The sequence below is a fragment of the Mesoplodon densirostris genome, chromosome 10 (assembly GCF_025265405.1).
Source record: "Mesoplodon densirostris isolate mMesDen1 chromosome 10, mMesDen1 primary haplotype, whole genome shotgun sequence".
Taxonomy (NCBI): Eukaryota; Metazoa; Chordata; class Mammalia; order Artiodactyla; family Ziphiidae; genus Mesoplodon; species Mesoplodon densirostris.
Genome location: NC_082670.1, coordinates 24605617 through 24677705, shown reverse-complemented (window position 1 = coordinate 24677705; position 72089 = coordinate 24605617). Strand labels below are relative to the sequence as shown.

The 72089-nt window shown below is 40.8% G+C and overlaps 4 protein-coding genes across 4 annotated transcripts in view; 2 read left to right on the top strand and 2 right to left on the bottom strand.

Annotated features, from left to right (window-relative positions):
• Window positions 1-1408, bottom strand: part of LOC132497790 (HLA class II histocompatibility antigen, DR alpha chain) — a 3808-nt gene extending 2400 nt beyond the window's left edge. The window contains exon 1 of the mRNA XM_060111279.1: window positions 1300-1408. Coding sequence (XP_059967262.1) covers window positions 1300-1378 — 79 coding nt within the window. The 5' untranslated portion in view covers window positions 1379-1408. The remainder of the gene's footprint in view (window positions 1-1299) is intronic.
• Window positions 1409-21827: 20419 nt separating this feature from the next.
• On the top strand, window positions 21828-36413 carry BTNL2 (butyrophilin like 2). Its single transcript, XM_060111121.1, has 11 exons — window positions 21828-21906; window positions 24249-24596; window positions 26281-26562; window positions 27745-27765; window positions 30901-31248; window positions 32282-32563; window positions 33262-33364; window positions 33456-33469; window positions 33605-33617; window positions 34460-34488; window positions 36352-36413. Exons 1-11 carry the CDS (start codon window positions 21828-21830, stop codon window positions 36411-36413), a joined length of 1581 nt encoding a protein of 526 aa, XP_059967104.1.
• Window positions 36414-38814: 2401 nt separating this feature from the next.
• LOC132497870 (butyrophilin subfamily 1 member A1-like) lies at window positions 38815-47061 on the bottom strand. Its single transcript, XM_060111410.1, is given in 9 exon segments — window positions 38815-39521; window positions 40995-41021; window positions 41227-41253; window positions 42080-42106; window positions 42200-42220; window positions 42595-42762; window positions 42881-43162; window positions 46058-46405; window positions 46983-47061. Coding segments are annotated over 9 exon segments (1686 nt in total).
• A 12729-nt stretch (window positions 47062-59790) lies between these two features.
• LOC132497869 (butyrophilin-like protein 1) lies at window positions 59791-66161 on the top strand. The gene is made up of 9 exons (XM_060111409.1): window positions 59791-59872; window positions 60554-60904; window positions 61494-61775; window positions 61917-62117; window positions 62692-62712; window positions 62803-62829; window positions 63014-63040; window positions 64883-64909; window positions 65623-66161. The coding sequence occupies exons 1-9, from the start codon at window positions 59791-59793 to the stop codon at window positions 66159-66161; spliced, it is 1557 nt and encodes a 518-aa protein (XP_059967392.1).
• The last annotated feature ends 5928 nt before the right edge of the window (window positions 66162-72089 follow it).

Below are 72089 nucleotides of genomic sequence, written 5' to 3'. Positions count from 1 at the left end.
GCCTCTGTGGTGCATGTAAATGAGCGGTGGGTTTTAAAATCTGACTGTACATTGATAAACCTAGGGATTTATTTAGCATTTGCAGCTACACACACACACACACACACACACACACATACACACACACATTCTAACTTCCTCTTTTAGCTCCAAGGGAAGCTATCTTTGCTGGAAGACATCCTTGTATGTGGCTCTTTCTGGGCAATAGAAACCTACACTGTCATCATGGGTCTTGGAGCTATGTTATTACTTTACTTATTTCCAGTCTACCTGCCACCTTCTTTGGGGGTCACTCTGGGCGAAGAATGTTTTTTCACAATACACCTTCACAACGGCACAATATTTGCTCTGGAGATGGTAGAGAGTAATATCAGACACTTCACTTCCTTACTCATTTTTCTACTCTCTTAAGAATATTACTAAGTTACAGCGACCAAAGATCCTTTTAAGATCCACTGTAATTGGGGTTTTCACCGTCCCAAGAGACAGTAAATTAAATGCAATTCATATCAGCATGCCTGCCCTTCCCCCTCCCTTGGGTGAATGGTTGCTTTTTGGTGATTTTCCTTTCTAGTGATCTTTAGTATAATGTCTGTGCTCCAAATAGGCTGACAGAATTGACAGGCCAAAAGATAGCTACCATGGCAAAAATAGTTAAGAACAGGTGCCAAGAAATCTCATATTTTTTTCTGATTTAATCCTCATGAAATTACATGAGGGGGGCTTCCCTGGTGGTGCAGTGGTTGAGAGTCCGCCTGCCGATGCAGGGGACACAGGTTCATGCCCCGGTCCGGGAAGATACCACATGCTGTGGAGCAGCTGCTCCCGTGAGCCATGGCTGCTGAGCCTGCGTGTCCGGAGCCTGTGCCCCGCAATGGGAGAGGCCACAACAGTGAGAGGCCCACGTACCGCAAAAAAAAAAAAAAAAAAAAAAAAAAAAGAAATTACATGAAGTTTTTAATTTTTACTAATTTTCCAGGAATGAAAAGTTAAAGAGCAGAAAGGTATCTTGTTAATGCCTGTCAGAAAATATTTCCCTGAAAGTTTGGCTTATATCAAAGTCAATAGTATTAATCAGTACACAATTCAGTTTTGCTTCTCTAATCTAAATTTTACTTCAATTGCTGGTGAGCAGAGAACTCTTCTAACTACAATTTATTATAATGTTAGAGTTAGACCCAGAAAATACCTGTCACTCTTCTTTTTCACTCCAAAGATTGTCTTTCAAATGTCCACAATTCACTTCTCTGATGCTCTCAGAACTTATATATCCCTACTTTTGATTCTTTCAGCACTTACCTGTGATAGCCCATGATTCCTGAAGGCTTATCAGGAGAGTGATGAAAAATCCTGGTATTGGGACTCCAATTATGGCCATTTTCTTTTTAGGTGTCTCGATGAGGGACAGTAGAGCTCAAGGTGGGTCACAACAGACTGGAATACAAGTAAAGAGAATGTAGGGTGTCAGAGTATGATTAAAATTTAAAATCAGTTGAGCTGCAGCCAATCAGAAAAATCGTTTGAGATGACACTGCTGTTGCTAAGGGATGGACTTTTGCAAAGGGTCCAGGAAAGGTGATGCTTTATTAGATGAAAAGGAACTTCTTAATCAATCAAACAAACTCACAACCAAACAAAAAAATCGAGTTTTCAAGAATGATGGGCAATCACTCAGAGATTCTTTCATCCCAATCCAAGTGCCAGCAATGGATCTGCCTGAAGCACATTAGTGAGAATAGAATCAATGGAAATATCCTAAGATGAGAGTTAGTGGCAGATCATGTCTCTGTGCTGTGACAGCCGGGGAATTTATTTAAGGGACAGTAGTTCATCTAAAAAGAAGGTAAATGGTCAGGCTATGAGGAATGCCGGAATCTTGGCAGTGTTGGGTGACAGAGCTGCCCTTAAGGCACCTCTTACTGCTTCAGGCTCCCTCCAGTGTCCTAGACTCCAAGGGGGCCAACACTGCCCAAGAGTTTGGGATCCTTGACAGTTCAGGAGAACATCAGAAGAGAAACTCTGAGTTCCAACACTCCCAAGGCTGGAGATGTATGGAAAGCTACACCTTGGAACGTAGGTAGTGGTTACTGGAGATAGTAGACTGGAAAGGGGGAATCCTATTCCTAATTCCCATTACCTTAAATATGTCCTGAGATTGGAAAAGACTTTTGGGCACATACCTTTCCTGAGAGAGAGTAAATGGGGCAGAGCTTATGTTACCTGGAAGACTAGAGATAATAACCTGTAGGAGGGCTTTACCATTACTTCCTCATGATGAAAGTTCTGATTCAAAGAATTTATCTTGATGTTCACTGTTGAGAATACTGAAAGTTAGCACATGTTGACGGACCCTCATTTTTTGAAAATATAGCAAAACAGAAAGGAAAGTGTTAAACCAACTAGAAAGGGCTGGAATCCAAATACTTCCAAGGAGGAGAGACCTGGCAGTGCGGCAGCTCATGAGATGGTGAGTTTACTCTTGAAGATCAGTCATGACACATATACTTAGGGTGGGTTTTCCACAGTGTTTTCTACACTGCTGAGGTCTCATCCTGCCCTACTATTCCCCTCCCAGTTCAGAAGAGCCAAGACTCTACACATGGCTGATTTTCGGATTGTATCTAAGGGCTTTTTTTAAAAAATTCTTTTCCGGTATGCGGGCCTCTCACTGTTGTGGCCTCTCCCGTTGCAGAGCACAGGCTCCGGACGCACAGGCTCAGCGGCCATGGCTCATGGGCCCAGCCGTTCCACGGCACATGGGATCTTCCTGGACCAGGGCACGAACCCGTGTCCCCTGCATCGGCAGGCAGACTCTCAACCACTGCGCCACCAGGGAAACTGGTATCTAAGGGCTTTGAACATCCTCTGATACTGGCTTCTGGATGCCTGGGAGGACGCACACACAGTTCTGCCCTAAAATTGTTGAGGATTGTGTTTCCTGGAGGCACTGGAATGGGCCAGAGGAGACTTCTACATCAGTCTCTGCCGAGAGTCTGATCCTATAATTTAGGTTTGTCATCTCCTCTATCCTAACCTCCTCTAATCACACTTAACCAATATAATTTTTCTGTGCTTGCCCTTTGCTAGCTGCCATAATGCCTTGTTCTTACGAGATGCTCAATATATGTACAGTAAACTCAGAGACTATATATGTCTCTGTGTTCTACATGTTGTAAGAGCACCTTCAACCCAAGATGTTGCTCAGCAACTTATGATGTCGTTTAGTTCTAAAACACTGATTGGTTCTCCTCATGCGATTACTAAACTGGGGAGTCTTTAGAATAGACTTTGAGTTCCCTTTCTCTGTGATGAGAAAGAAGTTTCTATTTGGACATTAATCATGGTTCCCTGTTTTCTCCTGACCTCTAACTTCCTGTGTGTTTGAGGGAATTTCTGAGGGCACCTGAATGAGGTTGTCTCGGTAACATTAACAGGCGTGGACCCTCTGTACTAGTCAGAGTTCATTCAGGAAATAGAAATCCCTGAGGACACCCTAAATGGGATTATTTATTACAATTCTACTCTATTATAGGGAATTATACCTCAAAACTGTTGGAAGCCTGGAGGAGCACAAGTCAGTACAGGCCCCTAACTTTAAGAGGGAGGGACCTGTAGGAGCCCCTGCTGACATCATGGCTCCTCTAGAACTCAGGGGGTAGGAATGTCTTGGGAACACAAGGATGCTGCCAACACAAGACCCCTGTCTGTGAACCCTTGTATCCACGACCTGAGAAACCTTCAGCCTGTCTCTGCTTCCCGAATCTCACAAGCCTAAGTTTCACTGGCAGAATGTAGACCACATTCAGAAACCGGGGGTAGGGAGAGCTTGGGAAATGTAATATTCTTGGTTGTATTCCCTACTATACAGACAAGACCATAGAAGCAAATAGGAATTTTAAAAAAACCTACTAAATGCAAATATATCTCTCTACCTCTATCTCTGTATCTCTATTTCCCCCATAGTTCACTCGGGTTCTCCCCACAGTCCAACCTCAGAACCAGAGAAAATGTTATTTTGGAGTAAAAGGCGAGGGCTTGGAAATGGGATCGCTTTCTCCTTGGACCCAGGTCAAGTCTGGGACCTCGCTGCTTCATGTTTGTGTGGTTTGAGCTCTGAGAGCCTGCAGCCCCTTGCTTATCTGCCTTTCCCTCCTTTTCCCTCTAGCACTCAGAGTCTTCACGGTATTTCTCCTGCTGAGGACTTCCTACCAGAGGATCTTTGGGGATATTGATCTAGGCATTTCCTCCCCAAGTCCCCATGTAAAAAAACTCTCCTTGTTCTCTATCGTGTCTCCTCTCCATCTTGAGAGGGGGCAAAGGCTAATCTGCTGAAATAGATCTGTGTCAGTCTGAAAACTGCCAACTGATGACATCAACAAATGTGCCAGGATGATGGGTTAATGGACCTTCCTAAGACTTCCTGTGTGAATAAAGGGGTCCATGGTGTTTGGGCTCATCTCTACCCTGGGAGGATGAGAGTTTGAGAGTTTGATTCATTTTTTTCTTTACCTCCACTTGAAATCTGATGTTTCAAAGGCCTGAGTTTGTACAGGCTCTCAGGGGTGCAAAATCACTTTTCTTTCTGTAGCCTTTGTAAATAAGGAATTGCAGACACACACACACACACGTGGGGAGAGGGGTTGGAAGCTTCAAATCCACATCTCAGAATATTTCCACAGGCCCCATTGTTATGATTTGAGCATCTAGAGTCAGATTGTTCTATAATTCCCAATTTTCTTGTCTCTTCTAATAGGCTGAACTTGGTAGTTGAGAGACTGTGAAGGAAAAGTTTCATTCGAAAAATCACCAGTGAAGCCTGAGAGTGGCTGCCTTCACCAGCTGCCTCCTTGTGCCTGGACAATGGCTGATTCACTCCTTCAACTTTCTGTTCCTTCCACGTTTTGGCAAATTATTTTCAGAGCCATTTCCAGCTCCATCTATCATCTTTGCCACCCTGTGGCAAAGTTGAACGTGAGGAATGAATCCCTAGGACTGCTTACTGGCTGGATTAGGATAAGGAAGGTGGTAGAAAATGATCGAAAAGTACCTTGTAGTTAGGTTTCAAGTCTGAATGTTATGATAAATGAAAGAAATTTTCAAAAAATAGAGGTCATGATGAGAAGGTGGCTCTCGTTCGCATTGACATAGCACGGGTCAAGCGTACAGTGTAAGAGGGAAGTTTGTTAGGTGATCACAGTAGAACACGGGAGAACATGAGTGGATGAATGTCATCTAACACAGGGCATTTCAAGACTTAGATAGGATAATACATGAGAAATGACCAATGCCGTAAAATGCTTTAGCAAAATCAATGTTTTTATCTAACTATGATGAGAGAGAATTTCCTATTTTTGATATAAGGTTACTTTTGAACTTTGAAGTTTTATGGTAGAAAGAAAGGTGAGAAATCGGCCAGAGAACTGTCATTGGTTTTACTGAAAGTCTTTTTTTTTTGTGTGTGTGTGTGGTCTTTCTCCCTTACCAATTAAAATATTACTAATAAAATAGTAAATATCATATTAAATATTACCATTATATTTCCAATTTATTCTGAGGAAACCAAGATTTACAAAAGTCTAGCCCTTTGGTCAATGTCTCACTTAGAAAGTGGGAAGGTAGTTTTGTAAATCACGTCTCTAACTCCATAGCCAGTAATATGTGGAGTCCAAGAACGAGTCCATTCAAAACATTAAAACCACTCCCAACACAAATGCAGCCTCAGGTGGGGATGACAGTTGTTTTGTCTTGTACACTGTGTTTATTGGTGAATATTTTAAAGGCTCTTAGTAAACGTGGCTTTCCTTTGAGGTTTTGTTTGTTTGTTTGTTTTCTAAAGCGTAGTAAAAGCGGGACTAGGCTTCCCTCTTGTGGTCAATAGTATTTAATTCTTCATATCAGTTTTTTTGACATTGAGCGTTCAGAAAGCTAGTGAATGATCTAAGATTTTAAAACTCAGGATGCTTTAACTAATTTTTTCCTCGTGTACATACTCAGAAATTTCCAGATGTGTTTGATCTAATTAGGTTGCTTAAATGGTTTGCAATTTAAAAACCTTTAAAGTCTTTTTACACTAAGCATCACAATGCTTTTTTTTTTTGGATAAGCACACAAACAAAACATGGAATGTGTTTCTTTTTTATTTTATTTTATTTTATTTTTTTCGGTACGCGGGCCTCTCACTGTTGTGGCCTCTCCCGTTGCGGAGCACAGGCTCCGGACGCGCAGGCTCAGCGGCCATGGCTCGCGGGCCTAGCCGCTCCGCGGCATGTGGGCTCTTCCCAGACCTGAGCACGAACCCGTGTCCCCTGCATCGGCAGGCGGTCTCTCAACCACTGCGCCACCAGGGAAGCCCAATGTGTTTCTTTTAAGTTATTTGAAAAACAAAATGATGCTTGATAAAGAAAACAAGTAACTGTAAATCACTTTCATTCTTGCAGGTAAAAGTTTAATACCCTTTCTATTTCTCCAGGACAAATTTAATCTTAGACTAAATCTCTAGCTCTTTTTAGGAAACCTAAGAAAGGAAGAACATCAGCTAACTTTCTAGACAAAATTATCTATTGTAAAAATGGCTTTTGCTTGGTAAGTTGTATTTGGCTAGGAGGAATATCTGATGAATTATAACAAGTGTGGGAACCCATACATAGCTTGGGCATCTCTGAATGCAGTGACCCTTGTAATTGGGCATGCACTTACCAGGGGTCTGGAAGCTATGCTCATGAACTTGATGCAAAAGGCATTGACTCCAAAAGGATGAGGATTCTTACCACAGGGTAGATGCCACTTTCACAGGTGTAAATTCATCTTGCACCTAAGCTGTCACTTAGGGACGAGGTGGGCAGAGACCAGCACCTGGTCTGCATTATGGACTGTTTCAAGAACTTCTCCCACTGAAGAGAATGATCAGATGCTGCTCCCTTGAAATGCTTTGATTCTGTCTGCTATCCTTCTGAGTGAATCTGAGAGCTCAGTAAGCCTGAATATTTGATTAAACCTAAGAAGATTCCCTGGGCCTTCATACAAGGACCGTTTTCATTTTATTTAGTTTTTGCACATATATGTGTATATGAGACATCCTCAGTGTTATTAGAGATCCCCCTCTAATAAGTGTCTGCTTCTACGTTTACACAGATAAAGGGGTTACTAATGTCCCATCTTGCTTTGACCACTCTTCCCCCATTTTCCTGTAGTAGGACCATAGCCCCAAACAAGTCTCCTTATCACCACCACTTTGTGATTTATCAAAGTGGCAGAAAGTTTGAGGCAGGTAGTTTCCCTATATGTTCATGATTAAGTCTAATAACCAATGGGTTTAACTTCCATATGACATTTAATATTTGTATTTCTTCTGATTTGTCCCAATGTACATCACATGAAAACACTAAAAAATTTTTTTAATAATACTTTTGGAATCGGTACTTGAATATCCTTAAGATGCTATTTCTATCTTTAGACTCATTATTGTTTTTTGCATGACGTCACTCTTGCTGTCTATCAACGCTGCTTTGGGAATCAAGAAATTCTACCATTTCTCTTTGTGAATTGCTTTGCTCCTACCTGCATGGATAATTTAGGTTTTCAGTATATGTGGATTGCAGGAAACATGTTTCTGTCTACTCTGAAAGCACTCACAGCACAGGAGAGCGCCTCTTCCTCTGGCATTACCCTGTCTGGGATCGTCTTGATGCTCAATGCCAGGGAGATGTACCACCGCTGCAGCCTCCTCCCTAGTACAAAGCTGGGACTTTCCTTAAAAAGCTCTCTAGAGTCCCCAAAGGAAGGTGTGGGCAAAGGGTCCTCCATCCCTCACATGGATTGACGTTCACCTGGACTCTGCAGATATCCCTGGGATTCTGGGGAAAGGGGTGGGGAATACAGTGAACAGGAAGTCTCCTGTGAAAAAGTGAGGTAAGGGTTACCATCATTAAACCTTTAGGCATGTAAAGTCCATGATCTGGAAAACCTAGTCTTGGGTAGCCGCTTTTATAACACTTAGGATGTGTCCCTGATGGTGACCCCACATGAATGGTGGAGGTATGTTCCATTCATATTGCTTGCACCATGTCACACCTGGATCATGCACCAGTGTACTCACTGGGCATCATTAAACAACCAGGCACTGGATGACACTGTTCCCACATGTCCCGTCATCAGGCTGGTTTCAATGGCACTCCTGTTGCAATTGGGTAGACTTCCTGTCAGGCTTCTGTGAAACTGATGTCACACGTGGGGAAATAACTCAACATATTCAGCTGCGGCATGGCTGTTTGGCCCTGGACGAGACAGCAGAGCAACTGCTGATAATGGTCAGCAGCTAGAGACCCATACTTGCTTATGCAGAGCCTTGTAGGCATGTCTGGAGGCCAAGAGAAAGCCAAGAGTGATGACCAGGCACTTAACCTGCACAAAGAATCAATTTCTGCTTTATGCTGGCTCCCACCTGGAGAAGGTATAAGGATACAATTTCAAGTAGGAATGGCTGTGTGGTGCTGGGCAGTGAGATAAGGGTTGAGGGGAGGTGATAGGGCTGCCAATGACCCCCACACCCACTCAGCCTGTTCAGACCCCAAATCTGAAATCACAAGGAAGGGTCTCACCAGAGGTCCAGTACACAACACAGAAGACCCTGGAGAAAAGGTAGGAGCCCTAGAGATATACATATTTTTTTCTTTTGTGAAGGATCTGATACATTATTGTGAGTTGCCCTGAGAGAGAAGCCGGTTCTTTGGATTATATTCCTGTTCTGGTGGCATCTCTCACCCTTGACAATCTGCCTATATGTTCAGCATGCTTCAAGGTGATGGCTCTGGAAAGTTGGAGCAAGTTTGGTGCAAAAGGTCAGGGTCCATAAACCTATAAAGTTTGTCTCAGATTGGCTCTGATGTTCTAGGGTGCAGGCCAGGGTTGGAGGGGGCTTTGGTGCTTTCCTGACAAAATTTTTTTGCCATTCCTCTTCTCTGTATAGATTTATTTTTCCTTGGTCCTGCCAGTCTTACTGCTCCCCAAGAAAAATTGCCCAAGGGACATATGAGTCTAGTTACTGCAAAATTATGTGCAGTAGGAGAAGACTGGAAACAGCTCAGATGTCCATTTCAAGTGACAGGTTGAACAAATAAAGTACAGACACACAACAGTGCAATGAAGCTGTTAAAAGTAGTCATGAGGGAGGGGAGGACAAGCAGAGAAGCCCTAGAATAAGGGACTTTTGGCCTGGGCTTTGCAGGTATCGGTAATTGGAGCAGCAGAAGCTACAACTGAAGGCAGAAGCTGGAACTGGTTCCCAGAATAAATAATGTCACTGGACCATGGAGCCAAACATAGAGCTTATCATGGAGAGCTGCCTAATTTCAACAACGGTTCCTGGATTTTCCCTCACGCTTCTCCTCCGCTGATGTAAATGTTTCTTTATGATAACAATCTCTGAATGGTTTCCAGACCAGAGAAAAAAATCTGACCATGTGAGCAGCTGCAGACAGCGTTCTCCCCACGTGGACATGCTTCTCCTTGGTGATGTTTCCTGCTTTTATGTCTTCTGATTATGTCAACTACACACCAGTCATCATGTACCAGGTATTAATTTCAACTAAGCTGATCTTATTTAGGCAAAAAGTGAGGATTGTGGGACTGCTGAGTTCTTCCAGGGGGTGGTCACGTCCACAAGGGAATTATGATTATTGTGCTGCTTAAGAGCACTGTCAGCATGGAACACTATCAGAAAGTGATTGGTTACCGTGTGAGAGTGACTCTAATGCCCTACACAGTGGCCAGCAGGAGGGAGCCAATGCCGAATATGCACCACTCCGAAAATCCAGGTGAAGGTCACTTTCAATAGCCCTAAAAATGTTATTTATGTTTGCGAATTTAGCTATAATTTATATGAAGAGTACTTCCCTGGTGGCGCAGTGGTTGAGAGTCCGCCTGCCGATGCAGAGGACACGGGTTCGTGCCCCGGTCCGGGAAGACCCCACATGCCGCGGAGCGGCTGGGCCCATGAGCCATGGCCGCTGAGCCTGTGCGTCCGGAGCCTGTGCTCCGCAACGGGAGAAGCCACAACAGTGAGAGGCCCGCGTACCGAAAAAAAAAAAAATTATATGAAGATATATAAAGTTATTTAAGCATTCCATGGTTAACAGATACTTAAGTGGTTTTCAATGTTTTGCTCTTATGAATAAAGTTGTTATGAGTTCTCAACAGTTTTTCTAGGTGTATATTTAAGAGCATAATGCAGTATGTACATATTTTCAATGTTACTATGTAATTTTGACTTCCAAAATGACTGCATCAATTTGTACTCCCATCAGCTGTATACTGGCAGAAACATTGTTCCACATCCTTGCTTACAACTGAAATGTTTTGACATTTTTATTATTTTTCCAGTGTGTTTTTGGTTTGCATTCCTCTGATTAGTACTGAGGAGGTTGAACAACTTTTCATATTTGTATATAATTTAGGTATCTTTGCTGTAGAATGCTTCTTCTTGCCTTAACCACTTTTTTTTTTAACGCTGCATACTATAAGTTTTAGAATTGTTTATTTCTACAAAGCAAACCTGCTGGGAACATTGATCAGGATTATGTTGAGGAGAATTGGTGTTTCAACAATATCAATCCTTCCACAACCAGCCATATACTATCTCTCCATATATTTGAGATTTCATTAATCTCTCTTATCAGAGCTTTATAGTTTTCACTGTAGAGATAGCAAACATATTTTGGTTAAACTCAGCTCTAAGTATTTTATGTTTTTATTGCTATTGGAATTACTTTTTAATTTTATACGCAGTATTCTGCTGCTAGCATATAAGGTTACAATTGTTTTGTTGTATATTGCCCTCGTTAAATTCACACATTCTAGACATTTTAATAACTTTCTTAGGGTTTTCTATGTAATCATATAAAATGCTTTCCAGGCTGCAATATTCATTCTTTGTCAAAAAGAGTCTGAAACAACGGGAAATCTGCTCGGCTCATATTAAACTCTAAAGTAATATTATTTTGAGAAATAAAGCCTGATTAATCAAAAAAATTAAAGAATATTTTAAAGATTGTTTCTAACACCCAATTTTATGTTAAATTACAACCAGATACATTTAATTAAACGTCTTAGACCTGATCATGGAATTAGTCACCAATTGTTTCCATGTTCCAGTTTAAATAATTTTCATAGCCTTCAGGGTGTAGATTTCCTTTCTCTCTGCCAATATCTGGAATACTCTTTATTCTCACATATGTCCACAAGTAGATATTTCTCCGATATTGAAAGCTCCGTGTCCCTGATGGATGCTCCACACCCGCCAGCTCCTACACCTGTGGCTCACAGCTGTCAGTGAAGTATGAACTATGCCGTATGTTCCATCCCGTGAAGCATCTCCTCCATAAAGATTTTCTTGACTCCCTCATTCGTCACTGAGCTATTCTAATTTAGTGCCTATGTTCTCTCCTCTTAAAACTGTAAATGCCCTTGAGAACTGGACTTATAATTTTTTCATCGTTGCTTCTTTAAGAGTACCTGGTGATGAAACACGGTAACAATGAAGGTAAGATAAGGAAGCAGCCTCTCTCTCAAGAAACCTTTCCTTTTTCCTTTCGCCTCCCCTTCAGTCTCTCTTTCCGTGTCTTTCTCTCCTTCTCTTCTTTTCCCATCCCCACCTGTACCTACAGGGTGGTTCAGTCACCGAATTCTGGAGCCCCAGGAGACTGGAGCAGATTCAGCAGCATCAGTTTTCCTATTTCTGCTCCCATTTCGCAAAATTTATGAAAGGAAGAGACTGGAAGTTAGGATCTGGGACATTTTAGGACCCAGCTGTCAGGCCTCCCCACCTCATTCAGAATGTCGCTAGCCTCCTTGAAACCTGGTACACGTTCTTGGACAAACATGCCATCTACTGGTCACATGAGGAACTGCAATAACCTGCTTGGGACTGTGCCAGAGGGCCAAGCGCAGTATTTGAACCAAGGAAGTATGGCAGGGTACAAGGGTGCAAAGGCAGGAGGCTTGCTAGGTTGGTGTGCTTTTCTTTAACCCTCTTTTCCCAACATTCAGAAGGTTCTCCTATTTCCGGTGTGAGATGCTTGGCTATCTCTGTGATTGTGCATTCTCTGGGGTCTTGGGAGGAGTTTGCAGTTATTAAGACAGATCCTGTGGTCCTCCTAATTCCCAAACTGAGGCATCTGTGCTAGTTTGCTAGTGCGTTAGTGTTTGTTTCACCAGCTCTTCCCATGAGCTTCACTCCTACAGGCTAAAACCTGCAGCAGAATCAATTTTACATAATTTTATCACTTTCGAAAAGTCATGGATGATAATTAGTGACTGTGTTTACACTTCTGTAACTTTCTCACAAAAGTAAATTTCAAAGTAAAAACTGAAATTTAAAAGTACATTTTAAAAAATTTAAACACTTCAGAGGAGGAACTGGTTTGTCAGACACTTTTTGGATTCTAAGACTGGGATGGCTCTAACAGTACAATGAGCTCTTCAGCTAGGATTTAGCTCAGTCCCCCAACCCTAAATGTTTCAGTATTTTAAGCACCACTGTGCAGAAATTCCACTGCTTTTTATTTTTATACTGACTTCTGGTGGAAAATCTGTAAGATGGGGAGATTTTGTTAAGAAAGCTGGATCTGAATGAGAGCCCCTGGGGCCAATCACAGTATTACAGTTACCCTATTTTTGTGGCAGAAACTTTAGAAATCACTATATTCTTCCTTCTCCTTTAAATGATTCCTCAGTCCATAGGATCTCACTTTGTCACTGATTCCTTTTCCTCCTGGGTTTTGGCCAGACGGCAATGTCGTGCTTCCTTTTGATTTAAAGGAACATGGTCATGGCCCTAAGCCCCGCAGGTCTCCGGAAGGGAAACACAATTCCATGTCCATTGTGTCCCCTACTGAGACCAAGGTGACACTGGATAAGGTAGAGTAGGACAGGGAGGCATACACACCAAGGAGTCCTCAGAGCTCTGCCCCGAGCATTTATTACCACATCACCTTCATATCTATGGACCTGAGCTATCACAGCGGGGCCTCCAATATGGCCGCGGACACAGAGTAACTTGCTTCTACCCCTTCAGGAGTTGGGTTAATCGTCAGGCTGTTTATACCTGGGAACACACCACCCTTTGGGGTTCAACATTCCCAGAGGTCAGGGTTGCTGACTTGCACCTGTTTGGTCAGCTTCCTCCTGCACACTAAGCCCCCTGGTGGGTCTACTTCCTCCCCCTACTGTCCCTGTTACCGGTAGCTTGAACTCCTCATTTTAGGCTCAAATATTACTTTCAAGTGAGGGAATCAGCCCTCTCTGTCAAAGCTAATTATCTTTTATCCTGTGTCAGAAAAACACATTTGCGAGAGGAACAGATCCAAGAAATGTTCTTTTAAACAAGATTTTAGAGCTTCGGGCTTCTTCCAAACAACAGCGAGAGTCAGACTTTCCTATCTGTAGTTGTTCCAGAGAGTCAAGGGTGATGGAGAAGAGAGACATAGAAGGTTACGCTTCCCGAGGTGCCAACTGCACTGTGGTCATACATATGAAGAAAGGCCACCGTCCAACTCTGAGCATCAACCCCCCTCCCCACTCTGTGCTTTGGGGAACATTAGACACGTGCCTCAGCATTTGGGTGGGCATCTCAGAGCCCTGCCAGTGCTTTCTCCCCTCTAGTCAGATAACAAACCAAGAAGACAGTAGAATGATAGACTGCTATGCCACCAGGATATGAGAGTTGAGTTGATACTTTTTCTTTCTTTTGCCCAGAGAGAACTCTACATTTATAAGACCCGTTGCTAGGGGACTCCAGGAAATAATTATTACCTTTATGGTGAGTCCACCTGACAACTCTCAAAATAGATTTCCACCAGGTCCCCCAAATAGAAGTTGACAGTGATCACCTGAATTTCTCTGAATTCATAGCCAGAGTCCTGATGTCCTCTCTCAATAAGACATTTTTTCTTATTTTCATTTATCTCCCCTATTGTTTTAGCCTCTGGCCTTTCCAAGACTCTCTACTCCCAATAATGAAACCTAAATAGGGATTTTGTGTCACAGTTATATTTTCACATACCCTTTAGGAATGTTTAAATGTGAGTAGCACACATTTTAAAGCTAATGAAATTGAAACCTCAGAAATGAACAGACTTATCCAAAGAAGAAGCTTGCCCAAATTTATAGCAAAACTAGAATTTAAATCTCAGGCATCCTAAACTCAGGGCTCCTTTTGTTATCTACTAGCTAAGAGAGTCATGAATGTGTGTCATACAGGACAGTAGCATTTGGAGGAGGAAAGGTCTGAAGTGAATCAGGTTTTGAACAAAAGCCCTTGAGGGGCAGAGTGAGCATGTCTCTGCTGCCCTCTCGTGGCCATATTTATGTATGACACCCTTTCCCTCCATCCTCCCTCCTGCCTTCTCTGGAATCATTCTCCCTGTTTTCCTCACTGATAGGAGCATTTGTCTTGTTTTCATGCCTCTCTCTTCCACATACCAACATGTCTCTACACAAAATGAATATCCATAATCCACAGCATAATTCAGGACACAGTTCTTATTTCAAAACTGGGGTCCCCTTGAAAAAGTGTATGTATATGGGCCTCCCTGGTGGCGCAAGTGGTTGAGAGTCCGCCTGCCGATGCAGGGGATACGGGTTCGTGCCCCGGTCTGGGAGGATCCCATATGCCGCGGAGCGGCTGGGCCCGTGAGCCATGGCCGCTGAGCCTGCGCGTCCGGAGCCTGCGCGTCCGGAGCCTGTGCTCCGCAACGGGGGAGGCCACAACAGTGAGAGGCCCGCATACCGCAAAAAAAAAAAAAAAAAAAAAAAAAAGTGTATGTATGGGCCTTTTGTGAAGAGATGCATAAAATTTTAAATAGAGCTTCTTTAAGTGGTCAGTTGGTGCTAATGTGACTGACCATAAACAAGGCGCAAAGACAAGTCCTAAGGTCCTGGGGAAATTCCGACAGCATATACCATGAAGATGATACAGAATATGTGTCATGAATAGAATATTTTCATACCACAAAATTGGGAGTGAAAAAATAAATTTCTGTGTTTTCCTATTACTGATTCTAATTTTTTTTTTTTTTTTTTTTTTTTTTTTTTTTTTTTTTTGCAGTACGCGGGCCTCTCACTGTTGTGGCCTCTCCCGTTGCGGAGCACAGGCTCCAGACGCACAGGCTCAGCGGCCATGGATCACGGGCCCAGCCGCTCCGCGGCATGTGGGATCCTCCCGGACCGGGGCACGAACCCGTGTCCCCTGCATCGGCAAGTGAACTCTCAACCACTGCGCCACCAGGGAAGCCCACTGATCCTAATTTTTATGTCAAGCCCTATAATGTCTTAGAGCAAAGGGGTCAATCTAGTAATTTCCAGAAAATTCCGTGGCTTTCACAACAATTAATAATTTAAAAACAGCTCTCTGCCCAGGGTTATTTCTAAGTCCCCAGGTAGGAGGTAGTGCAGGACTGGTGCCGAAGGCTCTCCTCATATTTACAGCATTGACTCCCACTGTATGTCATGGTCACACTGCCCCTGCTCGTCCCTGCCCTTCCCATATTGGTGATGATGACTGTTATATCCATACCATCGCTCTCCTCTTCCTGTATCATCCCATGCCAGCATTTTAGGCAGCAAATTTTCATTCTAATAGTTGAAGCTTCCAGGGCCCAATTCTTCTTGCCTTGGGTAGCTTTCCCTTTGCTGCTGCTCTTTGGTTCTGTTGTAGGAGAGAGATGTCTGTGGCACCTCTGCCATTCTGGGAATCAGAGGTGAAGTGCAGCACGGTCCCTTCTACCCTCACTGAGAGAAAGAAACAGGGTAAAGGAACTTTCACCAGTGTTTAATTATTTTTTTTTTCCTCTTCAATCCCCTCATCCTCCACAATAAGAAGGGTCTTTATCTACACTGAAGATTGGAGGGAAAAAAATTCTTCATTAAGAATAGCAGTTTCAAGTTAGATGGCCCAAATATGGGCTGATCATACCAGAGGAAAGGAAGAAACTTCAGGAAAAAAAAATCAGCGTAAACACCAGCACACCATAATGTTGCATGTGCTTCTATTTTACATTGAAATGAACACCTAAAATTAAATTTAAATTGTTCTGGAGAGGGACTTCCCTGGTGGCGTGGTGATTAAGAATCCGCCTGCCAATGCAGGGGCCACAGGTTCGAGCCCTTGTTCGGGAAGGTCCCACATGCTGCTGAGCAATTAAGCCTGTGCTCCACAACTACGGAGCTTGCACTCCAGAGCCTGCGAGCCACAACTACTGAGCCTGCACTCTAGAGCCCGAGAGTCACAACTACTGAAGCCCACGTGCCACAACTACTGAAGCCCACACACGGAGAGCCCATGCTCAGCAGCAAGAGAAGCCACCACAATGAGAAGCCCTCAAACCACAACGAAGAGTAGCCCTTGCTTGCCGCAACTAGAGGAAGCCCGCGCACAGCAACAAAGACCCAACACAGCCAAAAATAAATAAATAAATAAATAAAAATTTAAAAAAGAAAAAATTGTTCTGGAGAACTCTTGAATTCCTGAGAATATACAGGCATACCTCAGAGATACTGCTGGTGTGATTCCAGACCACCACAATAAAGCAAGTAGCGCAATAAAGTGAGTCACACAAATTTCTTGGCTTCCCAGTGCTTATAAAAGTTATGTTTATACTGTGCTGTAGTCTATTAAGTGTACAGTAGCATTATGTCTAAAAAAGTACATATCTTAATTAAAAATACGTTATTGCTAAAAAATGCTAGTCATCATCTGTGCCTTCAGTGAGCTGTAGGAGTAGCATCAAAGATCACTGATCACAGATCACCATTCAAAAATAATAATAAAGAACAAGTTAGAAGTATTGCAAGAATTACCAAAATGTGACATGAGACATGAAGTGAACAGATGCTGTTGGGAAAATGGTGCCAATAGACTTGCTTGACTTAGAGTTGCCACAAACCTTCAATTTGTTTAAAAAAAATGCGATATCTGGGAAGCATAATTAAAGGAAGTATGCCCATATCTGCAGACCCCCAGGGGTACTTGCACTCTGATTCAAGAAAATGGACTTAAGAGGACTTTAAAGGAAAATCTAACTTAAACCAAAACAGACACACACACACAAAAAATGTACCTATAACTTCCATCATTATAACTTTTGTGCCTGAATATTGTGTTGAGAAGCTTATTAAATTTCTTTGGTTTAATGTCTGAGAATAATTAATCTCTTTATTACCCAGCAAAGATAAAGAACCAAAGTTAAAAGAGCAATAAACTAGCACAGAGGAGACTTTGGCCTGGCGCTCTGATCCTGGAGAAGGTAATTCCTTTCTCTGGGCCTCTGTTTTCTCATCAGTAAAAAGAGGGGAAGGGGGCTTCCCTGGTGGTGCAGTGGTTGAGAGTCCGCCTGCCGATGCAGGGGACACGGGTTCGTGCCCCGGTCTGGGAGGATCCCACATGCCGCGGAGCGGCTGGGCCCGTGAGCCATGGCCGCTGAGCCTGCGCGTCCAGAGCCTGTGCTCCGCAACGGGAGAGGCCACAACAGTGAGAGGCCCGCATACTGCAAAAAAAAAAAAAAAAGAGGGGAAGGATATTTGGTATTCAGTCGTGCTTCCAACTCTAAGCCCCATACGCACTGTATTCTGGTGGAAACTTGGCAGTAGATGGAAATCCTTGACGTGTGGGTAGGTAGAGGGGATGCTGTAGACAGACAGACAGCCTGAGATGCTGTGTGAGGACCTGATGAGATGGCCCAGATGGGTGTCTGATGGGACCTGGCTTTCTGAGGAAGGGTGAGGAGTGTAAATGTCACGGTTTGGTATGCAGCTCTAAAGAACTCAAAACTAAACGCAGCCAAAGTTCACTCACCGTCTCAGTTTCACTTTCCAGAGGATTACAGCCAGGAGGTTAACATGCGATTCTGACTGGAATCTCATCTTCAGGGATCGGGCTCTTCCTTCAGTTTGGGTGAGATGGCTTAAATCCTCCTCCACCCAAAGCCCTGGGGGACGGGGGCTGCCTCCACCCCACCTGGCTGTCCCTCAATTCTTGCTCCAGTCAGCACTTCAAGCTCTGACCTGTCTTTGGACATCTGCTCTGTTGATGCAGGGTACAGCTGAGATGCAGTGAGGAGAAGCCCCAGCAGCCCCAGGTTTCTCCCCCAAGCAAAGAGGGGGACACGTGAGTGGTTTGGAGACTCTCTGGTGGAGGACGGCTAGGGGAGGAAAGGGAAGTTGACTAAGATGATGAAGCAGGGCATAGAGACACCTGTCAGGGGCCCTCTGCCCCTTGTCATCATATCACCTACTTGTATTTTTTAAATTAATTAATTAATTAATCTTCGCTGCGTTGGGTCTTCGTTGCTGCGCATGGGCTTTTCTCTAGTTGTGGCAAGCGGGGGCTACTCTTCGTTGCAGTGCACAGGCTTCTCATTGAGGTGGCTTCTCTTGTTGTGGAGCACGGGCTCTAGCCGCGCGGGCTTCAGTAGTTGCAGCACATGGGCTCAGTAGTTGTGGCTCACGGGCTCTAGAGTGCAGGCTTCAGTAGTTGTGGCACGTGGGCTCAGTAGTTGTGGCTCAAGGGCTCTAGAGCGCAGGCTTCAGTAGTTGTGGCATGTGGGCTCAGTAGTTGTGGCGCATGGGCTTAGTTGCTCCGTGGTATGTGGGATCTTCCCGGACCAGGGCTCAAACCCATGTCCCCTGCATTGGCAGGTGGATTCTTAACCACTGTGCCACCAGGGAAGTCCCCCTATTTCTATTTTATACTCAACTCCATTTTACATTTTTCAAAGTGCTGCCATAGTGTATTCGAGCCTCACAATATTGCTGTGAAGCAGGCTGGGTGAGGAAAGGGCTCTAGATTAGACCTCAGAAAAGCAGGATCACATGACTCCTTTGTCATGTCGGATGTTGTGCTTGTGCCTCTGAGCCTTGCTTCCTTGTCTGTCACATGGCGATGATACAGCTGGAAAAATTTTAGGAATGATTGTCTCCTTCAGAGAGGAGAGAAAGGAGAGGTTCAAGGAAATAGAGTGAGATTCTCAAGGTCACGGATAAACACAAAGTCACCTTGGCTCCAAGAAATCCCATGTTACTTTGCTTTCTCTCTATAAAAATGGGGATCTATTGTTCAAGTGTATGTAGATAAATAAGCTTCAAACTTCGTGAACTGATTTAATTCATTATCACCAGTTAATTGCTATGGTTACTTGGCATTTTGAGAATTTAACTTTTGAGGTTATTTACTGAAAAAAAATCCTCTAACAGCCCATGACATGTAGAAACTTGTAATTTTCTTTGGCATGAATTTTAATAGAGCATGCATAGACCTTGAAATCTGGAATTGTTATTTACCCAATGCCTAAATACCACCACTTATCACCTCATTTTAACAGTTGCACTTTATCCAGAAAACTAAATGAAACATGGATTTTTGAGAATTTGATGAAACACATGCATATTATGTCATATCACTTGACAATATCAAAGTTTACCATATTTAATATCAGTGGCGGTTTCAGAAGATTCTTTGCTTACATTCAAGTCATAACATGGAGATGTCAAAAGCTTATGATTAAAATGTTTTGATTTAACGCTTACAATGTGAGTCCAGTTATTTATTTACAGAAAAACAGTGCCAAAGATTTTCAACACGCTGATGGCCGATGGTCTATGGCAATGCTTCTCCTTGGCATTATTGACATTTTGGGCTGTGTAATTCTTTGCTGTAGGGGCTTTCCTGTGCATTGTAGGATGTTTAGCAACTTCCCTGGCTAATACCCATTGGGCGTCCCCTCCCTTGAGGTGTGACAACCAAACATGTCTGCAGACATTGGCCAAATGTCCTCCAAGGGCAAAACCATCTCCATCCCCAATGAGAACCCTGGTCAAAGGCATTTATTCATCCTGTTTATACTCTCTCACAAATCTCTTTCTGAGAATCACTGAAGGTTAAGATGCATTTTCTTTTTTTTTTTTTTTTTTTTTTGCGGTACACGGGCCTCTCACTGTTGTGGCCTCTCCCGTTGCGGAGCACAGGCTCCAGACGCGCAGGCTCAGCGGCCATGGCTCACAGGCCCAGCCGCTCCATAGCATGTGGGATCTTCCCGGACCGGGGCACGAACCCGTGTCCCCTGCATCGGCAGGCGGACTCTCAACCACTGCGCCACCAGGGAAGCCCTAAGATTCATTTTCACAATTTCTTCAAAAGCTTCAATGATTTGGACAGCTTTTTTTCTAGGGGGCATTTGTAGGTTTCCCCTCGGCTTTCACATGAAGAGCCTAAAGGAACACAAACCTATAAACTGGTTTGTAGCAAGTGTGAGTCCTTATCTCACAGGAAAGGGCAGTGATGCTTAGCACAGTCTTTGTGGGTTTTCTTTGCTTTTACTTGGTGGAATAACATGTTTCTGCTTTTCACAGGAGGAGTCAAGGAGTCAAGAAGGCAATTTCCTTTCATCTGAGGGGACATGACTGATCTATTTCAAGTGGCAAACTAGTACTGTTCTGTGCTGTCTTCTAATGCTCAGTCTAATTTTCCATAAATATTTGAGCACTCTTTCAGGTATTGTGGCTTTGTGACTGGATTTGTATCACTTTTCCTAGAGATATTTTAGATGAAAGTATGCATCACTTTAGAAAGTAAATAGTCCTAATGGAGTAAAAATAATCTCCTGAACCACATGGTTCATCATCCCCATTTCAGATGACTGTTGTCCCCCCTCCCCAGCTCTATAAAATCGTATTGACATTAGTTTACGGGGAGAGAGAAGCAGTAACTTATCATTGCTCCTGTGCAGGTTCTTCTATTTGGTGCGAAGCAAGTTTTTCTTTCCATAAAACACTTGACACAGCAGATAGAATAAGTCTTAGATGTCTTTCACTCTGAATTTTTCATTTTCCAAAACTAAAGTTAGCATTCTAGTTTTCTTTTTCCTGGTAGTTTTAAAACTTTTTAAAATCTGTGTAGAAGTGGGTTTTTTTGTGTGTGGTACACCGGCCTCTCACTGCTGTGGCCTCTCCCGTTGCGGAGCACAGGCTCCGGATGCACAGGCTCAGCGGCCATGGCTCACGGGCCCAGCTGCTCCGCGGCATGTGGGATCTTCCCAGATCGGGGCATGAACCCGTGTCCCCTGCATCGGCAGGCAGACTCTCAACCACTGCACCACCAGGGAAGCCCTGTGTAGAAGTATTTTTATAATGCTGGTACAATGAGCATGTTGGGTTTGCCCATCTCTGCCAGTTGGGCTATTTTTTAAAATTCATTTCTATATGTCTTCTAAATGATACTGAAAGGTCATTCAAGTCATTTCTTTGCCAGTCTTCTTCTGTATCACCATTTCCACTATTCTTTCCTTTCCTTTCCAAGGCATCCCCTGTCCCTGGGTCCTCCCGAGGCCCTAGTAATGGCTTCCTGGCTATAGCATGAGGATGCAGAGCCTTTCTGCTCTTCCCTTTACATCTTGGAGACCGTAGAGATGAAGGACTTTGCAGGAGAGACTGGAAGGAGGGCTCTGAAATTCTGCATGCTCAGAATAAATGGGTCTAAGGAGATTTTTTAAAATTATCTAAATATTATTGTCCCTTTAGCCCAGAAGATATTTTCATTTAAATCAGAAATCTTCCCTCGGGGACCCCAAATAGTTTAAAGTACAACACAATAAGTAGGAGGTTGGAAATGATCGTAAATGCAGAGAAAGGGAACCGAGCCCATTTCATCATTTGATTGTGGAAGGTGTTGATGTTGATTTCTCGTTATGTCTACGTAACCACTGGAAACCACAGAAATGCTTGCTGTATTACAGCCTCATTTAGGTACAGTCATATTTTCTCTTGTGTTTGTTCCAGGGAAGATGGTGGATTTTCCAGGATACAGTCTGTCTGGTGTAGTTGCTTCCTTTTTCTTTGTACTGCTCAGCATGAAGCAGTCAGGTAGGATGCTCTTCTTCCCTTTACTGCATATTCGAGTGTCTCAGAGGTCCATTCTGGGTGCAGAGTGGGGATTCAGGGGTCAAAGCACCTGTGTTATAAAAAGGGCTCCTCCACCTCCAGCTGTGTTACCTTTGGAAAGTTACTTGAATACCTTCTGCCTTAGTTTTCTCATCTTTATGATAAGAATAACAACCTACCTACATCTCATAGCTTAGCACAGCCTTTAAGATTAAAGCAGGCTGTACATAGAAAACACTTGAATCAGTACCTGGAACACAGTAAGTTATCCATTCTCCTGCTTCTATTTAGGACAACACTTCTGGGGTGAGAAAAAAGTGGCTGCTTCTTACCATAAATTAAACAGCATAAAAGTACTTGGAAATAAGAAACTAGAAGGAGACTTCTAAGAAATGGGCTTGGAAGTCTCAGTAGCTGAAATTTGTCGGTCAAAATATTGTACCTTGAAAAGGGGTTGTGAAAATTCAATGTCAGCTGGTAATATCAGAGCCCCAAGGAAAATGCAGGATTGCAAAGTGGGAAAAAACATTGGATAGGACACCAGAAGACACAGGCTCCAAACTGAGGCTGTCAGAAACTATATGATGTGATGAGGCTGCCCTCCCTGCTATGGGATGCACCTTCCTAACCTGTAAAAGAAGTCACCCAGATGGTATGACTTCAGTTCTAGCTTTATACTCAGATTCCATCAACACAATGCAAGCAGATGTCTATCTATGTTCCATAGTGACCTTCTGAGCACCATCTACTTGATGTTGAGCAGCAACTAAACGAGATGAAGTTCCTTCTTAGGAGTGTCGGATCTGCACAAAGTGCAAATGGCCCTGGAGCATTTTAGGATGAGAAAAAACATAATATACATGACATATGAAATTATTAAGCATAGGAACATACAGAATTATTAAACAGCTCTTCAATTTGCAAATAAAGAAGACGTCAAACATGACTTAAAATTTTATTGGAAGGCTTGAACTCTTTATACAAATCACTGCCTTTTTTTCTGTTTTTTTTTTTTAACACAGAGTATAGTTGCTTTACAATGTTGTGTTAGTTTCTGCTGTACAACAAAGTGAATCAGCTATATGTATACATATATCCCCTCCCTCTTGGACCTCCCTCCCCCACCATCCCACCCATCTAGGTCATCACAGAGCATGGAGCTGAGCTCACTGTGCTATACAGCAGGCTCTCACTAGTTATCTATTTTATACATGGTAGTGTATATATGTCAATCCTAATCTCCCAGTTCGTCCCACACTATCCTTCCCCGCTGTGTCCACATGTCCATTGTCTACATCTGCGTCTCTATTCCTTCCCTGCAAATAGGTTCATCTGTACCATTTTTCTAGATTGCACATATATGCATTAATATACAATATTTGTTTTTCTCTTTCTGACTTACTTCACTAATCACTACCCTTAATCCACCACAAAATGTCCTTGCGAAAACTGCATTTTACATAGCCCCAGTAACTGGAGTCTTGCCTGGTCCAGACAAAAACAAAACGAAACAAAACAAAGCAAAACAAACCCAGTTCGTTACATAGGACTAGACAAAAACAATTCTGAAAAGCTGAAAAATCTATTGAATAAATCTATTATCTAAATTTTAGGAAAAGTGATTACAATGTCAGTCACCAAAGTGAAATTACTAACTAGAAAATAAATCACTGTAAAATATAAAATAAATCACTAACTAATAAAGTTCCCAATTAAAAAATCAATTTACACATTAACTTATTTGAGAATAAAAGCAACCCAGAGATGGTGGTTTTAAAATCTTAAAGATGAAGAAATTGAGATTGCAAATCTCAAAATCTCATCGAGAATAATGGATTTGCCCCCAAATCACACAGCTGGTAGGTAATAGATTTAGCACTCACACAAATTTTTTTTTTTTTTTTTTTTTTTTTTGCTGTATGCGGGCCTCTCACTGTTGTGGTGTCTCCCGTTGTGGAGCACAGGCTCTGGACGCGCAGGCTCAGTGGCCATGGCTCACGGGCCTAGCCGCTCCACGGCATGTGGGATCATTCCAGACCGGGGCACAAACCCGTGTCCCCTGCATCGGCAGGCAGACTCTCAACCACTGCGCCACCAGGGAAGCCCATCACACTAAAATTTTTGAACTGCGTGTTATTTTCAGTACACAAGGTTGTCTCTGTACAGCCAAACATGCAAATCATAATGCTGGGTTTCTCTAAAACATTGCAAATAAAACTTTCCCTCCTCCAGGTGCCTCCATTTTCATAGAGTAGACATCCCAAAGCAATCATATTGATCCTTCAGTTGGCATTTCCCGGTTTCTCTTTGTCACTCTTTTGTAGATGACTTTAGAGTGATTGGTTCTGCCCATCCTACCCCGGTCATGGTCGGGAAAGATGCCCTATTAACCTGTCAGCTCCTCCCCAAGAGGACCACGATGCACATGGAGGTGAGGTGGTACCACTCAGAGCTCAGCACACCTGTGTTTTTGTATCGGGATGGAGCTGAGGTGACGGAGATGCAGATGGAGGAGTACAGAGGCCGGGTAGAGTGGATAGAGGACAACGTTACTGAGGGAAGTGTGGCTCTGAAGATACACAACATCCGGCCATCTGATCATGGGCAGTACTGGTGCCGTTTCCAAGAGGGAAACTATTGTGGAGAAACAAGCTTGCTGCTCAACGTAGCAGGTGAGTATCTCAGAAAAGACATAGGGTCTCAGAGGAAGTATATTAATTTGTGTTAAGCTTGGTTCCAATTGAAGAATTCCCTTCGAATCATCAAGGCAATCACTCCTGTCCAGTCCTCTATCCTGATTCATTTGGAGGCAGGTGGTTCTGAAATCTTTAAAGTGAACTCACAAACAATTCCCCCAAATTTAACTTACACAGTTTTGACTATTTTTGAGGATTATTTAACATTGATGACATGTAGTCACTAGCAGTTTTGCTGAGGCAAGAATTTGTGCCATATAGGCTAGTGCGCAAGGGCAAGTCAATTGCTGGGTGAGTGATCCTAGCAGACTGCCCCGCATCCATGTTCTCTACTCAGCCTCAAGTACACAGTCACTGAGATGTGAACACATTGTTTCTTTGTGTAACGCCGCCTCAAGTTAGAAAGCTAGTGATGAGACTAAGACGTTAAGAACATGGTGCTTTTATGGAGATTATTGTATACTAGTGTTCAGTGAATTGGGGGTTCACAGATGCTTTGGGGACATACCCATTGTGAGCGACAAGGGTCTGCATGATATTTTTGTGTTAGCAAAGTAGGACAGAGTCAGAAGAAGAACGGCTGAAGAAAGGATGTCTCTGTGGAGAAACAAATACCTGAAAAGTAAACTACCGTATAGTTCCCTGGCAGGAATAACTCCTCCATGTGCTAAAGAGAAAATCAGGCAAATCCATTTGCCTTATCAGGGAAATAGTTCTCTGGAGATGTTAACATCTCTGGCTGATGTGACCTCTTTCTGTTCCCTAACACATTTTGTCTCAACACCTATGTATGATTATTAATGTTATTATGTTCAAGTTGATTCAAGATGGATGAAAGAATCCACATACTTCTGAGATGTGGAGTAGAGAGGGTACGTACTAAGGCATTTCACTATCAGGGACATTTGAAAAGAAACCATGCATTTTCTAAGGCTCTAGGTGAAGAAAATGGGTCTCTGTCCCGAGCAAGTGATAGAGACAGAACTACCATCTATGGAAAATAGAATCCTCTCCGTTTGGGTTTGAGAGTTGTGTTGAATAGAGAAAGAATTTCATGCTTATATAAAACTGGGATGTCTTGAAAACATTTTCCCATGGAATGGAGTATTTAGATACAGAAACTCAACATGAAACTTCCCATTTTCCATGACCCAGATTATCTATTTGCACCCCAAGTTCACAACCACCAACAAAAGAAATGAGAAGAATATTCTCCCTGGAAATTATGTCTCACTTTATATTAAATATTCTATTTAATTGGAGTCAAGATATTATCCAACAAATCAAAGTGCCTGACACAATTATATTAAGATGAAAAAGGCAGGGTCTGTGGCATGAGGGAGTTCATGAGTAAATTTTAACACATCTTAGTTTGCCGTGCTAGAGACAAGCAAAATATTATTATGTCCCTTTCTCTTATTTTCCTGTCTGGGTCTGAATAAAAATACTGCTCATATGCTAAAATTTAAGGATCCAGACTGGGGTATAAATAAAGTGTATGTGAACTCCAGTTTGAATGGGAAGAGGACTTTGGGCCACCTTTTGCTCCCCAGAACCTTGAACTTCAGCTCTCTCCCTATGCAATGTCATTGGACTCCCAGCCTCTGTGATTTGTGCCTCCATAGGCTTCGGGACTCAGGGCTGTGTCCTTCCACCACAGGTCTGGGGTCTGACCCTTACATCCACATGGACGGATCTGTGGAAAGTGGACTCCAGCTTGTGTGCACTGCAAAAGGCTGGTTCCCAGAACCTCAGATTTCTTGGCAAGACATCACGGGAGAAAAGTTGCTGACTATCTCTAAGCATAGCATCCAAGATGAAGATGGTTTGTTCTATGTAGAAAGCACGCTTGTGGTCAGGAATGTCTCTACAAAGATTGTGTCCTGCTTTATCCACAGCCCCACACTCACGGAGGAGAGGGGGTCAGACATCTCCATCCCAGGTCAGTGCTCTGCCTCTAGGACCAAGATGCTCTGATTAGCAGGAAAGTTTGCAGGGACTGTTCCATAGCACCTAATATTTTTTAATCAAGAAGAATATCTAATATTTTTTAATATGCATTAAAAACTATAAAACATTTATGGCTGGAAATATATACACTATGTAGCTATTGTTAATGGAATTCCAGTTTCTTTCAGATTCTGCCTTTTCTTCTTTCTTTATTAATTTTCTTTACTCACAAGTATGTGTTACATTGTAAAGGAAATACAACTATATTCTTTCAACTGAAATGTTTTCTTGTGCTGTATTTGTGCCAGTTACTTCTAGGAGCTTATCATCTGAAGATAATCGAGATAGAGACAGCTGCTTACATAGCAGCATCTTTATTATAGCCTCATTTATAAATAGCAACAAAAACAACAGCCAAAAACCCAATACAGCAGTGGAGTGTTAAGTGTCTTATGTTACTTATAGCAGTGATGAAAAATGGTATTTTCAAATAATTTTAATGGTTGAAAATATCCCCCTGATGGACTACTTAAATGATAAAGATTACATCTATCTATCTATCTATCTATCTATCACCTATCTATCTATAAATAGATATTTCCAATCACGGAAAGATTATTGGCTTTAAATAACTTAAAATTTCACTAAGACTTTTGGGACACCCTCTACATTTAGATATAAAGAAATAAGTACATAGTTATTCATATAAATGGATACAGGAAAAAAAGTTAAAATAAATGTTATATGTTAATGTTAAAAGGAACAATACACATATATACATAATTGCAAAACATATGCATATATATTTATATATCTCTCAGTTTGTAATTATGGGTGATAATTGTCTATGTCCATATGTTTTTATACTTTTCATGCATTTATAAAAAGAATATTATTATTTTTATGAAATAGTTAAATATCGATATGTTAAATATAAGCAGAAACAAGCAGAATCATGGGGTGGTAGAACTGAGAGCATTTTTGTTGTGCAGAAAAAGGGAAAAACAGCTGGACCACCAGGAGGTGGATGGGGAAAAATCATTATTTTTCTACATTTTATTTCTTTCTTATGAATCAAGTGTTTCCATAAAATGTAGAACTTTGGGGGGATTTTTTGGGAAATATTTTCCCTTAGACCAAATTCCTTGATATGTTATTTTCATTCTTTTTCCAGAAAAACTCCAGACAGAGCTGGGTAAGTAGAGGTGGTGGCTCTCACGAGTATACATGAGCCTCTGCCCTCCCCAGGGGAGGGTGGTGCTCCTTGGACAAAGCGTGCACAGAGAAGGTGACACCTCGTGATCCAGATGAGAAACTGAGGCATGACCTTCCCAAGTCTCACATTTAGTACTTGAGGGACCAGCAAAGTGCAGCTTCCTGCAGGCACCTTTGCACCTCGTAACCTGCTACTTTCAGTGTTCATGGGACCCCAGTGAGCCTCAGATGGATGCCTAAAATGGGTGCAGACCTAAGCTCTGTCCTTCTGGGTGGTAGGAAAGGGAGTGTGTAGGGCAAGGCAAAGGACAGCTGGCCCAGCTCTGGAGGCCCTAGTGTGAGTTTCTAGTGCGAGGAAGCAGTGCCATCATGATAACTGGCGGTCCTCACCCACCCCCTGCAACCTCTGGCCCTGCTACGGTTTCTGCACCTGCTCTTCACCCCAGTAGGCCTGACCTCATCACTGTCGGGAGGGAGCTGTGACTGTCTTCGATGCAGCCTGGGACCCTGTGCTTGGGGTGATAATTTTCCTTTTTTTTTTCTTTACTTAATAGTTGGACTGCAGGTATGATTTTACTGTACCTAAGATAAGTGGTTTAAACAGTAACCAACTGATTTTTGAACCTCTTTCAGTTTCTCCTTTGTTGCCTTATCATCTTCCTCCCTTTCCTCATTTCTGTGACCTCTTCTCCCAGCCCATGGCAACCAACCTGCCCCCTACCTGCTCGTTTTCTCCTTCCATCAGTACTCTGCTCTCCCTCAAGTCACCTGTTACAGGAATATGTGCTTATGTGGGTGCGTGCCTGTGCGCATATTAGGTGAGTTTAAGCACACTTTTCAGCCCGTGTAGGAGTTTTTGAGGAAAATTACAGTGGTGAACACACCCCAAACTCTGTCAGAGTCTAGTGTGACACTTTGGACCCCTTTGGACCATAAAGATAAAGGAAAGGGCCTTGGGACGGTCAAAGGTAACTCCACAGTTTGAAGAGAGTGCACATCTGCGAGCCTTACCTTCCAAGTCGGATACCCTCCCACACAGGTGACATCTGCTTGTGATAGGACAGAAACCTTGGCTGGCAGAGCTTGTTAGTTACAGCTCAGAAAGCCAAGCCAGTGTTTGGGCAGGTTGACCCACGTCTCTGTCCCTTAAGAAAAATTTAAGTGAAGGCTTATTTCTCTAAGTTATCTGAACCAAATTGACATGCCCATTGGACACCTAGCACACAAAATACAATCTGATGTCCTGTTGTTTCTAAGTTGTGCACACCTTCTGGACCCACATTGAAACAATATGAAAAGACAAAGCTTCCCTGGGTTCCCTGTCAGGAGGAGGGCTGTGCCCTCAGGAGCTTTGAGGGTGAGCTGTTAACAGATAGTAGAGTAGGAGATTCAAAGCTACCTCCGTGTTTTTAGAGCTTGTGAATTAGAGCTCAGAGGCTGCTGGTGAACCGAGATTTCCTTAGAAGTCCTGAGACTGAAATCCTAGTTCCCTTCTCTGGCAAATAATGTTGTTGGTTGTACAGATAATGAGTAAGTTTTTGAAATGGTAATAACGTGCCTGGGATGATGCTAAGTGCTTTTCAGGAATTACTTTCTTTTCTTACAATAATTTAAAGGTGAATAGATTTATCATCATTTTACAGTTGGGAAACAGTCAATTTTAGCTCTTAATTACCAATCTCTGGAAGAGTAATTCAGTTTGAGAGTTGATTTGTACCACAAGTTATGGACAGGAGAAAAAAAAACTCATATGGATAACAGAGATGAGGAAACAGTCTGCTTTATTACTATAAGATACATGGATGGAGAAATAGCAGCAAACTAACTACTAGTTCTTTTTTTTTTCTTCTGACTCCTACTTTTGTCTTAATATTTAAACAGATACATATGAAGTAGAGATAATATGTTTTAAGTAAAACAAAGCAAACAACATGCTGGATATAACTGGGAGTCAAATTTTAGCAAGAATAGAATGAAATAATCTGAAAATTAAAATTATGTTGGCAACTAGTTTCCTCTCTAGAGAAGTACCTAGAAGATTTTGGCTAAATACATAATGAGGACATTTTGCCTTTGACCATTGACTCCCCGTCCAGACAGTTTACAAATTTATGCTTGTATTTCTTTATAAATGATCATTACACTTCAGCATTAGAATGGTAAAAACATTCTACCATTTGATGGAAAAGGATGACTCTAAATATAGTATAGAGCATAATCAACATGGCCAGGACCTGATGAGAACTGAAAGTTGGATCCAGGAAAAGCCAGGAAAGCCCTCAGAGAAAATCTTCATTCTTCATAATGGGGGAATTAGACTCGTTTTTATGTATTCATTCTTGCTCTGTGCTTCGTATTTTGCCAATCTCCCCAATTCTTGATCTTATAACATTTCTCAAGATCATCTGAGAACATTGACTGGTGTGTATTTAGAGCCCCACATATGTGGGAGCTTGGGGAACTGAAATACGGCGGCCGGATCTGACTTATAAGGTATTATAAAACAAACTAGGGAAGGTTTCTTCACATTTCATTACTAAAAAGACACCTGATTCAGTTTTGTTCCCTCCCCATTATCAAGGGCTAGAGTGGGATTGGCTCCAATGACCTCAAGTCTTATAATCTTAGGTCTCCACTCACACCGCATGGTCATCAAACTCTTTATATGGATGATTTTGTTTAACTCCAGTAAAAACTTATGATTTTGATAGTGATATATTTGTCTCATGGTATAAGAAGCTGAGACATACACAGATTAAGAAGTAGTTTAAGGTTGTGCAAATTTAAAATGATAAAATTTTAATTTGATTTTAATTGCAAAATTATTTTCTTATTGGGCTGTAAACTGAATAAGATTATAGGTAGGGGCTGCAGGTGTGGGTTCAGTTAGTGATAATTTTCAGACAGATACACATCATGGGATGGTTCTGCCTTGAATAGGGACAACCTCTATCCTGATTCCACCAAACCTCTACCTCTCCAAGGGATGACTTTGAACCTCAGGGCTCCCCTGGGATGTACCTGGGTTCTAAACCCTACTCAAGATGTTCTTACTGATGACACTATTTGCTCCAGCTTGAATCTTTCATTGCGTTTTGTCTGCTGTATTTAACAGCTTCCTTAAAAGTGATTGGACCTTCCCAGCCCATCCTTGTCAGAGTGGGAGAAGACATACAATTAACCTGTTCCCTGTCCCCAAAGACTGATGCACATAGCATGGAGGTGAGGTGGGTGCGATCGCACCGTTATCCTGCTGTTTATGTCTATATGGATGGGGACCATGTGGCTGGAGAGCAGATGGCCGAGTATCGAGGGAGGACTGCATTGGTGAGTGATGCTATCAATGAGGGGAGGCTGACCCTGCGGATAAACAATGCCAGGACTTCAGATGATGGGAAGTACCAGTGCCTTTTTGAAAAAGATGGTGTCTATCAGGAGGCTGATTTGGAGCTGAAGATCATAGGTAAGGATTCTAGATAGATGTTTTGAAATCAACATCTGTTCCCACTGCTTTAACTTGCTAATTCATGGAAAATTTCTCTGGCACCTGAAATTTTCTTAATGTCCATTCACTCACCAAATTTATAGTAAACTCTCCCATGTGCAGGAGCTGTAATAAATACATAAAGTCCACAAACCCTAAAGGACCAGATTTGATTCCTTGTGTGTAAATTTGTATCCTTCCCAGGATCTCCATAAAAGTGACCATACACCTAGTAAAATGTGAGATTCTTACTCCATAAGTACACAGGACTCATTATTTCAGTGTGTTTTTAAAATTCTGGGAAATATGTAGTTATTAGGAAGCATGATGATTTGAAGGCTAAACTAGATCCACCATATAAGCAAAAATCATAAATATTGACAGTATTGGCAGGACGGAGGAGGAAAGACAAAATCAATCCCTGCATCATGATTTCCCACTGCCTATGTTTGTGGGTGAGAATTGATTTTCCAAGGTTAGCAAATGCCATTGAGGACGTTGCCTAAATTGTGGAAAATCTACTTGTTTCTCCCATTGATGGTGTATTCAAATTAATAAATATGTTTAGAAAACATCCATGAGAGCACATGTTAAAAGTTTTAATGAACTTCATCATTTTCTGCCATTGGACACATGTATTTATAAGATTTTGTTCTTTGAGGATATTCTCTGTCTTTTTTTTTTTTTTCTGGCCATGTGACTCATGACCTACCTGGTCAAAGTTATTTTGTTTCAGGTATAGAAGAAAAAAAAATTGGATTTGAAATGTATTGTATCCCTTAATCTGTCCCAGAATGATTTTAGGAATACAAAGCATAAAAATAAAAATTTGCAAACAAAAGGAGACAAGTAAAGGCTCCAGCTAGTCTCGTTCCTGAGTGGAGTATAATTCTCCCCTAAGCTTTGCTTTTTCACCAAGCCTCTGAACCCTTCTCTTCCCCCTCTGTGCAATCACTGACTGTGTAACCACTTGTAGAGACTCTAAGTTGCCTTCCTTGATCTCTATTCCCAGGTTTGGGTTCTTCCCCTCGGATCTCCATGGAGGCACTGAAGGATGGAGAAACAAAGCTGAAGTGCACTTCAGAAGGGTGGTTCCCACAGCCCCATGTGCAATGGAGGGACATGGAAGGAAAGACAATACCGTCAGTTTCCCAGGACCTGACTCAAGGCAGCCAGGGCCTGTTCCATGTGGAGGCGTTTCTACTGGTCACAAACAGCTCTGTTGTGAATGTGACCTGCTCCATCAGCAACCCCCTTCTTGGTGAGGAGAAAATGACAACGTTTTCTCCTTCAGGTTAGTGATTCCATGTGCTCCTCTCAGCTTTGGGATATAAATATGAAGACCAACCCAAACTGACTCATTTTATTGCTTATCTATTTTTTGTTTTTTATGTTTTCTTTCTGACGAAGTCTCTTGCTCTCTCTTGCAAAGCTGGTCTTCAGGACACCTAGAGATTCTACTCTTTAGAGTTTCTTCCTGAAATTCCCAACTAAAGCCCTAAGGTTATATGGTTACATTGTTATCTCCTGAGTTCCAAGAATTGACTCTATCATCACTATATCTATAATCTCTTTTCTTCTAATGTGAAAACAATGACATCATTTTTCCCCCTCATGATGGGTTTTCTTCTGGATTAGAAATTAATTTTCCTTAACGCCATCTTCATGGCTGTGGACTCAGTAAATTTATCCTCTTGCTGCCCTCATTATTCCAGTGATTGTGGTGGTATAATTGGAAAAGAGAAGGGGGAGAACTGTGTGTGTGTGTGTCTGTGTGTCTGTGTGTGTTTCTGAGAGGAGCAAACAAGAAAGCTAGCATAAACCCCCAGCCTCTCCTCAGCCTCTGCAGAGCAGGGAGAAGCAGACCCACTTTCTTCTTGACAGGACTAATTCTCACCTTCTTCTCCAGTCTAGGAGCTCTCAGATGAAAAGAACGATCTTGAAATTTTCCTAGTTTCATAATTTAATGTGATTCTGGGGTTTCCATTTTAGAGCCTGGGATGACTTTTTCATGGAAGATACTGCTTATTTTGGGATTGCTTCCTCTTATTGGGGCTGTAGGCTTGATCTGGAGGAAGAGCTGTAGAAAAGGTAAGTTAGGAAAACAGAAACAGCGTGGAGCACACTTTGTGATGGGAACCTTACTGAACACTTTCCCTAACCTCCCTTTTCAGCAGGCACTGAAGCACAGAGACATTCAGTGGATAGTCAATAATTGATGAAACATGAGAGTTCATGGCTTACATTCATGTAATTGAGGATCAGTGCTGAAAGAGATCAGTTTACAGTGATAATAGAAGCAAAAGGATTAAAAGACAATAATTTAATCTCCCAGTGCACATTCCCAAGTGATCTAGTTAAGGGAGAGGAAGAAAAAAAGTGGCAAAGCCATCCTCACTTTGAAGTTGAGAGCTGAGACTTAACTGGGATTCTGTTGGCATGAACATTTCACTAAGATCATTACAAATATGGTGACTTGCTTATTGGCTATTCCTGCTCTGCCAGTGAAGGACTTCTCATGTATTGATAGGCTGTTTTGTGTGCCCTAGAAAGTTCTTCCACTTAAAATTTCTTAAGTCATTGTAACTTTTGTTTTCCTGTTTGGATGTTAATATCATGAAATTGATATTTTAAAATATTCCTGTATTGATTATTATCAGAATGGATTTTCTTTCTCTGCAGTGAATGAGACATTGGATCCAAATACAGCTCACTCAGAACTGATCCTTTCTGAGGGAAATGAGCATGTAGCCCACAGACGGTCACGCAGCCAGACTTCCTACAGTGATCTGACGGCCTCTTCACTGCGATGGGCCAGGAGGGGCTCACCTCAGGAAGGTGGTTACAAGAAGCGGAGGTTAGGGACAGGACAGTATGGGTCCTGAGTGTTGCCAAGGACGGTGTCGTGAAGGAGTCATCTTTGTGTAAACTGAGAATGGGTTCAGGCAGTGAGTTGCTATGGAAATGAGTACTGGCCCATTTCCTCTCCTCTAAGCCTCCGCTCCCTGAAGATGTCTCTGGGACAGGTTAGAATCTCTCTGGACTACACTTCTGGATGTCTCTCCTTCTATAACATGAACAAGTGCCTTATTTATACCTCCCCCCCAATTTTCTCCTCTGAAATTCTGCACCCCCCTTCATTCTTTGGTCCCCTACTGTAGGTTCTCCTGACATTTCCCCTGCACCTAAGAGAGCCCCAGCGACACCTCCAAGGAAAACAATAACCCTGGATTCTGGAAACCAGGATTATATTCTAAGTCCCAGCTCCTTTCTCCTTTCACCAACCGCTTGAAGGGGCCTCACATGATCACCCATTTACCTAATCAGGAGGCTTTAACTTTACTCTGGCTTCAAATCTGACCTGGAGACTGATCCCTTCTGTGACCTATCATATCCCAAGTTCTCTGATATCCTGCCTACGGATCACAATCTGATATCTGGTGATAAAAGACCCTTAGAAAATCCAATGGGAAATGCAATTTAGCCTAGAGGAGGAAGTGCAAGGAATTATCAAATATTTGATCGGTTTCTCTAGGAAGGTGACAATTAATTATCCAAGTGGGGCTGAGAAAACAAAAAATACGGTTAAAATGAGGTAAAGAAAATACAGCTGAATATAAGGAGAAAAATCTGATCACTAAGACATAATCTTTTTTTTAAACATCTTTATTGGAGTATAACTGCTTTACAATGGTGTGTTAGTTTCTGCTTTATAACAAAGTGAATCAGCTATACATATACATATATCCCCATATCTCCTCCCTCTTGTGTCTCCCTCCCACCCTCCCTATCCCACCCCTCTAGGTGTGCACAAAGCACCGAGCTGATTTCCTGTGCTCTGCAGCTGCTTCCCACTAGCTATTTTACATTTGGTAGTGTATATATGTCATTGCCACTCTCTCACTTTGTCCCAGCTTACCCTTCCCCCTCCCCGTGTCCTCAAGTCCGTTCTCTACGGCTGCATCTTTATTCCTGTCCTGTCTCTAGGTTCATCAGCACCATTTTATATTTTTTTAGATTCCATATATATGTGCTAACAAAAGGTATTTGTTTTTCTCTTCCTGACTTACTTCACTCTGTAGGATAGACTACTTCACTCTGTAGGACAGACTCTAGGTCCATCCCCCTGGCTACAAATAACTCAATTTCATTTCTTTTTATGGCTGAGTAATATTTCATTGTATATGTGCCACATCTTCTTTATCCATTCATCTGTCGATGGACACTTAGGTTGCTTCCATGTCCTTACTATTGTAAATAGAGCTGCAGTGAACATTGTGGTACATGTGTCTTTTTGAATTATGGTTTTCTCAGGGTATATGCCCAGTAGTGGGATTGCTAGATCATATAGTAGTTCTATTTTTAGTTTTTTAAGGAACCTCCCTACTGTTCTCCATAGTGGCTGTATCAATTTACATTCCCACAAACAGTGCAAGAGGGTTCCCTTTTCTCCACACCCTCTCCAGCATTTGTTGTTTGTAGATTTTCTGATGATGCCCATTCTAACTGGTGTGAGGTGATACCTCATTGTAGTTTTTTTTTTATTAGTTTCTGCTTCATAACAAAGTGAATCAGTCATACATATACATCTGTTCCCACATCCCTTCCCTCTTGCGTCTCCCTCCCTCCCACCCTCCCTATCCTACCCCTCCAGGCGGTCACAAAGCACCGAGCTGATCTCCCTGTGCTATGTGGCTGCTTCCCACTATCTATCTACCTTACGTTTGGTACTGTATATATGTCCATGCCTCTCTTTTGCTTTGTAAGACATAATCTTGAAAATCACATGAAGTGTGTAATTCCTGCACCAGACTTTTTCAGGAAGTTAATTAAGAATGTGGAGTAAGGAAATTTTTCAGAAATTTTAGTCCAAGAGAAAAATGTGTTATGTGTGATATATATGAAAATATCATTTTCTGTTTTAGAGTGAAAAATGCACACAGTTTAAAATTAACAATTATAGAATAAACATAAGTAATAAATGCAACACAGGTAATAAAGTGCAATGGAAACAAAAATATTTTAAAGTCACAATGAATTAAAGAGAGAAGCCACATATAGGAAAAGAAAGAAAGTGAAGAAATAAAGATTTGGAAAAAGTCTTAAAATCTTCTGAAGTGAGAATGATGAATACCTGCAAATGACAGGCTGCTGCTTTCTAGGAAGGCAGACGTCACGGTTTTAGCTCTCCTTTGAGGATTATTCATCTGCGGCATTCTGGAGTTTTCTCTTTTGGGTCATGATATGTTTTCTCTATTTTTAAACTCATAAATTTATGTCTGAAGCTATGTAGTGTAATACTGTAGTATGTAATATTATTATTTCACAAGTATTTTCACATTTATTTAGTTTTTAAATTTTTCCAGTAGTGGTAAAATACACATAAAATTCATCATTTTAGTCATTTTAAAGTGTCCAATTCTTATTGTTGTTTTAACTTAAAGGGAACCAAAAATCATGAACAGTTTTTGGGCCTTTTTAGACTCTGATTTTACAGTTTCTTGAAGAGAGAAATCTCAATGGCAGAATGAAAAATGGGAAAGATGTTATTACTAAGATGAGAAAGATATATAATTACTGAAATGATGTCTCAAATCTGAGTTCAATCAAAATTAGGAAGGAATGTAATCAAAGTGTATTTAATTTTCATATCCATTAGAATTTTATTTAAAGAAAAAAAAATAAACTGTCCAATTCTGTGGTATTTTTACCTTCACAATATGTGCAACCTTCATCAGTATCCAGCTCCAGAATATTTTGATTACTCTAAAAGGAAACTCCATAACCATTAAGCAGTTACACCCATTTTTCCCTCCCTCCAGCCCCTAATATACTTTGTTTCTGTGAATTTGCCTATACTTGGTATTTCATATAAATGGAATCATAAGATACTATATATGGATTTCTTTGTGTCTGTATTTTTTTAATTTAGTGTAATGTTTTCAAAGTTCATCCATGTTGTGGCATGTACCAGTACTTCATCCTTTCTTTTTTTTAATTAAAAGACTTTATTTTTTAAAGAGTTGTTTCAGGTTTACAGCAAAATTGAGTGGAAAATCTAGAGCACTCCCATATCCCTCCCCTCTCACCCCTTAGTTTCTTCTATTATTATTAACAACTTGCATTGGTGTGGTACATTTGTTACAACTGATGAACTGATACTGGTACGTTATTTTCAACTAAAGTCCATAGTTTACATCAGGGTTCACATTTTGTGTGATATATATACATACACACACACACACATATATATATATATGACAAAAGTAAAATATCCCAAACTGAACCCACTGTCCTTCCTGTTCCATACCATACTTCCAATACCATTTGTACCCATTCTGTTGTTACCCTCACATATCCTCATCCACATGTCCATTTGATTATACCTATTAATGTTTTCCCCACCGTTCATTTACCTCTCTCCTGCTTTTATTATTTCTTGCTTGTTATTTAAGCTCTTCCTTTATTGTCAGTAAAGTTAATATTCTGGACTCTGGATTTATTCTTCTTGGGTTCAAATACTGACTGTCACTTAGTGGCTGGGTGTTAGGGAACTTTTGCTATGGCAGTGTACCTTCCAAGAGAGGTTGTTAAAGGGACTTGCCACTTAAAGATCTACTAGAAGTGCAGAAAAATCTAAGTGAATCTAAGTTGATCTCGTCTACTGTCAGAAAGAGAGGGTTCATTCAACAGGAGAAGCTCATATTTTATATTCTTGAAAATGTAAGCTTTGTGGTAAACACCTGGAGAAGGCTTAGATGCATTAAAGGCAAAGGAAAAAACCCTCAACAGTGGGAAGAACTTGGTCAGAAAGAAAAAAAAAGGCAATGTTAATGATGACTCTTTCTTCATGAAGGCTGAGAACGTTTCTCCATTCCTATTTGATGACTATTTTTTTCTCTGAAAACATAAATTGTAACATCCATTCCTTTTTTATTCACATACAGTTCTGGACTTGCTGACCAGTAAGAACTTGTGTTTTTTTTTTTTTTTTTTTTAAAAAAGGGCTCTTCCTTCCCAGGAGGCTTGTTCTCCTCAAATGGTTTTGCAGTTATTTATCAGTCTTCAACACACCTTGGCAAAGTCCAAGTTTAGAAGTTGATGGACACCAAAGTCTGAAGAAAGAACAAGCTAAGCCATTAACTTTTAAAAGACTTGAACAGATTTCTGTGTGTATCTCCAACAGTACTGCTCAACTGAGACCCTTCCCTTTAAACATCACTCCCTCCTCCATATTTGATAACAAAAATAGTAAGAAGAGAGATTTTCTCTTTAAATGTAGCTTTAAACGTATTTACTTCAAAACACAGTCTAAGTACCAGAACTGAAGAAAGGCCCATGAATTAACTTGGAGCTTTCTCGTGACAAATCGTTGCTGCCCAAAAAGAGTATTTCCCCAGAGGGAACACTGGAGGACATTCCCCCAGACATTTTCTAGCTGTGTCATTTCTCTTTCTCCCTCTACCTCTCTTTGAAAGGGGTCAGATTTATACCTAGTGAGAATGACCTACTCTTCAAGAAGAAGAGCTTTCTTGGACAACATACCTATAAGAAGCTTGAGCAGAGGCAGCAGAGGTGCTGACACTTCACTTCGTATGGAGGTAACAGAGAGTTAGTTTCTTGGGGGACGCTTGTATCACAACTACTTAAATGAGTTAGAGAGGTCTTTGGAGAAGAATCAGGACAAGTTTCAGTGTGATCTGAAGCTGCACAGATGGTCAAAGATGCGCCAGCACCCTGAAGGCTAAAATATGGACGAAGGGTCCCACAGAAAGTGATTCCAGTAAAAGAATAGATGTGGGACCCATCGATCATATTGTAAAAGGACACATTCCCAGCATCCCAGTCCAAGAAAACTCCTATCCTGCAGGAGTGCTGCCTCAGTGACAGAGACTTTCTCTGGCAGGAGGGAAATATGAATTCTCCTGCCTTGCATACCACCACCCAGAAATTCTTCTCTGGACATTCTACAAACCACCCCTCTCTCTTTGCTGTGTCTGAGCAAACACCCAGAGCCCATCTAGTTCTAGGTCCAACTTCTGTCCCAATATTTACTTCTACCTCCCAGTATTGTCTCTCCACAGTAAGAAAAGTCTTGCCCAGAACACTGAAGATGGCTTCAGACTCCCCTTGCTCTTGGTGTGTTGGGGCATCACCATTCTGAGAAACACGCTCTTTTGAATAAATATGTTTTCTGCTCTCAGATAAGATGAGGTTGGGATGAGCTGTGGCTGGATCCAGAGTAAAAACCACTGTAGGTATGGGGGAAAGAAAATAAAGGTCATTCCACAGTGGAGACTGGTTGGTTTTAGGAAAGATGCAAATTACTGGGAAAGGAGAATGAAGAAAAACAAGAGGGAGAGAAATGGAAGATTAGGTAAAACAATGCATGTTCTCTCCTGTGTTCATTCATAGGATACACATGAAGCGTAGATCATAGAAGGACAGGGTTGGATAGGACCTTGGGTAACCATGTGTTCCAGACAGGCTGAGACCATGGAGCCAAGAAGTCTGTCTCATCTGAAAATCTCCAGGATGATATATTTCAAGTTGGTGTTTCTCTAACCTCCTGCAAATGCTGGTTGCTCTACTGCTTGCTCTTAATAGTTAAACCATGCCTTATTTCCAATCACAGTGTACCCACTTTCATTTAAGCTTCTTTGGTGTCATTTTTCTCTAGGCTTATGTAAAAACTAAGTCATCTACTTCTCATACACTCTTATTATATTTCTAATGGTTGAAATCCCAGGCTCTGTGGTCAGAAGGAGCTGAATTTTAATAATCACTCTGTCTTTAGTAGCAGTGATCTTGAAGTTACTTTGTCTCTCTCTGTTCCACTTTAATCTCATGAAGATGTACATCATTATGGTACCTCAGTACATACAGGACTAGTGTGAAAAGTCAACGAGCTAATGTGTAGAGAATTTAGTACTACATCTTGTCCATGATGAACACTTGGTAAATTTTAGCTTCTGATGGTTGTAGTAACACTAATACCTGTACTCATAGTAGCAATAGTGCTAATACTACTAGTAATTAATCTGCTTCTTGTCAAACCAAACATCTTCAATAATTAAAATTTTTCTCATAAGAATTTGTATGTTAGCAATTATAATATATTTTAGTGTTTGGAGGATTAACTTAACTGGGAAATGTGTGTGGATACAGGGATATTCAGAGTGAAGTAGCAAGCAGTAGAAACAGAGAGTCGATTCATAATTCTGGAAAGACCCTAAGATGGTCAGGGGCCATTTTTCCACTGAGATGCAACAAGCTATTCTGTGTCTCAGACTGGGTATGTAATAGACTTCCTTCTGACTGAACTATTCTTTCAATGTTATTCACATGAATAGATCTACTATATCACTTAAGTCTCAGATTAAATATCAATTCCTTGGGGCAATTCCTTTAATCCATGATTTTTTTCTCATGACAATCTTTTATTCCTTCATAAGATTCATCACAGTTTGTACATGCGCTTTCCCGTGAAGTTAGAGACCAGCTCCCTTTTATTTATTTGGCACTGAATAAATAGTTGTATAATTTAATGCTGATGAATGAACGGTGTCAGAACAGTAAGAAATCTGTTAACATTTCTGCATGAGATTGAAGTGAAAGCCATGAAATGAATAACCAGTTAGGTATTACTGGGAGTTTATACAAATAGAGTAGTTTCTCATTTGTATAAAAGAGATTAAGTGAGACAAAATAGTAAGGGCACTCACCTGCTTTGAACTGTTCCTTTCTCCAGTCTAAAAAGAAAATCATATGGGAAAATATGCTAAGGACGTGTCCTCTGAACTAGTGAGATGCTTATCCCTTTACCTCTTGTATTTTTTTGGACTCCCAGATTCAAAGTAAAATCTCCAGATGATGGCACCTATCTGAAAAATTCTCTGGAAATGCCTCATGAAATCCTGAAGTACCTGAAGCCCCAAGACAACATCAGTTACTCACCAGCATATAACTCTGCTTTTCTCCAGTCTGAAATAGAACAAAGGAATTAGATTCTCTCATTCATTGGAATGCCACTTCAGAGTGAGAAATTGCAGTGACCACATGAAATCTGAGGGTTTATGATAGTACTATATTTCTGCATTCATTATCTCAATGACAATTCTGATGTACTTGCCCTCTTTTACATCTCCTGTTTTATTTCTCACATTTTCCACATTCTACATCTATGATAAAATATGAGAGTCTGGTTTTTTGTGGGAAGAAAGGGAAAGTAGGCTTAAATTGTGAAAGTGTATTGTAAAGCCTAAAATTCTATGTGCTGCCTTGATACCTTTGAGATTCACAGGGCTCCAAATGCCTAATTGTGAGTTCTGCTCTCACCAGGTATGCCCTCCACCCTGCAGGAAAAGCTCCCCCTCTCAGCTAATATCCCTGTTGGCCAAAACAGCTGAACCACAGCTGGTCTTCAACCTAATGAATTTTACCTCCCTGTCAGCCTGCAAAAATTATTCAAACAAGCCAATTACATACTTCCACAGAAAACAGTGCCACCTCATTCTCTTGTTCCTGAAAAGCCTGGCTCCTACAGACCTTGCTAATTCGTTCTGCTCCCAAGTGCAGCCTCCATGTGGTCCTGCATGGCGTGAGGTGTCTTTCTTCCCCAGGATGTGGGTACATGTGACTGAAAAACTGCTGTCAACCTCTTTTGTCCAGTGTTGGGTGTCATGTGTTTGAAAATCTTATACTGTTTAGGGTATGGGATCCCTCCCTCACCAACAAAGTAAATAGGAGGTGACCAGAACAGAGGGGCTGATGAAATGGTTCATCCAACCATAACATCAGTGTAACTCACCTTGCTGATACAATTTCTTCCTTCTGGCTGAAAGGAATAAGAGCCTGTGAGAGGCCAGACATACAGCATACAGTAATGACTCTATTTCCTCTATTAGAGCAAAGAAAGTGGAAAACTTACCAAGCTCTTTCTCAAATGATTCTAAAAAGGAAAGAAAATAACAAAATTGATTTAACAGAAAATAAATATTTTCTAGACTATGTTACTAAGCCCAGATCCTAAGTGCTACTTCCATATACCTAAAACAAAAAAATTACCTTAATTGAGAATTATTATGACCATTAAAAAAAACTCTCTATGTTTATACCAGTGATTTTTCTCTCTCCAATGGACTTTATAATACTATTTTTTTTTCTCATGGAGGTCCTGGGCTCCATGTTTTGTAGGAGGTCTTGGCGCTCTAACTCATCCTTACACATATCTCTTTTTTCCCAAAAGATGCCATCCACATGCACAATCATGTTAACAAACCCATAAATTCACAGATCCCCACCAAGTCTGATTCACAGTTTTACCTTTGGCTTTACTTTCCTTCTCCTTTTCCTTCTTGACTTCTGATAGTTTCTTCTTTTTCTGTCATTCTTTCCAAGCCAAATACACAACAGCACCAACAAAAACCCCAAGTATCACCAAAGTCACAACGAATGCTACCTTCCAAGGAGAGGTCCTAGGGAAGAAGGGTTCTGACACAGGACCCTCCCAAACCTGATTAAAAACATACACCAAGCAAGTCTAGCCCATCCCAGCTCCTAAATATCCCATCCTTACTCCTGTCCTGCCCCCCAAATGAGCAACACTGACTTGGGATAAAAATGGTTTCCACTTGCTCTTGTCCAAAGAAAGGGTTCTTCATGGAACAGGACACTTCTGTCTTTGAGCTGTCTCTCACAAGAAGGGTTGCCTCAAACTGAAACAACCCATCATTATCTTGTGTCTCGTCCTCAGAGAGAGATGGGATCTTCTCTCCCTTTGCATCTTCCCATTGTATTTCAGGCTGGGGAAACCATCCTTTGCCTGTGCACTTCAGCCTTATTCCTTCATCTTCTGGACCCACCATAAAAATATGAGGACCAGAACCCAAACCTGGAGAGGAAAGTCGTTCATCTGAGACTTGGACATTTTTTTCCCAAAGTTCCTCGTGTTTCACAGCTACACCAGTGGGAGAAGAGGGACAAAGCACCATAGCTCTCTGTGGATGGAAGGGGGTTCTTTTCTTTTCCCATGAGATAAATGGGTATCTGAAGTTCAAAAGTTACAAGAACATTGAAGCTGATACTGGAACTTATACCAATGCCTGTCATATCTCCTCTACACAAGCATATCTGCAATTGGCCACAGAAGGATAATAGGGAAGGAACAGAGTAAAATTTGCCAGTGTAGACATGTTGCCACTATATCTATATCTATTCTGTATCTATATCATATGTCTATTCCATTTATTGGAGTCTCAAGGAAGACTTCTTCTGTGCTTGAGACTACATGTAGTCACTTCCTTAAACAATCTCCTTTTGTCATTTTTCCAAATTTTCTTTCTTCCACTGAGTAAAGATTATCTAAAACATGAAGATAACAAGGTGAAGTGAGTCCATGAAAGAGTCAAGATCTTTTTACTTTTCCATTCTCACTCCTTTCTTTTCCTTCCGCTACCCCTCCTCTTCTTCAACTCCGCACAGGCTAGGTCTGCTAGTAGATTCACGTAACCAACACCCATATCAAAATATAATAGCACCACAATACTAGATGAATTCACTGTCTCTTCAAGAATGATGGCTATTCTAACTTCTAAGACCACATATTATTTTGTCTTTTTAAAACTTGATATCACAAAGTATGGAACCACCATAAGCTCAGTCCTATTCTAGTTTCTCAGTTGTGGGAAATATATTAGGAACCTCAGGTACATCATCTTTTTTTGGCTAAAAATTATAATAGAGCTAATAATTTAAACTACCAATCCCTGACCTTCCTGGGGGAATATACTTTTGGAAAACAGAAAGCAGTCTGAAAGACAATCCATCTTCTCAGAATTGCCTGAGGGAACTGCCAGTTCTCTTGAAAAAAGGAAATAAACTGCTCCTGAGCAAAATGGAACAGATCAAAGCCTAGGAAGCAAGAACTAATAAACCAAATAGACCTTGCATTTCCTGGGAGAATATAATCATTGAAGTTCCAAGTTGATATAAGCAGATGAAACCTATATCTATGTTGAGAAAGAGGAAATAGAAGGAATACCCATTTCTGAGCATTAGAAGTGGCTGTAATAGACAAAGTTTAAATGAGTGAAAGATAAGCATGGGTATATAATCAAACACCTGCTTCTAAAGGTTGGACTTGTCTTTACACCAATAAGTCAAAGAACTGTTATGGGAAAGGTACTGAAAAATGCTGTCACCTGCATGAGGTTATTTCCATGACTATGAAATCTTTGACCTCTTTTTTATTTTTATTTTTTTTTTGCGGTATGCGGGCCTCTCACTGCTGTGGCCTCTCCCGTTGCGGAGCATAGGCTCCGGACACGCAGGCTCAGCGGCCATGGTTCACGGGCCTAGCCACTCCATGGCATGTGGGATCTTCCCAGACTGGGGCACGAACCCATGTCCCCTGCATCGGCAGGCGGACTCTCAACAACTGTGCCACCAGGGAAGCCCTGAAATCTTTGACCTCTTACTGGGAGGATACTGAAGTGAGATCACAGCAACATGGCTCAGGAGAGTTTGTCACTCTTTCCTTCAAGATCTAATGGATTAGATTTTTTCCATTCAAGTTATACATAAAGAAGATGGATAAAATGAGTATATAGATATCTTGTCAGATGGTATTAAATGAGAAGTATTAATTTAAGGTAGGCCCAACATAGTCAAAGTATGAGAAAAGCATTACAACTAAAAAGAAACAACATGTTCATCTTGGCAGAGAGTATATAGCTTTAGAAATGGAAACACCAAAGAAATAGACAGATAAATCATTATAGCCACACAGAAAATTTAGACTTACCTTGGTACCTATGAGAAGTTTATGGGAAACAATGCATTGAAAACTGGTGGAGATTTTCTACACTATTCACTACTGGTATGGAGATAAGTGAATATATACATTACGAAAAAGTATTTTGAGCTTTTCATTAAACTTCATATCAAAAATACATTTCTATAGATGAAAGATCTAAATGTAAAAAGCAAAACAATAAAAAAGAGGTAGAAATGAACTACAGCTACATTCAATTAACTACATAGAAAAATCTCAAACATAATGATGAGCAACAACAACAAAAAAGCCAGACAGGGCTTCCCTGGTGGCGCAGTGGTTGAGAGTCCGCCTGCCGATGCAGGGGACACAGGTTCGTGCCCCGGTCTGGGAAGATCCCACATGCCATGGACCGGCTAGGCCCGTGAGCCATGGCCGCTGAGCCTGCGCGTCCGGAGCCTGTGCTCTGCAAGGGGAGAGGCCACAACAGTGAGAGGTCCGACTACCGCAAAAAAAAAAAAAAAAAGCCAGACATAAAAGAGCCTATGAATGTGAAATTAAAAAACAAGCAAAACTAACCAGGCTCAATCTACTCTGTCAACCCCTCACAGTCACTTCCTCCAAACAGTGGATTTGGTTCCGGACCACTAACACTCCCTGTTAAGCCTCTGTCCATCATGGTACCCAGCTGGAATTCTGGTCTCTGAGAGTAATGGTAGTTTTTGCTAATCATGGTGCCTTCCTTCAAAATATGTGAGGAGAAACGTAGAGGGAAATAAAATATCAATTTTTATGGTAGATATTTATGGAAATAGTTTAATTTTAAAGTACAACACAATAAATGTATAAATAGATGAAGAAGATTTGGGGTTAAATCCACTGTCTAAGATGTTGACCATCTCTAAGGATAACTGCTTTTTCGCTTCTGTCCTGCTCACCATCCTCCTCCCCAAAATCAAGTACAGAACACTTAGATTTCCCTTAGAGTGATATGTATTCTCAGATATTACTCACTTATCACCTTTAGCTCCAAAATGGCTTCTTCAAAATCACTTCCTTTTTAAAAAATACACTTGTACATTCCATTGTCTGAGACTAGGAGGCTGTGGATTCTCACAGCTACTCTTCCCTCAGTGATGTAGTCTTTCACCAACTCTGCTCTCCCTTTGAAATCTACTAGTTGTTCTCCCGCCTGCTCCATTCCATTCTGATACACATACACAGCACCTGAGAACTGGGAGTGGAACCACCAGATCTCCATATTCTCCACGCTCATGGCTGGGGACACGCGGCAGGGCAGCACCGTGTCTGCACCCAGCATGGACACAATGGGCTCCGAGGGACCAATCACCAAAAAGGAATCTGTGGAATAGAGCCACAAATGAAAAGAATATCAGAATACCCTGCCTGGACCTTTTAGAGCATGGCATCATTATTGGTCCAGTAGAGCCCCATAGACATTCTCTCTCTCATTCATACAGCAATAATTTGTAGCACACATTCAGGCTGAAGAAGGCAGTGAACAAGACAAGGAGAATTTCCACCCTTGTGGAGCTTACAATCAACAGAGTGATCTCATATTAAACAGAAGATTTTTAAATTGCCATGGTGGTAAATTCAATGAAGGAGGAGGGGAGAGTGCTGGAAAATCAAGAAGCTATAGAGTTTTTAATCAGGTCTTGGGCATCAGAAAATGCATTCCTCCAGAATCTGAGATCTAAATGAATTACAAGACATCAGTAAAGTAATTCTCCTGGTCCTGCCCTCTAAAATAATCATATAATGATTTATTTGTCCTTGTATATGGACAAATACATTATTGTATCAAAATAAAAGATTTGGAATTAACCTAGGTATATAGGAGATATGATGGAGTAGTTTAATGCTTCTGTTCAGAGAGCAAGAGAATCCAGGTATAGAAAATATAAAATATTCTCACCTGAGCCCCATATGGACACCTGGAGAAGCAGGATAAAGAAGAGGTCTCTTGGCAGAGAGAAGTCCAGGGAACACACCATCTTTCCCAGAGCAGAGAACAGTATGACCCAGAGGGAGGTCCTGAAAATAGCTGGAGTGAAGACAAAAATGGGACCCACAAGGTAAAAAAGATTATAGCTAAGGTGGTTCACAGTGCTTCTAAGAAATGGCCTCCTGAAGTGCTCAAATGACCGTAGTGTCTCTCTCAGGGAACATCAGGGAAGACTTTGACATTCACAAAAAAGACCTTTTGTTTCCCTTTTCCAAGAAAACAGTTTTTATCTCAATAGCCATGCTCTGATGTGATAAATCTGACCGCAATGTCTCTAAACTCCTCTCTCAAGAAGAACATTTTATCCAGTGGACGGAAAGACAGAGCAAAGGCAATGAGCAGCCACTGAGAGAGATGGCTTTAGCATAAACATTCCTCTGGCCTCAACCAATTTTCTCCCCACACATTCCTATGGGCTGAAGGAACATATATAACTTGGCTTCTCCTCTGTCAACCCCCAGGGTCCTTGCCCAGATTATCTCACTTCCCTTCCTCTTGCCCATCACCAAGAAAAGGATTACATGAATTAATATACGCAAAGCACTTAGAAGAGTGTCAGTAACTTTTATGTTCTGTGTAAGTGTTGGCAATTTTTAGTTTAATGTCTTGTTCAATTGACCTCAGTATATCTGCCCTTCTGATGAAAATTTTCATCTATCAGTTAGGCCCCTCATTCCATTAGACAGGGAATTGAAAAGACATGGACATATTCATACCTTCTCCCAGACATAGAAATTTCCTCCACTGACGTGGGGGTTATATCCATCTCAACCAAGATGAAAGAAAAGCCGTATAAAATTCCCAAAATGATTCTCTGCAAACTTTCATCCTCCTTCCATACTGTAAACAATGAGAAAAGGTGAGGATGAGATTGCTGTCCTCTGTTTACATAATTGACTTTTGTTTTGAAGATCCTTCAAATCCTATGAGTTCTAGAATAATTGTTTTTCTTGCTTAGAATGACAGAAAGACATTCTGAGTTACAGCCTGAAAAAATTAAAGTTCTAATTTACATTTTTCGAAATTCTGGATCTAAGATTGAACATCTATGTATAAATTGTAACAGACATAGTAAAACAAGAAATAAACAAATATAAACCAGATATATTCTAACAAAATTTTAGATATGGTAGTATTAATTTTAAAATAAAAATAAAGTTCAGAGAGAAGTCATTCAAAGAAACAAGATTGTGCCTTCAAATAGGGACATCCAGCTACACGTGGAACAACTCCTACAGAACACCTACTGAACGCTGGCAGAAGACCCCAGACCTCCCAAAAGGCAAGAAACTCCCCACATACCTGGGTAGGGCAAAGCAGAGAGATTCCCGCACAGAGGAGCGGTGCCGAGCGGCACTCACCAGCCCGAGAGGCTTGTCTGCTCCCCCGCCGGGGCGGGCGGCGCTGGAGCTGAGGCTCGGGCTTCGGTCAGAGCACAGGGAGAGGACTGGGGCTGGCGGCGAGAACTCAGCCTGAAGGGGGCTGATGTGCCACAGCTAGCCGGGAGGGAGTCCGGGAAAACTCTGGAGCTGCCGAAGAGGCAGGAGACTTTTTCTTCCCTCTTGGTTTCCTGGTGTGCGAGGAGAGGGGATTAAGAGCGCCGCGTAAAGGAGCTCCAGAGACGGGCGCAAGTCGCGGCTGAAAGCGCGGAGCCCAGAGACGGGCATGGGACGCTGGGGCTGCTGCTGCCGCCGCCAAGAAGCCTGTGTGCGAGCGCAGGTCACTGTCCACACCGCCCTTCCGGGAGCCTGTGCAGCCTGCCACTGCCGGGGTCCCGGGATCCAGGGGCGGCTTCCCTGGGAGAACGCACGGCGCGCCTCGGGCTGGTGCAACGTCACGCCGACCTCTGCCGCTGAAGGCTCGCCCCGCACTCCGTGCCCCTCCCTCCCGCCCGGCCTGAGTGAGCCAGAGTCCCCGAAGAGGCTGCTCCTTTAACCCTGTCCTGTCTGAGCGAAGAACAGACGCCCTCCGGCGACCTACACGCAGAGGCGGGGCCAAATCCAAAGCTGAGACCCAGGAGCTGTGAGAACAAAGAAGAGAAAGGGAAACCTCTCCCAGCAGCCTCAGAAGCAGCGGATTAAAGCTCCACAATCAACTTGATGTACCCTGCATCTGTGGAATACATGAATAGACAACAAATCATCCCAAATTGAGTAGCCAGGAGTCAGTGCTGTGTCTCTGAGGTGGGAGAGCGAACTTCAGGACACTGGTCCACAAGAGACCTCCCAGCTCCACATAATATCAAACGGCGAAAATCTTCCAGAGATCTCCATCTCAACACCAGCACCCAGCTTCACTCAACGACCAGCAAGCTACAGTGCTGGACACCCTTTGCCAAACAACTAGCAAGACGGGAACACAACGCCACCCATTAGCAGAGAGGCTGCCTAAAATCATAAAAAGTCCGCAAACACCCCAAAACACACCACCAGACGTGGACCTGCCCACCAGAAAGACAAGATCCAGCCTCATCCACCAGAACACAGGCAGTAGTCCCCTCCACCAAGAAGCCTACACAACCCACTAAACCAACCTTAGCCACTGGGGACAGACACCAAAAACAACGGGAACTACGAACCTGCAGCCTGCAAAAAGGAGACCCCAAACACAGTAACATAAGCAAAATGAGAAGACAGAAAAACACACAGCAGGAGAAGGAGCAAGATAAAAACCCACCAGACCTAACAAATGAAGAGGTAATAGGCAGTCTATCTGAAAAAGAATTCAGAATAATGATGGTAAAGATGATCCAAAATCTTGGAAATAGAATAGACAAAATGCAAGAAACAGTTAACAAGGACCTAGAAGAACTAAAGATGAATCAAGCATCGATTAAAAACACAATAAATGAAATAAAAAATACTCTAGATGGGATCAATAGCAGAATAACTGAGGCAGAAGAACGGATAAGTGAGGTGGAAGATAAAATAGTGGAAATAACTGCTGCACAGCAAAATAAAGAAAAAAGAATGAAAAGAACAGAGGACAGTCTCAGAGACCTCTGGGACAACATTAAACGCACCAACATTCGAATTATAGGGGTTCCAGAAGAAGAAGAGAAAAAGAAAGGGACTGAGAAAATATTTGAAGAGATTATAGTTGAAAACTTCCCTAATATGGGAAAGGAAATAGTTAATCAAGTCCAGGAGGCACAGAGAGTCCCATACAGAATAAATCCAAGGAGAAATACACCAAGACACATATTAATCAAACTGTCAAAAATTAAACACAAAGAAATCATATTAAAAGCAGCAAGGCAAAAACAACAAATAACACACAAGGGAATCCCCATCAGGATAACAGCTGATCTCTCAGCAGAAACTCTACAAGCCAGAAGGGAGTGGCAGGACATAATTAAAGTGATGAAGGAGAAAAACCTGCAACCAAGATTACTCTACCCAGCAAGGATCTCATTCAGATTTGATGGAGAAATTAAAACCTTTACAGACAAGCAAAAGCTGAGAGAGTTCAGCACCAACAAACCAGCTTTACAACAAATGCTAAAGGAACTTCTCTAGGCAAGAAACACAACAGAAGGAAAAGACCTACAATAACGAACCCAAAACAATTAAGAAAATGGGAATAGGAACATACATATCAATAATTACCTTAAATGTAAATGGACTAAATGCTCCCACCAAAAGACACAGACTGGCTGAATGGATACAAAAATAAGACCCATATATATGCTGTCTACAAGAGACCCACTTCAGACCTAGAGACACATACAGACTGAAAGTAAGGGGATGGAAAAAGATATTCCATGCAAATGGAAACCAAAAGAAAGCTGGAGTAGCAATTCTCATATCAGACAAAATAGACTTTAAAATAAAGACTACTAGAAGAGACAAAGAAGGACACTACATAATGATCAAGGGATCAATCCAAGAAGAAGATATAACAATTGTAAATATTTATGCACCCAACATAGGAGCACCTCAATACATAAGGGAAATATTAACAGCCATAAAAGGAGAAATCGACAGTAACACAATCATAGTAGGGGACTTTAACACCCCACTTTCACCAATGGACAGGTCATCCAAAATGAAAATAAATAAGGAAACACAAGCTTTAAATGATACATTAAACAAGATGGACTTAATTGATATTTATAGGACATTCCATCCAAAAACAACAGAATACACATTTTTCTCAAGTGCTCATGGAACATTCTCCAGGATAGATCATATCTTGGGTCACAAATCAAGCCTTGGTAAATTTAAGAAAATTGAAATTGTATCAAGTATCTTTTCCGACCACAATGCTATGAGACTAGATATCAATTACAGGAAAAGAGCTGTAAAACATACAAACACATGGAGGCTAAACAATACACTACTTAATAACGAAGTGATCACTGAAGAAATCAAAGAGGAAATTAAAAAATACCTAGAAACAAATGACAATGGAGACACGACGACCCAAAACCTATGGGATGCAGCAAAAGCAGTTCTAAGAGGGAAGTTTATGGCAATACAATCCCACCTTAAGAAACAGGAAATATCTCGAATAAACAACCTAACCTTGCACCTAAAGCAATTAGAGAAAGAAGAACAAAAACATCCCAAAGTTAGCAGAAGGAAAGAAATCATAAAAATCAGATCAGAAATAAATGAAAAAGAAATGAAGGAAACGATAGCAAAGATCAATAAAACTAAAAGCTGGTTCTTTGAGAAGATAAACAAAATTGATAAACCATTAGCCAGACTCATCAAGAAAAAAAGGGAGAAGACTCAAATCAATAGAATTAGAAATGAAAAAGGAGAAGTAACAACTGACACTGCAGAAATACAAAAGATCATGAGAGATTACTATAAGCAACTCTATGCCAATAAAATGGACAACCTGGAAGAAATGGACAAATTCTTAGAAATGCACAACCTGCCAAGACTGAATCAGGAAGAAATCGAAAATATGAACAGACCAATCACAAGCACTGAAATTGAAACTGTGATTAAAAATCTTCCAACAAACAAAAGCCCAGGACCAGATGGCTTCACAGGCGAATTCTATCAAGCATTTAGAGAAGAGCTAACACCTATCCTTCTCAAACTCTTCCAAAATATAGCAGAGGGAGGAACACTCCCAAACTCATTCTACGAGGCCACCATCACCTTGATACCAAAACCAGACAAGGATGTCACAAAGAAAGAAAACTACAGGCCAATATCACTGATGAACATAGATGCAAAAATCCTCAACAAAATACTAGCAAACAGAATCCAACAGCACATTAAAAGGATCATACACCATGATCAAGTGGGGTTTATTCCAGGAATGCAAGGATTCTTCAATATACGCAAATCAATCAATGTGATACACCATATTAACAAACTGAAGGAGAAAAACCATATGATCATCTCAATAGATGCAGAGAAAGCTTTTGACAAAATTCAACACCCATTTATGATAAAAACCCTGCAGAAAGTAGGCATAGAGGGAACTTTCCTCAACATAATAAAGGCCATATATGACAAACCCACAGCCAGCATCGTCCTCAATGGTGAAAAACTGAAACCATTTCCACTAAGATCAGGAACAAGACAAGGTTGGCCACTCTCACCACTCTTATTCAACATAGTTTTGGAAGTTTTAGCCACAGCAATCAGAGAAGAAAAGGAAATAAAAGGAATCCAAATGGGAAAAGAAGAAGTAAAGCTGTCACTGTTTGCAGATGACATGATACTATACATAGAGAATCCTAAAGATGCTACCAGAAAACTACTAGAGCTAATCAATGAATTTGGTAAAGTTGCAGGATACAAAATTAATGCACAGAAATCTCTTGCATTCCTACGCACTAATGATGAAAAATCTGAAAGAGAAATTAAGGAAATACTCCCATTTACCATTGCAACAAAAAGAATAAAATATCTAGGAATAAACCTACCTAAGGAGACAAAAGACCTGTATGCAGAAAATTATAAGACACTGATGAAAGAAATTAAAGATGATACAAATAGATGGAGAGATGTACCATGTTCTTGGATTGGAAGAATCAACATTGTGAAAATGACTCTACTACCCAAAGCAATCTACAGATTCAATGCAATTCCTATCAAACTACCAATGGCATTTTTCACAGAACTAGAACAAAAAATTTCACAATTTGTATGGAAACACAAAAGACCCCGAATAGCCAAAGCAATCTTGAGAACGAAAAACGGAGCTGGAGGAATCAGGCTCCCTGACTTCAGACTATACTACAAAGCTACAGTAATCAAGACAGTATGGTACTGGCACAAAAACAGAAAGATAGATCAATGGAACAGGATAGAAAGCCCAGAGATAAACCCACGGACATATGGTCACCTTATCTTTGATAAAGGAGGCAGGAATGTACAGTGGAGAAAGGACAGTCTCTTCAATAAGTGGTGCTGGGAAAACTGGACAGGGACATGTAAAAGTATGAGATTAGATCACTCCCTAACACCGTACACAAAAATAAGCTCAAAATGGATTAAAGACCTAAATGTAAGGCCAGACACTATCAAACTCCTAGAGGAAAACATAGGCAGAACACTCTATGACATAAATCACAGCAAGATCCTTTTTGACCCACCTCCTAGAGAAATGGAAATAAAGACAAAAATAAACACATGGGACCTAATGAAACTTCAAAGCTTTTGCACAGCAAAGGAAACCATAAACAAGATGAAAAGACAACCCTCAGAATGGGAGAAAATATTTGCAAATGAAGCAACTGACAAAGGATTAATCTCCAAAATTTATAAGCAGCTCATGCAGCTCAATAGCAAAAAAACAAACAACCCAATCCAAAAATGGGCAGAAGACCTAAATAGACATTTCTCCACAGAAGATATACAGACAGCCAACAAACACATGAAAGGATGCTCAACATCTTTACTCATTAGAGAAATGCAAATCAAAACTACAATGAGATATCATCTCACACCAGTCAGAATGGCCATCATCAAAAAATCTAGAAACAATAAATGCTGGAGAGGGTGTGGAAAAAAGGGAACACTCTTGCACTGCTGGTGGGAATGTGAATTGGTACAGCCACTATGGAGAACGGTATGGAGGTTCCTTAAAAAACTACAAATAGAACTACCATATGACTCAGCAATCCCACTACTGGGCATATACCCTGAGAAAACCATAATTCAAAAAGAGACATGTACCAAAATGTTCATAGCAGCCCTATTTACAATAGCCCGGAGATGGAAACAACCTAAGTGTCCATCATCGGATGAATGGATAAAGAAGATGTGGCACATATATACAATGGAATATTATTCAGCCATAAAAAGAAATGAAATTGAGCTATTTGTAATGAGGTGGATGGACCTAGAGTCTGTCCTACAGAGTGAAGTAAGTCAGAAAGAGAAAGACAAATACTGTATGCTGACACATATATATGGAATTTAAGAAAAAAATGTCATGAAGAACATAGGGGTAAGACAGGAATAAAGACACAGACCTACTAGAGCATGGACTTGAGGATATGGGGAGGGGGAAGGGTAAGCTGTGACAAAGTGAAAGAGCGGCATGGACATATATACACTACCAAACGTAAGGTAGATAGCTAGTGGGAAGCAGCCGCAGAGCACAGGGAGATCAGCTCGGTTCTCTGTGACCGCCTGGAGGGGTGGGATAGGGAGGGGGGGAGGGAGACGCAAAAGGGAGGGGATATGGGAACATACGTATATGTATAACTGATTAAATTTGTAAAATAAAAAAAAAAAAAAAAAAAAAACAAATAGGGACATCCATTAAGAGCATATAACTTCCGAGGATTGCGTGGTTCTAACGGCATACAGCAGAATTAGAAAACACAAAATCAGTTGGGAACTCAAAAAACTTTATAATTAATTAACCAGAAATGAACAGAATCATTCCAGAACGTATAAATGAAGTTATAGAGATTTTTAAATAATATAACAACTATGCTATATCAAATCTTGTACTTTATGACTTGGTGAGATCTAACAATTTCTCTTAGTTTTTGATGAACAGAAATCCACTTCAGGCAATTAAGATGGATTAGTAGAATGAGTCGGTGTGATACTTACCTAACCCTTTCCTCCACCGTGCTTAGAATGCCAAGCCTTTCCCAGGTTTGCCTATAAAATTAATACCAAAATATCTGCTTATTCTAAGTATTCCTTTTGAAACTTGCTTAAGTATCTAATCTCATTAGAGATTTGGATTTGCATTTCCTAAGCAGGCAGGGATTTGACATGAGTATGAATAATACTATCATGCTTTGGGAAAATGATTTAAATTTATGAAGTAAATCACCACCTCAGGAAAGCCACGCAGTCTCCGTGGAGGCAGCTGCTCTATTGGAAGGAGCTATCAGAAAAGGAGAATAAGTCAGTCCTTGATTCCTCCATTCCTAGGTGACTAATGCCAGGACACAATATCTGAAATCTCCTATCTTCCACTTTACTCCAAGTCAAATAACAGTACCCCACAGAGGGCGGGTATAAACAGAATGTGGGATGTATCTCAAAAGTATTTGTACCTTTTCCCTGCTCCAATCCCCTGTGTTCAAAACCTGTAACCTTCATTCTTCATATAAGAGAAGTTTAGTGAGGAGAAAACTTCTGATCCTTGGCTTGTCCAGAATTTTCTTTCTTTTGCCCTTACACTTAATGTTTTGTTGTTTAGATAATTCTAGTTTCTACTCAGGAAAGTGATGAAATAAAATTTATATTTTAAAGCAAGACAAGAAAATTTCAACAAAAATTCTCTCTCTCTGTTTGGGCCTCCTTCTTCCCCCTGTAATATGCAATGTGTATCTGCATTATACCTTAACCAGACCTCCTCAAAGGTGGGAATGCCCGCTTGATTGTAAAGATCAATTTTTTTTTCTTTCTTGTGATGACAGCAATGTAACTTCCTAAAAGAATAGCATTCTTTCCCTACTCTGTAGGCGATCATGGAGACTTGCTGCTTGCTTTGTACATGCTTACCTGGACTATGCATCTTTGGTGAACTTTTAGGTAAAATGTCAGTATGTCTCAAAACTATGTGTGATCCTTTGTCTCAAAAATATGTGTGACTGTGCCTTCAACTTCTAACAGGTGGAGCAGTTCTCAAAGCTTCTGAATCTGTCTCCTAAGTTATAATCCTTAGTTTGGCTCAAATAAAATTCCACCATTTTTGCTTAACTTGATTGTTAGTTGAATATTTTTGTTGACAAAAATAAAGACTAATTTCAATTGTTTTCTGGTAATTAATATTCAATGACAGATGTATGATGGAATCTGATTTTTTTCTTTTGTACATAACACATTTTTCTGGACTCTGGAAGCTTTGAGGTTTTTGGTTTTTGTTTAGTTGTTTGTTTGGAGCTCTAAAACTTTATAAGAATTCATGCATAAATGACTCTTTTTTTTTTTTTTTTTGCAATATTCCAACTTTTTGTGAAGTACCCTTCCTTCTGATTCTTGCCCCTAATCTCCTTTCCATTTCAGAAAGTGTACTAGGTGAATGTTGAAGTTCTGGATCTATTTGCTTAACTTATATTTCCTAATTTTTTAAATCTCTTTGATTTAAAGTACCATGTAGTAACTCCATTTTCCTAACCCAATATTTTGACCTTCAGGAGTGTCTACTCTGATATTTGACATTTCCATTTGTTTTCTACTTTAAGCCAATTTTTCATTCCCAAGAATCCTGATTATTTCTTTAATCCTGTGTCTCCTATGAAGGAATCCTTCCTAATATACTTCATATTTGTATTAAAAATCTTCATATACACACACTATTCTTTACCTTTTTACATTAGAGAAATCTGAAAATTAGAGATAAGCAAAAATAATAGATAGAAACACCCATATTTGTACCACTCAGAAATAAATACCCTGGACTTCCCTGGTGGCACAGTGGTTAAGAATACACCTGCCAATGCAGGGGACATGGGTTCGATCCCTGGTCCGGGAAGATCCCACATGCCACGGAGCAACTAAGCCCATGTGCCACAACCACTGAGCCTGCGCTCTAGAGCCCACGGGCCAAAACTACTGAGCCCGCGTGCTGCAACTACTGAAGCCCACGTGACTAGAGCCCATGCTTCACAACAAAAGAAACCACCACAATGAGAAGCCCGTGCACCGCAATGAAGAGTAGCGCCCATGCACAGCAACGAAGACCCAACGCAGCCACAAATAAATAAAAATAATTAAATTTTTAAAAAAAGAAAAAGTACTTTCCAAAACCAAAACCATATCATTATTTTTCTGTGATTTTGATGTCTATCCTTCTATTTTTCTCAAACAAGATCACACTGTTTACACTGTTTTAAAAACTGCTCTTTGAAATCAACAATATCTTGTAGTTCTCTCTTGCTCCCTCTTCACTTTTCTCTCTCACACAAACACTGGTATGTACTCAATGAAATTCCTCAAAATATTCTCCACAGATTAACGGATTTTACGCAAACAATTCTCTATTATTGGGAAAAATATATAAGTATGTATATAAATTTTTCAAATTTATTTTGAGAATAGAGTATTTACAGTTTGAGATAGAATATACACACAAACATATACATTTCAAAGTAAACAAAAAAAGCAAGTCATGTCTTCAGCCCATTCCTTCTCTCCTTCAGTTTTCCCTTCCCATTCCTCAATATTTCAGACCCTAACCATATGGTAGGTGTCAGGCCCCAAATGAGACAGGATGGCCTTAAGGAGGAGGGCTGCCCAGCTTGTTGGGAAAGAATTTGAGTGGAAAGAGAGGTCATGCATGAGGTGGGGAGACAGCCCCGAAGAGAATTGCGGAAGAATATATGGTCCTATATTCAAACAATGTAATATTATGCAACAATAAAAAAAAAATTTTAATGTACTGATACACACAACATGGTTGAATCTCAAAATACATTTTGTTTAGCCAAAGAAGCCAAACACAAAAGCACACATACTGTATGACTCCATTTTTGTTGAAGTTTTAGAATAGGCAAGATTAAGCTATCATGATTTATATCAGAATACAGTTTTTCCACCCCCTGGAATGGATTGATGGACAATGGACATGAGGAAAATTTTCAAGAGACAAAAAAGTTCCACAGTTTGATGGAGGTGGTGGTTACATGAGTGTAAGCGTTTGTGAAACCTCATTCAAATGCATGTTTTAAAACCATGCATTCCGTTGCATGCAAATTATATCTCAAGACATTTGATTTCTTAAAAAGGCAAATGTACCTCATTGTCTCTAGAAAATATTTGTTTAGGATCTTGGTATTCATTTAGTATTCATTCATTCAGTTAGGGGCTTACATACTAATATTTATACAATTGCTATTTGTGTTCCTGATTATCTGTAAACCTTGTGTGACATGAAGAAACATAAATTAAACTTGGAAAGAGTGTGAAATGGAAAGAAAATGCCGTGTGAGCATTCTGTATCTAGCACGGTAAAACTCCGTAGTTTTACCTATTCTACTTTGGGGAGCCCTAAGGTTTTTGGAAATATAGACCTTCTATTCTTGGAGCAGAGAGCCCTCCATTTTCAACCTCTTATTTCCCCCTGTGCAGCTCTGCACGTGGCTTCCAATGTCAATCGTGGTGTGGTGAGAGTAAGCGTGCTTCTCCTGGGCTTATCCTCTAAATCAGCTAGCTTTGTTAGATGGACATTTGGATTACCGGCCGAACTGAGTAGTATACAGGAAGATGACTCCCTCTCCCCAAATAATGTCATTTCAGTCCTTTGCAAGTGGGAGGGGGGAGCTACACTGAGCATTTTTGACCAAAGCAACTTTAGAGTTCCTATCATTCTATAGCTCAGCCCAGTCCAAAGTCCCCTGGGGTGACCTTTATTACTTCCACTTTCAAAGTAAGTAAAAGAGCTGCAGGCAGGCTGTGACTTTCTCGTTAAACCTATTCCAGGAGAGGCATTCAAATGCCAGTGCCTATTGGCAGCCCTGTTTGTCCTCCTTCCTAAGAATATTTTCCTAATCCAGGGATGGGTTAGAAACCTGCCGTTTCCAGCCCCTGAAGCCACACCGTTGGAGGCTGACCTCGAGAACAACCAGGTGCAAATTGTCTCCGGAGCTGGGTCTTGTAGCTGCCAGGTCTTGTAGGTTCCAGGAGCTTCCAGCAACCACCCTTGGCTCAATCTGGATGGTGAGAGAGAAACATATGGTGATGTGCAGGTGTGTCTGTGGGACATGTGGGTCCTGGGAAAAGAAGGGCTTGAGCTCTGGGTCATGTGGTGATAAAACTCCCTTCCCTTTCAGAAGTTAAGCCACAAGAGTATTTGCAGTCAAAATAAATAAATACATGTATGAATGAATGAAGGGGGAAAATAGTTTGGCTGAGTGGAGTGGACAAATTTTGTGTCTGACTTCATCTCTCAACATTGAACTCAGGGTTTTCTGTTTCAAGAGAGCCCCGGTGAGAAGGTGAATCTGTAGATAAGCAAGTGAGCCCACAGGACACAAGAGAACAGTTTACAGTTTTCTACACCTGCTGGGGAAACGGTTTTCAGAAAAAAAAAAAAAGAGAGAGAGAGAGGGAAGAAAAAAAATTGGGAACGGGTGGGCGTTGGTGGTGTTTGTCTCAAGGTCTGTGAGGGAAAATAGCCAAAAACCTGTGTATAAAAGTATGTCTTTGAACATGGGATTTTTGTTTTCCAAGAACTTTCACTCGGCTAGCTTCTCAGCACCTTCTCCGACAGAATACCTCATTGTCAGAGTGAACATTTTGTGCTTCCACCTGCTCCACTTTCTGCTCTGAAGAAGATGATGGGTTTTCCCAGCTTTCTTCCTGCTGGCTTTCTCCCCATTCTTCTCCTTCTCCAGGTGTCCACGTGGTGCTCCCCAGGTCAGTGTTCTCCCTCATGCTTTTTATTTGTAGGTGTGTTTTCAGTGGTTCTTCTCATATAATGGGTCCATCAGTCCCAACTCTGCAACTTCTCAAAGCAGTTATTTCTGGGGAAACTGTGGCTGTGTCTGCTGCTAACAGAAGGCTTGAAGGGTCGGGCGAAGGGTGGGAGTGATCTCCTTCACATCAACACACCTTACTCCTTTGAGCAGACCTCGTAAAACTCATAGCTATAATATTTATCTAAGTCTTTATTGCATATGACTGATGTTAGCCTGTTTAAATTTGATGTAACTGTTTGTTAAAACATACTTTGTAATGTTTTCACTGCCAAGAAAACCCAAGTCTGAGTACAAAGAATTTGGACTCAGGATCCCTGAGCTCTATCTGGTTATGATCTTGGACAACCCATTTATTCTTTCTGGGACATAAGTCCTTTCTTCATAAAATAAAAGGGCCCCTCAAGGTGAAGTTTTCAGACTCCAGGTTTGAAGAGAACCAGCTATGAAGTCACAATAATGACATTTTCTGTTATTGTCTCTTTAATTTGAGGTCAAAAAATAACACAAATAAGAGAGAAATACATTTGGGTCCCTACATAAAGAATGCAGGTGGGTCTAACATCTCATCCTGCCCCCCACCCCCATTCATTCCCCCAATTTGTCTCTAATTTTCATGCAGTGTCTGGGTTTTCCGTGAAGGGACCAGCTCAGCCCATCATGGTCCTACTAGGGGCAGATGCCAGTCTGCCCTGCCAGCTGTCTCCTGAGCAGAGTGCAGCCCACATGCAGATCCGGTGGTACCGAGCCCAGCTCTCCTCCACAGTGCTTGTGTACCAGAATGGACAGGAACAAGGAGGGGAGCAAATGCTGGAGTACCGTGGCAGGACACAGTTGGTGGGGGACTCCATTGGCAAAGGCGCTGTGGCCCTGCTGATCCAACACATCCGTGCCTCTGATGATGGCCAATATCGGTGTCATTTTAAGGATGGTCACATCTCCCAAGAAGCCATTGTGGAGCTGCGTGTGATAGGTAAGTTAACTTAGCACAGAATGTATGTGTCATGGTGTAAAGCAAAGGGAAGGGTGAGAACATGTGGATTCCTAACTTGGCATTTCTCGTGATCTTCCATATGTTGATATAATATTTTGCCTTGTAGAATATCAATTTCCTAAACTGTACAGTGAGGATAAGACTACATACTCTGCTTTTAAACAGTAAAGGAGGCAATCCTTCTGAAGATATTTTGGTAGCCAAAAGATCACAAAAATTAATTAGCTAGTATTAATTCAGGTAGGTACTGAGGCCTTCAAATATTTTTGACCCAATCAGGAGAGAGAGACAACTTGTAGAATTAAACTCCTTTTTTCTAACTTTCATTGTCCCTGTTCCTTTTTCTTCTTGGAATGATCCCAAAGCTCTCTCAGTCCAAGTAAAGAGCAAAAGCATTAAGTTGATTTAAAAACTGAATCACAGGTAAGCCTAACATTGGCTATGAGCAGTTTTGAATTCTGAGCTTCAGGTTGCTCATCAGCCTAGTGAAAGGCAGTTAGACCTTCAGCCTCAGGGACTCCTAAGCCCCAAGGACCACAGCCCTCAGGCACATGTCTTCTCTCCTCAGGCTTGGGCTCTGCCCCTCACGTTTACATGATGGGGCCTGAGGATCGCGGGATCCGAGTTCTGTGCTCCTCAGGTGGCTGGTTCCCAAAACCCAGGGTGCAGTGGAGTGACATGTTGGGAGTGAAGCTACCATCCCTCTCTGAGTCTCAGACCCAAGATGGAGATGGGCTGTTCCATGTGGAGGCATCGCTTGTGGTCACGGACAGCTCTCTGGACAATGTGACCTGCTCCATCCAGAACCCCTTCTCTGGCCAGGAGAAAGTGTCAGCCATCTTCCTCCCAGGTCAGTAAGGCACAAACTCCAAGGCAGAGTTGGGTGCGTTAAGGGCAAGTAGGAGTGAAGGAAGGCTGAAGGGAGCCTTGGAGAGAGGGCAGGGCTTCCTCCAGGTCAGTGTCTCACTGTGTCTCCACATGCCTGTGTCAGAGCCCTTCTTCCCCAGGACGTCTCCGTGGAAGACAGCCCTGGCTGGGACACTCCCTTTGCTGGTGCTTCTCCTCATCGGGATCAGCTACACTGGCTGGAGAGAACATAAAGCCAAAGAGAGAGAAGTAAAGAAAAAGCAGGAAGAATCTCATGAAACAGAGAAGATGAAGAGAGAAAAGGAAGAGGCACTTAGAGTCAAAAGTAAATCAGGGCAGCAGGTCAAATCAGAGGTTCATGGAGAAGCTGCAGATACAGGTTGTGTAGGGTGGATGGGGAAATAAAAGATTACTGAAGAACCCCAAGGAAAACGCAGGGTACCAAGAATTCCACAGAGCTGGGAGTCCTATGGAAAGGAGAAAATCATGTGGGAAGTTAGGAGGTCTGTGGGCAGTAGTCACGAAGCCTCCAAATTGTGGCTCAACCCACACCATGCCTTTTCACACCACTGTGCCTCAACCTGTTTCTCTTTGTGGAAATGTCTTCCCTTATCTTCTCTTCCTTTTTGTCCTTCAAGAATAGGTTTTAGAGACACCTAAGGAATCTTAAACTCCTATGAAGCATGGGCTCTCCTTCCTGTGTGACCCCATGATACTTCCCATGTAACTTTTCTTAGCGCCTGTCCTTTTACATTTGACAAATATGTTTGCTAATCTTTCTCACCTAATTAACTATGGGACCCTTAAGAGAAGGTCAAATTGAATTCATTTAGCTACTCACCGAACTTAGGAGCAGCTAAAACCCAGTTTGATGGATTTTATATCTCCTCCTCTTCCAGTGAACCTCAAGGCAGAGCTTGGTGAGTCTTGCTTCTTCTCATGCCCTGTGTAGAAGTTGTTCCCCTTTTCACACCTGTTCTGGGTCTCTCATTGAATGTTGTTTCTTTCAGAAAGGCGAAAGGCATTATACAATAAAGGTAAGAGACTCTGTCATGTCAATTGATGTCCTGATGACCAACAAGTTCTCAGCTCCCTATCCTTAGAGGAAAAGACTAAAGGATTGAATGATAATTAGTGGAAGAGAAATAAGGGGAAGGAAGAAAAATTCAAGGCCCCAGATTAATGTCTCATCTTGTCTTACCTCTATTTGTTCTGTTTTAGATTGGAAGAAGGCCTTGCTATATCCTGGTATGTAACTCTATGGACCTAGTCTTGCCGAGTGCCTCTGGTATTCTGAGCATAATAAGCAGAGTCATAAACATACACACACACACACACACACACACACACACTTGAAAGATGGGAAAATTTATTTGGTATCACTCTGTACTATTTTGTATTTGGAGGCTAAATAATCAGTTGTCTTCCAGAGTTAATGATGAAGGAGAAGTAACTGCTGCCTGGTCAGTTCCACCACATGGCTAGGGTAGGACTCAGCAAGAATTGTTAGCTCATCCACTATGAAGAAGGAAGGCACAGAACTCAGAGTGATTTTGATGAATAAAGAGAGATTTGGGAACAATAAAGAATATATTATATCAGCATTTCTATTCTACAAATAAAGTTTAAAAGAGCAGAAAATGTATTATATTTTATATCTGGAAAAATATATTAACTATGATCTCACTTATTTTACCTATTTGAAATTAAAAAAGTAAATTCAATATATAGGGAGAAGGTTTATGTGTGAAAAATTTGAAAAACAACTTTTAAAAATATTTGAATATCATTTGCAAAAATATGTTTATCTGGTGGTGGGGAAATTGGCTATATTTATACCTTCTAAAATTTGTCCATGTATTCTGTGGGTTTATAACGTGTGTGTGTGTGTGTGTGTGTGTGTAATATAGAGTTGGACCTCAAAAGCACACCAGGTCATTTCTTGAATATGTATCTGTGCAATTTTTATATGCCAGACATTGTGCTAGATGTTGGTGGTACAAACTATTATACTCTGACCCTGTGAAACTTAAAGTCCATTGGGGGAAGTAAGCCAGGAACCAGGCAACTACACACAGCCTGATAAGTGCTTTGATAAGAGGAGGTCCTCCCACAGATTAAAGTTGATTAAGCAGTTTCTGTTGAGTTTTCTTTCATGAGATACTGAAAAATATTCCCGCATTTCTAAAGGAGTGAGCAAAGTACTAAGAATGACTTTTGACTTTTAGTTCCAACTCTACCAATTACAGCTGAGAAATCGGGTTCTTTTCGCTTTTTTGAGCTCAGTGTCCTTATCTCTAAGACAAAAAGACTGGAATACATGATCTCAGATGTCCTACTTGACTCATATATTCATAGATTCTATGCATCTGAGTGCTACACTTCTGACAGGAGGGCAGTTTAGTGAGAGACCACAGTGCTGCTCCAATCAAGAATTATGGCTATGTCCTTATCTGCTAATTGTCCCAAGACTTTATGAGAATACCCAATCTTTAAATAAAATCACAAGTCCTGTCATAAGAGAAGTGGCCACAGGCAGAAGCAGATGCAATTCTATTTCTCATGAGGAATCTGTCCCTGGAGAAAAATATAAGCAATCTGATTACGATCTGGGTCAAAGTAATAAGGGCCCATTTATATGCCTTAGTCATAAGCTTAAACTCTACTCTGAGGAGATCACAGGCTAGAAAAACTATAAATAAAATGGAATAGAATAAAATTAAATTAAATTTAAAAATACACTTTATAGCTCTCATTGTCAGTGAGAAGGTCCATAAAGGTCTTGAGAGCATAGTAGAGGGGCATGTAGAGCATTAGACCCTGCTCCAGGGGTCTCCAAACCTGGCTCAGACTGGAGAATACGCCCCAGCTTCGGGCTGAAATATGTGATAGTTTCTAGTCTGAGACAGAGGGCAGAAAGCATACTATTTGTCCTGTAGTTTCTGGATACTACCAGAGTTTGAGGGGTTTAGAGGAGGAAGAGAATGTTAACAGGAGAAAGTGATGAGTCAGGGAAGGAAGCATCTTACCTCCTTTTCATTCCCTGGGTATGCTTCCGTCCCAGTTTCAACTTGTATTGCTCTTTTTCAGACTGGAGGAAGGAACAGTTCCAACCTGGTAAGTTGTTCTTTATTTATCTTTTTGCCTCCCTTCCAACCTGCCCTCTGAGACCCTGTTTTTCTTTCCTAACATCATCTCCTCGCTGAAAAGACAGAGGCACTATTGTTCTGGTAAAGAGAGGGAAGAACATGAAAATCATTAAATATTAGCCTGAACTGAAAATTGCTGCTAAGCTTAGCTACACTGGTCATGATTCCACTTTCAAATATTGGCACAGCTTCCTCGTCTATGGGGTCCACTTGGTTCTAAAACAGAAATTAAGATAGCCCCTCAGCTGAGGAGACCCCAAACTAAGTAAGAAGTGCTCAAAATAGCAATTCAACTGTTCTTTGTAGAGAGGTCAGCTCACTTGGAGCCTGTTACTAATTGAGGAACATAGGTCTAATTTGCAGAGAACATGGAAAGAACACCATTCTCCAATAAACACTTCAAGTCCCCTGCTCACTCTGGCATTCTGCCAAGACACTGACCTATATAACTGCATAGATAGGATAAGATAAGTAGCCTAGAACTCAAGATGGGAGCACATCAGCCACCTCCCAGCACCACCTCCCGCAACACACATGTTCAGAGGAGATGCATTCTATCCCTACTCCTTACACATTTGCTCTGTTTTGTTAAGGTTTCCCCTGTAACAAAACAGTTACAGGGGAAACAGTTTTCTGAAATATACAGTGTTGGCCTTTTCCTTTCCTTTTTTTTTCTTCCAGCTCTTGTGACTCTAAATCATGAAAACTTTCATCAGAACAATTCTGACCCAGAGAGAGAAGAGAACGTCAGAGAGGAAACACGGGTATTATTATGTAATAAGCAAGGAGACTGCAACCTTATCAAACTTGGCCAGAAAGAATTCACTTCAGGGAGACATTACTGGGAGGTGGACATTGAGGACACTGATGAATGGACTCTAGGCATTTATGAGAAGCCCACGGAGAGGAGTGAGTTACTCAGCCATCTACAAAACAGGAAGTTCAGCGTCTTAGAGAAGAAGGGACATGAATACAGGGCTCTCACCTGTTCTCCGCGAAAGATTTTCCTGGAAGAGCCTCTCCTGATAGAAAATTGTCCACGAAAGATTGTGATTTTCTTGGATTATGAGGATCATGACATTTCTTTCTATAACATGACTGACAGAACTCACATCTTCTCTTTCACCCAGGCCAAATTCTCTGGGTCACTCTATCCTTACTTCAAACTTAAATCCATGGAGCTCTCCCCATGTACAATATTAAGTGACTTAGAAGAATAACCTATAAACCATGAAGATAGTAGCCCATTCTCTGTAAACCCTAGGTCCACTGATTATGAGGCCTCTTGGCTTAAGGCTCCATGAATCTGCATGACCAAAGTTTCTAACCACATCAAGCAGTGTTTCTCAAACAATCTGCAGAGAAGAATCTTTTTTTTTCTTTTGGTTATTGTTGTAAATGTTTCTTGCATTATATATTATATATCACAGACATACTTTTCTGAATAAATTACTGGAAATAATGAAGTGAGTTAAAAACAGACATACAAGTGGTAATTTTATTATTAGATAAAATATAACTAATATTTTCTGTTAATTTGCTCCAAAGTTTTGTAATACTATTTTTCTGTATTTGTTTCATAAAGAACTAGTAAGAAACGTTTTATAAATATGCACTGGTCTGAGGATCACACTTTAGTAGCACTGCTCGAGGAATAAAAATTAGATACACTTCCTCACATTTCTCAACAGCAACACTGAATAAAAATGACAAAAGAGTTCTATTTTCAAATGTTGAAGGAGAAAAGTTAAACTGTAATTTGATAACAAGCTAAACTATATCTTAAATGCAAGGATAATTTGAGAAAGAAAAAAATAAATATCAATCACAATCCAATTCTAACAAATGTGATGATGCGAACATGATGGAGGTCTGGGAAAACCAGAATCAACTGAGAGCACATTGAGGTATTTATCCTATTGAATGATGAGAGAGAAATGTGATTGCTTTGCTTAAGATGTTAATAAGGAGAATGACTACTTTGTATTCTGGGGAATTCTAAGTATGTCCACCAGCAAAGGTAAGGAAAGGCCCTTCTTCTCCCACCAATCAAAACTCTCTATTAGGTTAAAATGAAATGATTAGAGGAAACAGTAACTAATACTTAAACAGGGTGAGAAGAGAGTGTCATCCTACCACCCAGACTAGAAAACCTTGTAAATTCAGTGGACACTGTGTAGAGTACCCACAAAAGTCTTTCCCTAGTAACGGGGAATAATTAGCACTAGACTAAATATTGATCCAATATTGATGAACAAATTTAAAAGCAAGATTCAAATGGACCAAATTGTTTACAAGTATCTTAAATTCATTCCAGAGCAAAGCTCAACAGGATAAAAAATTCACACTGTCTGACATTCACTCAAAAATTACCAGGCAAGGAAAGAAGCAAGAAAATACAACATATAATGAACAGAAAATCAATAAGTTAAAATTGACATGGAACTGGTACAGGTATTCAAATTTATAGACATGGATGTTAAAACATAAGTTATAACTGTATTCCAAATAGTTTAAAATATGTTCAAACAATTCACTAGAGATATACATTTAAAAGAAAGACCCAAATTGAACTTCTAGAAATGAAAAGTACAATGTGTGGGATGAAAATTTCACTGGATATGATTGACGGTAGATTAGTCATTGCAGAAATAAATGGTTAGTGAACTTGAAGACAGAAATTCAACCTATCTAAAATGAAATGTACAGAAAAAATAATTTAAAAAATGAAGAGTATCAGTGATTTGATGGAAAACTTTAAAGGGCCTAAAACAAAAGTAATTAGAGACCTTGAAGAGAGAGGTGTGAGGACAGAAAAAAGCTTTGAGAAAATAAGAGTCTAAAATATATTCTAAATTTGATCATTACAAACTCAAGATCCAAATATCACTCTTAGGGGAATTCCCTGGTGGCCCAGTGGTTAGGACTCTGCACTCTCACTGCAGGGTGCCTGGGTTCAACTCCTGGTTGGAGGAATAAGATCCCACAAGCCACACAGCAAAAAAAAAAAAAGAAAAGAAAAGAAATTACTCTTAGTCTGTTCAGACTGCTATAACAAAAAACACCATAGACTCAGTGGCTTGTAAACAGTGTAAATTTATTTCTCACAGTTCCAGAGGCTAGGAAGTCATCCCATTAAGGTTAACAAGAATTAAAGTTTTACAATCTCACAACCACATGTTGAAACATTGTTACATTTTTAAATATATGGAAAATATCTATGGTCATCAATTGAGACCTCATAATAACTGCAGAGTCTAGATAATGTACTTATTAAATATAAGAATTCTTTAAATTCCTTAAGTTGAAGTTGAACATGCATCTTGTTAAGCTGAATATATTCAGAAGTATCCTTTTCCAGTGACAGATATTACCTGTGCCTTATGCACCTGGAAGGACTACAGAGCAGCTCCTGGCACATGAAGAAACTTCCTGAAGTCTACATCATTTATAGACTCAAAGCCTCTTATACAGAAAATACATACAGTAAACACACACACATCCCCACTCACAGACACTATTAAAGATAATAAAGAAATTCAGCAAAGTTGCAAAGTTTAAGGTCAACACACAAAATTCAGTTGCATTTCTACACACTAGCAATGAACAATCCAAAGATAAAATTAAGAAAAAGTTTTATTTATAGCAGCATCAAAATAATAAAATACTTAGGAATAAATATAATCAAGGAAGTGCAAGATTACAAATTGAAAATTACAAAATATTGTTGGAAGAAATTAACAAAGACAGATAAATGGAAAGATATTCTGTGTGCATAGATTGGAAAACTTAATATTTTTAAGATGATAATACTATCCAAAGTTACCTACAGATTCAATGTAATCTTTGTCAAAATGCCAAACACATTTTTTGAAGAAATAGACAATCTGATTATAAAGTTCAGATGAAAATTCAAGGGACCCAGAAAAGCCAAAACCATCTCAACATGGTTTGATGAAGAACAAATTTGGAAAACTCACATCTCTCAATTTCAAAACTTACTACAAAGCTGCAGTGATCAATACAGTGTGGTTCTGGCATAAGGATAAACATATAAGTCAATGGAATTTATTGAGAGTCCAGGATGAGCTCATACTTTTATGGTCAATTGATTTTTTTTAAATTTTTATTTATTTATTTATTTATTCATTTATTTATGGCTGTGTTGGCTCTTCGTTTCTGTGTGAGGGCTTTCTCTAGTTGCGGCAAGTGGGGGCCACTCCTCATTGTGGTGCACGGGCCTCTCACTATCGCGGCCTCTCGTTGCGGAGCACAGGCTCCAGATGCGCAGGCTCAGTATTTGTGGCTCACGGGGCTAGTTGCTCCGCAGCATGTGGGATCTTCCCAGACCAGGGCTCGAACCCCTGTCCCCTGCATTGGCAGGCAGATTCTCAACCACTGCACCACCAGGGAAGCCCTGGTCAATTGGTTTTTGACAAGCATCAAAAAAATCACTTCATCCATTGATAGGAAAAGAATAGCCTTTTTAATAAATAGTGAAGAAACAATAAACATCCACAGGCAAAAGAATGAAGTTGCCCTCTATCTCACATCATATATAGAACGTCAACTCAAAATGGATTAAAGATCTAAATGTAAGCATATGTGTAAATCTTGACTTAGTCACTGGCTTCTTAGATATTACACCAAGAGCACAACCAAACAGAGGAAAAATAAATAAATTTGACTTTATTAAAAGTTTTGTGTCTGAAAAGACACTATCAGGGGTTTTCCTGGTGGCACGGTGGTTAAGAATCCACCTGCCAACACCGGGGACACGGGTTCAAGCCCTGGTCCAAGAAGATCCCACATGCTGAGGAGCAATTAAGCCTGTGCGCCACAACTACTGAGCCTGTGTGCTACAACTACTGAGCCCTCATGCTTCAACTACTGAAGCCCTCGTGCTTCAACTACTGAAACCCGCATGCCTAGATCCTGTCCTCTGAAACAAGAAAAGCCATCACAATGAGAAGCCTGCGCACCACAACAAAGAGTAGCCCCCGCTGGCTGCAGCTAGAGAAAGCCTGTGCGCAACAACGAAGACCCAATGCAGCCAAAAATAAATAAAATAAATAAATTTTTGAAAAAGACACTATCAAAAAAGTGAAGAGGCAACTCATAGAAAGGGAAAAAATATTTACAATTTATTTATCAGAGTTTAGTATGAAGAATATATAAAGATTCTTAATGCTAAACAATAAAAAGAAAAGCAATTCAATTTTTTAAATGAACAAATGATTGGAATAGACATTCATCTGAAGAAGATGTGCAAATGGTCAATAAGCACATGAAAAAATGTACAACACAATTAGTCATTTGGAAAATGTAAACCACAATGTAATATCACACATACCCTCTAGAATGTCTATCCTATGCCCTCCCTACACGCCCCCCCAAAAAACTGAAAATAATAAGTATTGGAAAGGATGTGAAGAAATTAGAAATCTCATACAGCTATGCAAATCAAAACTACAGTGATGTATCACCTCACATTGGTCAGAATGGCCATCATCAAAAATTCTACAAACAAATTCTGGAGAAGGTGTGAGGAAAAGGGAACCCTTCTACACTGTTGGTGGGAATGTAAACTGGTACAGCCACTATGGAGAACAGCATGGAGGTTCCTTAAAAAAACTAAAATAGAGCTACCATATGATCCTCCTGGGCATGTATCTGGAAAAAGCCATAATTTGAAAAGATAAATGCACCCCAATGTTAATTGCAGCACTATTTACAATAGCCAGGACATGGAAGCAACCTAAAAGTCCATCAACAGAGGAATGGATAAAGAAGATATGGTACGTATATACAATGGAATATTACTCAGCCATAAAAAAGAACAAAATAATGCCATTTGCAGCAACATGGTTGGACCTAGAGATTGTCATACTGAGTGAAGTTAAGTCAGACAAAGACAAATATCATATGATATCGCTTATATGTGGAATCTAAAAAAAGGGTAAAAATGAACTTATCTACAAAACAGAAATAGAGTTACAGATGTAGAAAATAAACTTACAGTTAACAGGGGGTAGGGAGGGAAGGGAAAAATTGGGAGATTGGGATTGACATATACACACTTTTATATATAAAATAGATAACTAATAAGAACCTACTGTATAGCACAGGGAACTCTACTCAGTACTCTGTAATGACTTATATGGGAAAAGAATCTAAAAAAGAGTGGATATATGTATACATATAACAGATTCACTTTGCTGTACACCTGAAACTAACAGAACATTATAAACCAACTATACCCCAATAAATTTTTAAAAAAATTTTATACATTGCCTGTTGCATGTAAAATGGCACAATCACTGTGGAAAACAGTTTGGAAGTTTCTCAAAAATTTATACATAGGACTACCATCACTCTGTAATTCCACTCCAAGTTATATACCCAAGAGAAATTAAAGTATATATTCACAAAAAATGTGTACAAAAATGTTCATAGCAACATTTTTCTCAATGGCCAAAAAAGTGGAAAGAACCCAAATGTCTATCAACACATACACAAAATGTGGTACAGCCACACAATTGCACATTTTTCCACCATAAAATTAATGTGGACCCATGTAAGGATTAGAAATATACAAAGTAGAGTCTAGGTTTACATTGACAGGCAGAATTTGAGAAGGATAGAGGTTAGTCCTAAATTTGGACTGCAGAAGTATAATCCTGGAGCAAGGACTGGAATTAACAAATAAAGTTTGGGGAAAAAGGAAAGGAACCCAGAATCACTGCCTACTCTGTAACAATCCTGGCTAGTTTTATTGGTTCTCATAGATTGTCAAGTGAACATAAAATTTCTTCCTTTTCCAGCACTAGACAGTCTCATTGGGCTTTATTTGCATGAAGGAAAAAAAAGCCACTTATCAACTGAACTTTGTGTGTATATGTGATAATTTGTGTGTGCATTCAAGTGAGCAAATGGATACCTGCAACTAAAATATTGTTTTATCACCCTACAAGGACAAAAGTCCAGAGTCTCCTTCCCTGCTTCTGAGATACTCCATACTCTACCTGGCTGCAGAGCTCGGGAACAAGAAACGTGGTTCACGTGACTGAAGCTCTCTGCCTCAAGGATACTGCCCTGGGTGGTACAGTCCCTCTCTTCTGTACTGGTATAGGAAGCACAAAGACATT

Bases quoted from the DNA above. Each gene is read 5' to 3' on its own strand.
- BTNL2 (XM_060111121.1), top strand. From the start codon at position 21,828: ATGGTGGATTTTCCAGGATACAGTCTGTCTGGTGTAGTTGCTTCCTTT. The intron at 21,907-24,248 runs GTAGGATGCTCT...ACTCTTTTGTAG, and splicing joins GCTCAGCATGAAGCAGTCAG to ATGACTTTAGAGTGATTGGT. The intron at 32,564-33,261 runs GTTAGTGATTCC...TTTCCATTTTAG, and splicing joins GACAACGTTTTCTCCTTCAG to AGCCTGGGATGACTTTTTCA.
- LOC132497869 (XM_060111409.1), top strand. From the start codon at position 59,791: ATGATGGGTTTTCCCAGCTTTCTTCCTGCTGGCTTTCTCCCCATTCTT. The intron at 60,905-61,493 runs GTAAGTTAACTT...TTCTCTCCTCAG, and splicing joins TGTGGAGCTGCGTGTGATAG to GCTTGGGCTCTGCCCCTCAC. The intron at 62,830-63,013 runs GTAAGAGACTCT...GTTCTGTTTTAG, and splicing joins AAAGGCATTATACAATAAAG to ATTGGAAGAAGGCCTTGCTA.